General features: G+C 40.1%; 2 protein-coding genes and 1 non-coding gene across 7 annotated transcripts; 2 read left to right on the top strand and 1 right to left on the bottom strand.

Moving 5' to 3' along the window:
* Positions 1-18,229: 18,229 nt before the first annotated feature.
* On the top strand, positions 18,230-25,770 carry LOC119409103 (gamma-aminobutyric acid type A receptor subunit pi). Its single transcript, XM_037675968.1, has 9 exons — positions 18,230-18,282; positions 18,433-18,545; positions 20,984-21,051; positions 21,141-21,358; positions 21,949-22,031; positions 22,189-22,326; positions 22,414-22,566; positions 25,146-25,339; positions 25,438-25,770. Exons 1-9 carry the CDS (start codon positions 18,230-18,232, stop codon positions 25,768-25,770), a joined length of 1,353 nt encoding a protein of 450 aa, XP_037531896.1.
* Positions 25,771-30,308: 4,538 nt separating this feature from the next.
* On the bottom strand, positions 30,309-60,582 carry afap1l1a (actin filament associated protein 1-like 1a). 5 transcript variants are annotated; one of them, XM_037675388.1, is made up of 19 exons: positions 57,471-57,637; positions 47,444-47,572; positions 45,860-45,943; positions 45,703-45,782; positions 45,144-45,273; positions 44,864-44,959; positions 44,568-44,782; positions 42,182-42,361; positions 42,000-42,083; positions 41,427-41,502; positions 38,630-38,734; positions 38,334-38,545; positions 37,722-37,867; positions 37,560-37,632; positions 36,686-36,803; positions 33,790-33,957; positions 31,781-31,959; positions 31,563-31,688; positions 30,309-30,606 (listed from the first exon to the last, which is right to left on the bottom strand). In XM_037675388.1, the coding sequence occupies exons 1-19, from the start codon at positions 57,499-57,501 to the stop codon at positions 30,580-30,582; spliced, it is 2,259 nt and encodes a 752-aa protein (XP_037531316.1). In that variant the 5' UTR covers positions 57,502-57,637; the 3' UTR covers positions 30,309-30,579. The 5 variants fall into 5 exon arrangements, with proteins under 5 accessions (XP_037531316.1, XP_037531317.1, XP_037531315.1 ...); XM_037675389.1 differs by having other exon boundaries at positions 31,781-31,956; XM_037675387.1 differs by lacking the exon at positions 57,471-57,637 and adding an exon at positions 60,551-60,582 and having other exon boundaries at positions 38,334-38,734.
* LOC119409195 lies at positions 38,766-38,986 on the top strand. Its single transcript, XR_005186772.1, has one exon. It is a non-coding gene; the product is annotated as a small nucleolar RNA U3 (small nucleolar RNA).
* Positions 60,583-72,089: the final 11,507 nt, after the last annotated feature.

Below are 72,089 nucleotides of genomic sequence, written 5' to 3'. Positions count from 1 at the left end.
ACATGACTGTCGACGAGGGAGAGGATCGGCACCGGAGGAGGGGGTGTGCCAAAGAAACCATCTTAGCACCAACATAACTGGTTTGTTCCATTTTGGAGTAAGCTGTTGGGGGAAGAATAAGTTTTGTGTTGTGTGTTTCCTTGACAGATGAAGCCTTCTGGATGGAAGGTGAAACATTTCAGCACAAAAAAAAAAGAAACTGTCCAGATGACCTGACTGAAAATTGTTGGATTGTATACCTGGATTATTGAGCATGAACTTTGTTGGTATTCAAGGAGTGCTAGCCCTTCAATTTCAAAATAAAAACTGCAATAAAGTTAGTCGAATTTGAACAAGTTGGGTGGAACAAGTTAATATTGTGGCCCATTAACACTTGGTTCCACAAACCTAACATCCTTCACCGGTCTTGTCCTTCTCCACATGTTGTTGCCAAGGTCATGACTGACTTGATGACAGTAGACATCCCATGAGATCTACCAGGCCATTTGATGGATTCACACTTCAGTTGCTCTGTAAAAACAGATTAGAGCTCTCAGAGCGAGGCGGTGAGGGACTGTGTTTCACTTGACTGGCCAAAGAAGAAGTGACTGATGAACAGATAGTCAACCAAAAAAAGTGAAGCAGATGGAGTGATGGAGATGGAGTCAGAGTGTAGATGATTGTTCTTTTGCTGTGTGACTTCTTGATGCATATTTGGAGAGTCAAGAGAGATCTGAGCAAAGCAACAAAAAAAAAAAGTTAATTATTTCTGTCTGTCCATGGCTGACATCTTGTTTTTGTTCAGAAACACTAAATTGTTCGCCTATGAATAGTACAAAGAGTATAATATACTGCTAATGGTCAATTTAGGACAAAGAGAGAGAGAAAAAAAGATAAACAGAAAAGACCAACTTTGCTAACCAATATCTTTTTCTCTCTCTCTCTCTCTCTCTGTGCTCCAGTGAAGACAGATGTGTCCTCTTCTGCTCCGTCCCCTCACTTCCCTGCTTTGCTCTCTTTCGTCTTGTGAACGCTTTAATGCAGGGGTAGGGAACCTTTTTGGCTGAGAGAGCCATAAACGCCACATATTTTACAATGTAATTCTGTGAGAGCCATACAATATTTTTAAAAACTAAATACAAGTAAATGTGTGCATTTTATGTAAGATTCTGATTCTTTTAGATAAATAATACAGATTTAGCATTCACAATTTTATTTTCACTTTTTTATGTACTGTTTTGTCAATTTAACTATTTTTGCATACTCCGTGCACTTTTTTTTTACCCATTTATATATCAAATCATTCAGCTGATGAGTGCTACGAGTTCAAATTTTTGTAAATTTTACACTTTTACAAAATGTTTAAAATATTTACAAATAATTTCTCAAATAATTTTCCAAATCTGAGGCCATGGTCCTCAATCAGACAATGGTGGATTTCTCTCGTCGGGTCGAGAGTGAGGTTCTGCCTCAAGTGGAGGAGTTTAAGTATCTTGGGGTTTTGTTCACAAGTGAGGGAAGAATGGAGCGTGAGATTGACACAGACAAATTGCTGCAGCGTCTGCAGTATTATGGACTCTGTACCAGTCCGTTGTGGTGAAGTTGAGTTGTCTGGCCTACGTCCTACCCTTACCTATGGTCACGAGCTCTGGGTAGTGACAGAAAAGATGAGATTGCGGATACAGGCAATTGAACAGTTTCTTCCACAGGGTATCTGGACTCTCCTTTAGAGATAGGGTGAGAAGTTCAGTTATCCTCAGAGTAGAACCGCTGCTCCTCCACATCAAAAGGAGACAGTTGAGGTGGTTCGGGCATCTGGTAAGGATGCTCCCTGGGCGCCTTCCTATGGAAGTGCTTTGGGCATGTCAGACTGGGAGGAGACCCCAGGGAAGACCCAGGACACGCTGGAGAGTATGTCCAGGTTGACCTGGGAATGTCTTGGGGCCCTTCCAGAAGAGCCTTCCTGGAGTCTTCTCCAGTCTTCTGAGTCTTCTCGAGTCTTCTCGAGGCTCAGTCTTCTTCAGTCTTTGACCGGAGTTTTCCTGAGTCTTTCTTGGGACTATGGAGTCTTCCTGAGAGTTCCTAAGGAACTTTCAGATTTAATCAATAGCTGATGGATTTGACCGTGAGACAAGGGTCCGTCCATCCCAGCAAAGTTACAGCGCCTCGCTGTGAGCACACCCAGGCGTAATGCCCTACAACTTCGAAGGAAGCTTGTTTGTTGGACGGAGTAAATCGTCACGACTTCTGACGATGCCCAGCCACCCTGACCGGAGACGTTGGAAAGGTAGCGTTGAAATGGACCTCTGTACCGGAGTTGATTTATCTTCTGCAAAGGTAACGAGTCGTCACGCACCGGGTGTACCGGGGGTTTGAGCTGGTGTTGAAAGAAGCGTGCTAATTCTGGTCAACAAACATACATCTTTCCTTCATCCATCTTCCTTTAAACTTATCCATTCCTTCCTTTAAACTTTTTATTTTGCCAGTAATCTAGATGCCTTCAGAAATGTTCTGTTGTCTTGTTAGTAAAGCATGCCAAGTTTTTATTAATCAGAAACAGATCAGCAAATCAATGTGTACATGTCTTGATGTTAAATTTTGATTCTGTTAAATAAATGACCGCATTTATTCTGATGGGTCAAAGAAAAATGGAGTCTCATGTCACTGATTAAACAATCCTCACAGTTATCTCGGTCACATGGCATTAATTTAACTCAAAAAAGAAAGAATCCGTTGTATTTAAATAATTAATATTCTTTGTGCTTGAACTAGCTTTAAGAATAATTAATTAGTAGTGAAGCAACAGATAAGCTGTCCCCTACTTCACTACATTTTGGTGGCTGTGGAAAGAGATGTTTGCGCCTCCCTGCTCAAGCTGCTGCCCCCACAACCTGACTTCGGAACAAGCGGAAGATAATGGATCGAAGGATTATTTCCCCTTAATATATTGCAATCCTTTCAACTCCAAAATGTTATATTTTACATTTGCTTCAGCATACTGACTGTTTTTGTTTTCTTAAGCTACTTTTAGGCTATCATTCAGTTACCTCTAGCTTTAAGCTACTTTTAGCTTTAGCATTTTGATACTCATTTTCCAGATAGCCTTTTGACACATTTAGCCAGTTTGTAATGTAACTAGTGTAGCTTTCAGCTAACATTAGTTAATTTTATCTTATAGTTAGTATTGATTACTTTTAGATTTTAGCTACCATTTGCTACTTTAGTTTTTAGCTAGTATTTTGCTTCCATTACCCTATAGCTACAGTATAATGTTTTGCAGTATTTAGCTACTTGCTACTTTTCCTGACTAACTACAAATTTTCTACTTTTAGCTTTTAGCTAGCTGTTTTTTGCTTTTACATTTAGCTAGGTTTTTGCTAAATTTAGCTTTTAGCTATCATTTTGTAACTTTTTGCTTCTAGGTGTTGTTTTGCCCTTTTTTTTTTTGTTTTGCTTTTAACTAGTGTTCTGCTTTTACCTTTTAATTAATGCTCTGCTCATTTTCAGTTTCAGCCATTCAGCACCTCTGCATTGACATTGCATTTTCACAGAAAATCTAAGTTTCCTCATTTAGGAACTTGTAAATCTTTTTTTTTTCTTGCAAAAGCAGCGTTTATTCACCCCAAAATTCATTTAATGGTCAATGGTCAGCCTATATTTCTACCATCTAAGATTAGACAACACAACATTAGGGAGAAGATAAATGAAATAAAAATAAAAAAGTGATTCCAATTTTTTATTTATCTTGAGAAAAAAAAATTAGGGTTATGCTTGAAAGAAATGTTTCCAGGCACAGCCCTGACAAGGAGGTTGATAAGAGAAACAGGAGGAATATCAGCAGGAAGCAGACGAGTGGAAACCAATCTGTTGGTCATGACAAAGATTCCTCAGCTTACCTAATATTTCCTGAAGCGATGAATCATTTTGTGTGCATGCTTGTGTGTGTGCATGTGTGTATGTGTGTGTGTGTTTTTCTGATCCTGGAAATAGTTCATTTTCTTAATTTTTTTCTTTAAAGAAAAATCAAAGCTTACTTAAATTTCTAGGTTCTTGCGATAGTGGCGTTGCACCCTGACAGGGCAGACGGACTGACAGACAAACTGCAGACTCTGTCTTCCTTTTAGTGTCTCAGGTGATCGGCTTGTGACAGCTTAGGGAAAAACATGAAATCCCACAGCTGTGCATGAGAACGGTAACCCCGGGTTTTCTGTTATGATAGAAAGACTTTGAGTTTAAACGGGTCCATCCTGCCCTTTAAAATGAGTTCAGTCATTTTTGCTGCTGTCAGCTTTAAAAAACTGTCCCCAGCTAACCTAAGGCAGGGCGGGTTTGCTCTCAGAAGAGTGAAAGGTCGGTATGCTTCTTCTTCCCCAAGGGCAAACTCGGTGAATTAAAGACCTAAACCAGAGTTTTAAACTAAAATCATCTTGTGATGAGAAATGACGAAGATGTAACTGTTTTGGTCAAAACTTTATGATCAGTTTCATGCAATACTGTGAGATGTTCCCCTCAGATAATGTGTTATAAATGATTCTCACCAACTACCACACCGGGTGTTAGCTCAATATCTATACAATTGTTTGTATTGAAGCCATGTTTTTCATCCAGTGGTTCATGAGATGTTTTAGTAACAAGCCACACACAAACCCTGGAAAAATAAACTTTGCCTTCTACCAGAGCCCTGTAAAGAGAGAGTTGCGACACTCTTTGAACTCGCCGATACGCGGTCACGTGGTTCATGCAGCTCCCAATAGTTCCAAACAGCTCATCGCTGTCAGTCAGTTTGAGCGGCTGCTGGCGCAACATAACACAAAAATCGACTTTTCTTACTTTACCTGTGTCTTTCAGTAATTATTGAGCAGTAACGAACTGATTACTTAACTGATTATTTCACAAACTATGCATTTTATCAAAGCGTTTTTAGAAGCGGCTGATACATTTATCATTAAATTTTAGAAGGAAACGAGACTGCAAACACATATTTGTTAGAAAAAAAATGTATATGCAATACAGTGATCAATATAGTCATGTCAGTGTTTTATAACGTTACACACGTTAAAAAAAGATCAGAGTGACACCTGTTATAAAGCTGTTTCTGATGTTCTCTGCAGGATAATGCTCCACCTTGTCCTCCATGCAGCAGTTCAGATCTGCTCCAGCTTACCTCAGATCATCTGGATGAATTCTTGATTTCTATAGAAGATATTAATTCAACCTTTATTTAAACAGGTTCGTCCCATTGAGCCACGAGGACTCATTTACAAGAGAGACCTGAATATAATTGTTGTATTTGTCGTTTTTTTTATGGCAACCAAGTACCTGATAACTGAGTTGATTGTAGCCTGACAACTATTGTAAAATTGTAATTCACTGATTAAAATGTTAATTTAAATGAAACTGTTTCTAGTTAAAATCATAACAGATGACAAAATAAGTGTTAATTGTGCAAAAAAAAAAATCTCCAAACAATTTACTATAAAATATGTAAAATGTAAAACAAGCTTTAATAAAGTACTTTTACTGACATTTATGCTGTTTATTAATGACATAATCTCAAGTCAGCAGCAGCACCATCATCATCATCATCACAAAGTGAGAGCTGTAAATTTAATCTGCACAAACATTTTCAATCAGGGCTCAAAATGTTTAACTGTCAAAGAAATGTGCAAGAAAATAAACTGATGTCACTCTACAGGAACATTTAGAGAGAGGACAGTTCACAGAGACACAGTGAGGACGAGTGAGACTGAAGGAGGTTCAACCAGTTGTTCATGGACCAGAACCAGATGAGAAGAACAGCAGAACTTCCACTGACCAGTGATCTGACCAGTGACCTGACCAGTGACCTGACCAGTGACCTGACCAGTGACCTGACCAGTGATCTGACCAGTGATCTGACCAGTGATCACACATGTTGTTCTAAATTAAACTTTGGTACGAACAGTGTTAAATAAGACATGTCATGTTTTTTATTGAACAATAATCTTCATTCTAACAGTGACGTTGTAATTTCAGAGACTGAGGAAGAAACAGAAATGAGGCGAGTGAGATGAGGGAAAGATGAAAATGTGTCCTCAGAGGACGGGGACATGTCAGGATCTGATGATCCAGGATCAACAGGACCAGGAGGATGAATCAACAGGACCAGGAGGATGGATCAACAGGCAGTCAGGGAACAGAGATGAAAAACCTGAGGGACAATTAGAACAAAAAACAACATGAGCAGGACAGAAGAAACTCGCAGACAAGAAAATTAACTCAGTCCTGCGAAGAAAAATGTTAATGGAAAATAAATTGACATATTTTTACAAAAGGTCAGATGAAGACAACTGGCATGAAGAATAACTTCCAGCTCCATCTCAATGTACCTGTGATAGTTTAATAAGTGTTTTGTTACTGTCCTACAGTTTATTGACGCTGATATATTCTTGTAATAATTCTTATTTCTTGTTCTGTCTTGAAAGTCTCATCTCAACTTGACCCATGATTACCAAACACTAAACTAATAATATAAAACTAATGTAAATGAACAGTCCTGCAGTAAATACCAACTTTGTGAAGGTTATGGTGTTAAAGTAATTTTATTCAAACATCTTGATTAAGCTGTTATTGATTAATAGAAGACAGAAAATGAGATCGTGTACCTTTGTGATACTTTGAATGCAACATTCAGTTCATGAAGTCATTCTCCTCTGGTTTATCTGGAAAACATGAAAAACATTGACTCATCTCCACAATCACGATTTTCTTTAATGATAATGTCACAATTTATGCTGCGGTCTTTGACAAATGATCTATAACTTTAACTAAATTACGTCAATCGTGTTGTCATGTTGTCATCTTTCTTTGTTAAATCAGGTCTCTTGTAAATGAGTCCTCGAGGCTCAATGACATTAACCTGTCTAAATAAAGGTTGAATGAATCTCAGGAAAAAAACCCAAATATTTTCTAGTTGAGTTCAGTAACTGGAATTACCATAAATTAAAAAAAGACCACCTTTCAAAATGTAAGCAGTAATAGATATTTTAAAACGCTGAATTAGAAATAGACCCGTTTAAACCATCATGTTGCAGAGCAGCTGCAGTTAAAACACAACTAGCAATTTAACATGTTTCATTAACTAAAACTGGCGACATGAAGTATTAATGTTGATAAATTGAGGTACAGAACAGTCAGATAACGCTTCACAATGGCAAAAAAGTGTCGCATTTTCATCAACTTACCGGGAAAAAAAAAGAATGAACTACGTTCAGTGCTGAACCCACTGCTGTTTGGAACTTTTTGCCGCTGCATGACCCACGTGACTTCCGCATTCCATTCTTTCTATGGGAGTCTATGGGAGTGTCGCAACTCTCTCTTTACAGGGCTCTGCCTTCTACCTTTTGACAGTGAATGATTAATGTAATAGAAAATGATTTTTTTTTTAATTATTATTAAAGCAATAACATATAGTTTTCTTTTTGCCAAAGATCGTCTCGGATAAAAGAAGGCTCAGTGCCAGTTTGATGATCACAGGATGGGAGGCAGATGTGTAATTACTTGTGGTTAGAGATGAAGAAAGCGATAAAATCATGCAAATTTTCACTTTGAACAGATATCTCAGGATAGTGGAAGTATTTCCTTGTCAGTTTATTTTTTCCAAGAAAACCTCATGTCAGTATCTATGATAAAAAATAAACACTCACCAAAAAAGAACAAAATTGTTACTCAATGTTGACATGTTCCTGTTTTGATAGCCAAATAAACTTGCCGTCATTCAAGAGGCAACTGTTCAAAATAACAGCAAAAAGATGCTCAAAGTGAGATAGTAAGCAGCTTCTTTTCTATTGGATTACTATTTTTTTTTCTTCTCCTGTCAAAACTTAAATTTAAACCTCATAGAAAAACAATGGCAAGGGCTTTTAAAAAGTTCTTTATATTCCCAGAGTTGTTCTCACCATCAGAATACTCTAATGTAGCACATTTTTATAGAGCACGCTACTTTTCATTGGATGCTGTTGTTAGTAGACTACATATTACTGTATACTGAAAATACTAATCAATCAGTTTAGGTTTTTAACGTTAATCCTGATACAACCCCACTGACTTTATTCATTGTGTTTTTGCTGCTTTATAACCTGGAATTTGATTAGATTTTCAATCAGATAATGGTGAAATTAAGCAGGAAAGAGCTACCAAGTAAGTGACCACACAAAGAGCAAAAACCTCTCTGTGCAGGCCAGAAACTAAATTTAGAAGAAGTACAGATCAGGGCTGGAATATTGAAAAATATATCAGAAACTCCAAAAAGAAATATCCAACAAAGTGGGATAACATCTACCATTAGAACATGGAAAGAATGTGCCGCCATGTCAAACCTGCAACGAAAGGGTCGACTGATGCTCTGGGGCATTAAACAGCGAAGCAGCGAAAAACCCAATGGTAACCCTGACAGAAGTGGGCAGTTCTTCTGTAGAGATGAGAATATATGTTCATATGTAAAAAAAAATCCTTTCAAATTCTGATTTACAAGGCAACAGAAGCAAGAAAAATGCAAGACAGCAGAATACTTTTACAACCCAATGTACCGGTAGGTAATTTCTCATATTTGGAACGGCTAAGCTGTTCTGCTTCATAAACAAGTTCCCTTCTAAAGCAGAAAAACCCACAACTCAGATACACAATTTATACATTCAGAAAAAAAAAAGAAAGACTGTCAGACTGTCTGAGCTAAAGGTTCCCTCATGATTTTATAAGGGTTTTAATCCTGCGAGGGTTTATTTTTAATCACTGATACATCAGAGTCGTGTCTGGTGGCTGCTCCCAGTCCCAAACAGAATGTTGTGCTCAACAAGCATTTATTTTTTAAGCTTATTAATTATTCTTTTGTGAATAAACCGTTCTTTAGGGACAAAACAGATCAACAAAGAAGAACAAATAAGTTATGTGGAAGTTGGAGTCATTTAAACTAGCCCAAGATCAACATGTGACATGACATGAGACAGATGCTGTGAATTTAGCACATGCATCACAGCATTCCCACACATGTGGAACACTGCCATAAAGTGTTCAATAGGTAGAACTGAAGGCACATGCTAAAAGCTTTTTGTGTTTCATGTCTGACAAGAGACAACAGAAAACACTTTATTCATTTCACAAGTACCGTATACACAACTGATATGGAGAGACAAGGCAGCTGGCTGATGGGAGGAAGTGTTTTTGCCATGCTAATGCGTACATGCTCCTTCTCCAGATGGTAACCGTCACAGTCATTTAGGTGACATTTATCCTTGTCCATTTCATGGGAAGCTCCATAACATATCTGTTTGTCATATTGCAGCAAATCACTGTACAGGATGGAAAGTTTCTATTTACTGGTTCACCAGTAGTGGAACTTTACTTGAAATATGACATCATCAAATTATCTGTTAATCCTGATGGTGAGAACATATTGTACCTACCAGAAATTATGCTTTTAACAGTATATTGAAATTATTGAGTAAAGCTACAAATTTTGTGCAAAAATCTTTTAAGTTATTAGATAGTAGATTTTCTTGGTATTTATAGGGTATATGGTTTTTACTTATTTAATTCTGGTCCAGTGTACTGTTGGTTGTTCCTTTGCATCATAATCTAATCAAGAAGTCTTATTGTGTCTGTCTCACCATGCAAAAAATGTACCCATATGGTGCCCATGTTAGTTGTTCTTGTCCTCTTCACAAAGCTGTAATGCAGCTACAAATATCAAGGTTCATGGTCCTTTATTGTCATTCACATCACATGTGGTACATGAGGTGGAAAGAAATTGTGTACTCAAGGTCCCAGGTACATCCAAAAATAGCAAAAATATAAAGTATACAAAAAAAAAACATTATACAAGGATCTAAGATATATGCTAAACAATAATAATGTAATATAATATGTGTATTAAACAGCAGCCAGAACATGAGTCTGTTGTGAGCAGATATGTATGAATACAGTAGTGTAAAGGCAAGAAAACAGCAGCATGGATAATCAGCAGCACAGATAAAGTACTTGACTTGACTTGACTTCACTTGAGGAAGTAGAGTCTCTGATGAGCTTTCTTGATCAGGCTGGTGGTGTTGTTGCTCCAGCTGAGGTTGGGTTGTTGGTTGTGTTGTGTTGAACTCATTCAACAGACTCATTGGGTGTACACCCAAGTGGTTATAGCTGGAGACCACTTCCACTGCAGATCCTCTTATGTTAGGGGGGTAGGTGAGTTTTCCATCTGAAGTCCGCAACCATCTCCTTTGTCTTCTTCACATTGATGTGAAGGTTATACTCTTTGCACCAGCTCTCCAGGTGTTCCACCTCCTGGCTGTAGCTGGACTCATCATTGTTTGTGATGCATCCCACCACCGCTGTATCATCTGAAAACTTTACAATATGACAGCCTGGATGTGTACGTGCGCAGTCATACATGAGTGGAGTGAACATGACAGGACTAAACACACAGCCCTGGGGAAGCCAGTGCTGAGGGTTATGGTGAAGGAGGAGAAGTTGTGGATTCTCACAGACTGAGGTCTGTTTGTTATGAAGTCTAGGACCCAGTTGCAAATGGGGGGCTTAGTCCTAGTGTGAATAGTTTGTCCATCAGTTTTGGGGGATCATGGTGTTGAAAGCAGAGGTGAAGTCCACAAAGAGCATACAGATGTAGGAGTCCTTCTGCTCCAGGTGGGTGAGAGCAGTGTGGACCACAGAGGAGATGGTGTCTTCTGTTGATCAATTCTTGTGGTATGCATACTGGTGAGTGTCCTCATTGATGTTGATGGTTGTTTTGATGTGGGTCATGATCAGTTTTTCTAAGCATTTAGCGACTATCGGGGTGAGGACTACTGGCCAATAGTCATTCAGACCAGTCACTATAGAGCTCTTTGGGACTGAGATGAAGGTGGCAGTCTTCAGGCAGGTGGGAACTGTCTCCAGGGTAAGTGAGGTGTTAAAGATGTCAGCCAGCACCTCGCAGAGCTGATCGGCACAGTCTTTCAGCACCTTCCCGGGGATGTTGTCTGGGCTGATTGTTTTGTGAGGTTTAATCCTCCTGAATGTACTCCTTACTTCTGCTGAGGTCACGCTGAGAAACTCCTCTTCCAGTGGCGAGGTGAGTCTGGTGCTGGGTGGTCTGTTCGGGTCTTCAAAGCATGCGTAGAACTTGTTGAGGGTATCAGGCAGTGATGAGTCTCTAGGGCATTGTGCACCTCTGTCTTAATAATCTTACACGCCCCTCCACATGCTCCATGGGTCTTGTGAGGTGAATTGACCCTGGATTCTCTGTGCATATGTGGCTTTGGCCCTTTTAATACCAGCAACCAGCTCTTTACTGGTTAATGATTTATAAAGTGTGTATAGAGGAATAAATAATGTATCAATAAACTATTTATTAGCCATCTATAAGGGGGGACTTACTGCAAAGTGGTATCCAATTAACAAACCAATCAAGACAACAAATCAACCAACATCTATTATACTGATGTAGATGAACAGATGCTGGGATGTATTCATCATTTAACGCGAGTTCCTCATTTTTCTGGACTGAATAAAACGTGCACTGAATTTAAGGAAATGCAAAGTGAGACGTCATTTAAATTTGACCCATCAAAATGAATGCGGTCATTTATTTACAGAATCAAATTTAACATCAAACATTTACATTAATTTGGCAAATTATGAAAATAACAACAAAGCAATCAATCAGGAAAAATCATACGGCCATGATTTTTCCGTTGCTGCACCACAGACATTTATAAAACTGTACAACTATGATCTTTTACCCACATGAATGTGGGTAAGCACTTTACACAGACATTTCTAAATATCTGGGAGAATTTCTACTTGATAGAAAAGTTTAAGATGAAAGATGAAGTTTAAAGGGAGTAAAGGATGGTGTGTGAGGGAAATTAAGTGTTTTCCAGAACCGACACTCTCCATCAGAAGCCCAGCTCGCCTCGGTACGCTTGGTAGGAAACTTGACCCATTACCTCTCTGATGATAATCAGCAGATATGGTGTTCCGTTAACGCTACCGGTCCAGCGTCTCCTTAGAATGGCTGTTGCCCGTCAGAAGTAGTGGCGTGGCTCTGTTCGACACACATTCACCTCAGTGGAAAATGTTATAATCCCATGGAACTCGGAAGAGCTTCGTTGTCATGTCAGGAACTCCAACAGCACTCCATCAGAACTCCAGAACTCTGTAACTCCGTGAGTCGTAAGTCACTCTGGGTACCTGTGAGTCTCTCCGTGTCCCTGTGAGTCTCTCCGTGTCCCTGTGAGTCTGTGTCTGTGAGTCCGAGTAGACCAGGAAGTACTGACATTTTAAAGGCTCTTTCCCGGTTCACTTTTTGGGATTTTTCATTGGTCAGAAACGACCAGAAGGGGTGTGTTTTTGTGACGTAAGGGGTTAGAGACAGCGAGAATTGTTATGAGACAGCTCAGAAATGTTCTCACAGACCGAGAGGGTTCTGTTTTGGCGTGCCTTAAGAAACAGGTGCAAAACATCTCTATTTACGTCTGAGAGGATTCTAAAACATGACAGTTTTAACATAACAACTTGTTTTTCGTTTGACTGTAACCTTGTAAACGCACACACTTGCTCATTCAAAAGCAGAAATCAGAAAAATGCATAATTACTCTGCAACAGCTTTTAACATGAGAATAAAATCATTACTCAGTTAATAAAATTGATTAGTTCACTGCAACATCTAAAATGGTTTGAACTAAGACACTTTGATTATCAACATTTGTAAGATAGTAATGATAATAAAAAGAGAGTGTTCTTTTCACTTGAATCTTCAAGAAAGAAAGTCTCAGGATGGGTGAACCTGTATTTATGTATTCAAATACATGAAATGACAGCTTCTATCCCACAAGGTTCTAAAGGTCAAGAGTTTTGACCTTAGACTGGGTTTCGACGTAGGCTTAGTCCACTACACTGACATTTTTTAACAAATTAAGTAATTTACTGTGGAGATTTAGTCCCGTTCTCTTCTGAATTGCAAGGTAACTTCATTCTGAGAAAATATTTATTATTAGTATTATTCAGTCTTGAAAATGAGTCCTCGTGACTCAGTGAGACTACCTGTATAAGTAAAGGTTAAATATATATATATATATTTTAAAATTAGTAAACCAACAGTTCACTGTCTTTCTTACATCTAGTTTGAAGCAGTTTAGTTGTTTGGCATTTCAGATATTTATGGCTCACTTGGGCCTTCAGGCTAAATAAGTCCTTTTTAACAGTTGATTGGATGTTTGGACCTTTTTACACCAACAATCAAATGTGTCCCACGTTGTAAATTTGTGCTTTGAATAGAAAACAAAAACTGAATTGATTAAGATGAGAAGTTGTTAGAGAAAATAAACTGGCATAAATAAATACTGAATGGATGGAAAACGGGTCTCAAACAGGCAGAGACAAAATGAAAAACAAATGAAAAAATATGTAAATTTTGTCAGTTGATAAACAAGTGAGATAAACAGATGGGGACAGTCATATAAATCAATTTTCTAGTAATGAAATAAAAACAAGGAAACCAAACTGAGCTGCAGATGGATGCAGAAGATAAATTAAGATGAAACAATCGACTGAATGCTGACTAAGACTTGGCTATCTGTCATTCTGACATCATTATTCATTAGACTCCTAACTCAAACATAAAATATGTATTTCTTCACCTTCAGGTGTCTCAGTCTGTCAAATTCATTGTGCTCTCTGATTTATATAATTCTCATGTGGATGCTTTTATTTTATTCTTCTCACCACCGTTGTGTAAAGGAAGAAAATCTTTTCGACTTTTAGTAATGAAAGCGTAAGCTAGAGAAAATAGCAATTTTTGTGAAAATGTAGGGTGAATGCTGAGTGCCAAATAACTGATGATATTTATTGGATGTTTCCTTTTATTGAATAATAAATAGTTAAATAAAAAAATACATTTAAAACAATAAGAACATAAGCTAAATTCAGCAAAACATTGGGTAAAAGCTAAAATTCACAAAATTGTAACGTCCATCATCTATCCATCCATCTGTCCAATGTCTTACTTTGTTTTCCCATTTGTGCAATAGCTAAAAGCTAAAATTGACTAAATCTAGCTAAAAGGGCGGCACGGTGGCCCAGTTGGCAGAGCTGTCACCTCTCAGACAGAAGGTTACAAGGTTGAATCCAGGCTGGGAAACTTTCTGGGCGGAGTTTGTATGTTCTCTGTGCATGTGTGGGTTTTCTCTGAGTGCTCCGGTTTCAAGAGTCAAGATACTTTATTTGTTGTTCGCACCACATGTGGCACATGTGGTGGAATGAAATTGTGTACACAGGATCCCAGTTACATCCAACAACGTATTAAAATGTAAAAGAAAAACAGTAATAAAATCTAAGATATGAACTAAGAAAAACATTAACAAAAAATACACTAAGCACTAATAACATAAAAACAATATTCCGAACAGCAGCACGAACATGAATCTGTGTGAGCAGATGAGCACGAATGAACACAGCAACATGAAACAGATTAGCAGCAACATGAAACAGATCAGCAGCAACATGAAACAGATCAGCAGCAACATGATGTGATTTTTCACAGTAATTATCCTGGTTAGAGATTCACAAGTCTAACAGCCTTCAGGGTAGAAGCTGTTCCTCAGTCTAGTGGTTCTACACCTAATGCTCCTTAACCTCCTTCCTGAGGGGAGCGGGGCAAAAAGTGTGTGTGCTGGGTGAGTGGGGTCCTTCATGATGTTGGTGACCCTTTTCCTGCAACTAGAGGTGTAGATGTCTGTGATGGTGGGGAGACTGACTTCAACAGACTTCTGTGCAGCCTTCACCACTCTCTGCAAAGCTTTTCTTTCTGCAGCTGTGCAGCCTCCATGCCACACGTTGATGCTGGAGCACAGGATGCTCTCCACTGCACACCTGTAGAAGGAGGTGAGGACTGAGCTTTCAAGACCAGTTTGGCTCAGCTGCCTGAGGAAGTAGAGTCTCTGATGAGCTTTCTTGATCAGGTTGGTGGCGTTGTTGCCCCAGCTGAGGTTGTCATTCAGGTGCACACCTAAGTACTTGTATCTGGAGACCATTTCCACCACAGATCTTCTCCATTCCTCAGACATTTTCTCACCCTCAAATATGACATTGAATACTTGAGTCAAAAAACTCTCTGCCATCTCTCTAAGACATTTCCAAACCTCCACTGGTATGTCATCAGGACCTACTGTCCCTCTTCTTCATTTTTTTTCAGAGCTTTCCGGACTTCACCCTCACTAAACTTTCCCACCTCCTGGTCCACAGTTTCCTATGACTACTACTCTTCTTTCTCTTTCATTCCCTTCATTCATTAGCTGCTCAAAGTACTCCTTCCATCTTTCCGTCACACCCTCCTCACTTGTTAGAACATTACCATTCCTATCTTTAACAAGCCTAACCTGCTGCACATCCTTTCCAGCCTGATCCCTCTGTTTTGCCATACAGTACAAGTCCTTCTCTCCCTCTTTAGTGTTCAGCCTCCCATACAACTCATCAGACCCCTTCTTTCTTGCCTTTGCTACCTTCCTCTTTGCTCTACATTGCATCTCCTTATATTCCTGTTTCCTCTCTTCAGTCCTCTCACTGTCATATTTCTTCTTGGCTAACCTCTTTCTTTGAACTGCTTCCTGCACTTCACTGTTCCAACAAAAAGTAAAAGTCACAAATACAAAAAAAGAAAAAACACGTTGTTCTTGATTAAGCCAAACATTTTGATGTATGGTTGTATGCATGGTTAAAATAGAACAAAGAATGTAGAAGTAATTTGATTACATAAACTGGTATAGAAGAACTTATTTCAAATGGTACCTGTAACCTGTTAAGAATTCACAAGTCAAACTACTGGTGCAACGTATTGAGCAGACATTTCACAGAGAAATGCAGAGTTGGAGTGCAACAGCTGAAGTAGATTCTAGCACCTGCAACAAGCTGGAGCTCTAGCTCATGGCTCTCTGAAGGTCAGGCTTTAATCACAGTTTAAACTCAGACTAGAGCCATGGGAGAGCAAGAAGCTCATAAAGATTAATGACATAACATAAGCAGTAGTGGATATAAATGACTGCCGTGGGTGTGCATAAGTCACCATCATCAGAAACACCTGCCTTGTCTGAATATCCCCATCAGCAACTTCACAAGCAATAGCAAAACAGTGCTATCAGTGAGTGAAAGAACATACATTTTTATGAAAGGGGGGGGGGGGGGGAGTCACCGGAAATATTAGTTTCATCTAAGCCACATGGGTGCTTTTTTTATTTTTATTTCCAAATGGAGACAGAGCCAAGAAGACTTCTTGTTCAGATGCTGACGCTGATGCAAGGGAACGTACATCTGAGGTGAGGATGGTGAGGGCATGAAAGAATCAGACAGCACAGAGCTCTGGAGCCCAGGAGGAGAGACAGTGTCAGGGTAAATCTGAGGAAGAGGAGGAGGTGGATGGAGATTAGATGCCATCGGGATAAGACGGATAAGAAAGAGAAGTTATTTGGGGGGGATTAAACCAGATTTTGTGTTTAATGAATGTGTGTGTCTGCGTGTGTGTAGTTGCTCAGCCTTTTTAGTAAAAAGTGATGGGGTTTGGGGATATTTTCTCACATTTTCCTATCACTTCCAGTGACCTTTTTTGGACTTAAGTGTCAAATAAGTCATGCTGTGCCCATTTTTTTTTCCTGAATGCTCATATTGTTCTCAAACACGTACAATGTTTTTTTACATTTTAGGTATTCATGTATGTTTGCATAAGTAGGAGGCAGTGGAAAGCAATGCAGCCCAGATGTGATGCTGAGCGGCGTTATGCTGAAAACGGAATAGAGGAGATGGGGGGGGAGTGGGTTGGGAGGGGCGTGGGGGCGGGGGGGGGGGGGGGGGGGGGGGGGGGCTGCACATAGGCTCCGAGGGGCGATGGATGCATCTGTGCAGAGAGACAGTGGGAGTTGCAGAAACAGTCAAACAACCAGCCGCAGATCACACACACACAAAACACACACCAGGATTGCATTTTGGACGCAGCTGTGGTGTACTGGAGAAACTCTTGGATACAGTCAGGAATAAAGAGAGGGGGACCGACCTGAGCCAAATTTAACACGTGGGCTTTAAAGAAAAACAGAAGTGTGGAGAACCAAAAGAGGACAGGGCTGCAAAAGACAAAGAGTGGGAGAAAAAAAGAAAGCTAACAGGACAAGGGCGACAACATCAACACAGGTATGACAAACTTTGGGATAAGAAATGATGACTGCATGAGCACATTTTAGGGTAAGAAGATGAAATGCAAAGATTGGTGTTGATTTAGCTGAGCAAGCAGTTGAATCTGTCAGCAGCCACAAGGACAAGGAAAACAGATAGGTGCTGATAAGTATGCACCTCTGTAGTTCAACGAATGTCTTCAGGGATAAAATATATATATATTTTTTTAAAGCTTCAGCGCTTCAAATACCTAAAGAAACTGAAACAAAACCAAACTAACTCCAACTGACATGCAAAAAGCAAATAGATCCTATGAAAATGCCATTTCTCTGTAACCTGCAAATTTACCCATTAGGAGCAGAAATCAATTGTGGGCAGTCATTTAGCTGCCTCTCTGGGTGCAACCTGTCAACATAATGTTTGCTTTGAAATACTCGCGTGATTTACATAATCTTTGAACAGTAAGACACAAGAGTGCTGAATTCTATTAACGGGGGAAAAGATTAATCTGCAGGAGAGATGGCGGCCATGAGCAAAGACTCCTTGGTGAGTTGGTGGCATGATTGTTTTTTTTGTTTTTTTCAGGGAGGCCTGATGAATAAACCATGAGGGTGGTGGCCACATAAATCAGCAGACCCCCATAACACTCTGTCATGCAAGAAAAGCACACAAAAACAATGGAAATGTGCAGCTGGACTCCCAACGCTTATCTATGCATTATCTGTAACTGTGTTTGTGTATAAATGACTGTGTGACAGCAAAATGGAGCACCTTGTTATGTATTAATGGCAGCCGGGAGCAAGAGATCAATATGATATTCTAGAGAAAGTATCAGGAGCAGAGAGGAAACCCCTGAGTATCAGCTAAGAGGGCAAGAACTACTCTGGCGCTGCAGATTTCCCCTAAGGCCTGGTGATCACTGTCGGTGAACTGCTGCCACCCTTTGGAGAAGCTGTGCTATCCTTTGAACTGTGCATGTGAAAGACAACGGACTGCTTTTGACATGGCCTTCTTTTGCTTTTAACCAATTAAAGCTGCTGACCTCTGACTGCAGATTCACACAATGACCATCCAGCTGCAGGAGCTTCTCATCTTCTGCCTGATCGTCACACAAAGGTGAGGCACTCGAGGTGGAAAATACCCTCAAGCACACGCAACCACATGATGTTGATTATTTTAAACATGGCATTATATTTTGTACCAAGATTTACGATTCTTTTCTCTTTTGCTCTCTCATTTATTTTGAAATGTCTCTACTGTTATCAGTGGCTGCATATTCCCTAGCAACCACTGGGGTGAATGGAACAACTCCCAACTTCTGCCCACAATTCAGAGGCTCATGAAAGGATACAACCGCTACCTCAGGCCTAATTTCAATGGTACTCAGTAGCTTGAGAGGTCTTTTTTGCACTTGAGCCTTTATCTCACAGGGCTGCAACTGTTGGCATTCGCAAGGAATTCTCCAAAATGTCAAAATGTTAGCATTTACCTTGCATTAGTCGCAGACTTAACCTTTTTCTGTCTTTAACTCTGGTCAGGCTGCAGAGGCAACAGGTTTAAGAGAGACACACAGACATCCTCTTCTTCAGCTCCTCCTGGGGTATTTTCAAGGTCTTTCCAGTCTAGGGAGGATATGTAATCCCTCCAGCAAGTTCTGGGTCTCTCTTTGGGTCTTTAGTGGGCCATGCATGGAAAACTTCCAAACCACTTCATCTTCCTTCAATGCAAATAAGCAGTGGTTCTATGTTGAGGTTCCTCGGGATGATGGAGCTCCTCACCTTATATCCAAGGTTGAGCCTGGCCCCACTATGGAGGAAACTCATTTCAGCCCTTTGTATCTGAGATCGGGCAGCACGGTGGCGCAACTGGTAGAGCTGTTGCCTCTCAGCGAGCAGGTCCTTGGTTCAAACCGCGGTCCAGGGGCCTTTCTGGGTGGAGTTTGCATGTTCTCTCCGTGCATACGTGGGTTTCTCCGGGTGCTCCGGTTTCCTCCCACAGACCAAAAACATGCATGTTAGGCTGATTGGTAACTTTAAATTGTCCCTAGGTGTGAGTGAGAGAGTGAATGGTTGTTTGTCTCGTTTGTCTCTATGTGGCCCTGTGATGGACTTGCGACCCGTCCAGGGTGTACCCCGTCCCTCGCACAGTGATTGCTGGACATGGGCACCAGCGACCCCCGTGACCCAAAATGGAATAAGCGGGTAAAGATAATGGATGGATGGATGGTATCTGAGATCTTGTTCATCAGTCATGATCAAAATCTCATGATTTATGTGAGGGTCAGAATTTAAACCAGTATAACAAAAGCTTCACGGTTAGGTTCAGCTGTTTCTTCATGTAGCAGTAAGGAGCAATGCCCCCATTACTGCTGATGAGACTCTGATTCATCTGTCCATCATCTGCTTCATCACCCGTTCCATCTTTCCACCAATCATAAATAAAACTCTCAGATATCTGAACTTTTCAGCTTGCGGCAGAGACTCCTCTCAATCTGGAAGGACCTTTTTCCATTTGAGTCACATGACGTATTTTAAAAATTTGTGAAATCAAATTTACTTTCAAAGTCATTTTATGTCTCCAACTGCTTGCCAACAGTAGCAGTAAGATACGGCACATGCTTTAAACCAGTATCTCACCATTCTGCACCAAATTTCTAATGGCATTCACAAGGGAGTTTCTTAAATGTCTAAAATTGTTTCCAGTCTCTTGGTCTTCACATTCAAGTTGCACAGCAACTGGCGTCTGTATCTCAGTAGTTCATGAGAATACTCATCGAGTTGTTGTAGGTGCCTACAAGCTGTCTGGAACCTTTCTCAATAGCTTCTCAAATTAGTTTCCACAAGTTTAAAATTGCGAGCAATGTACAAAAACTGCATGACAGGGTGGTAACTATGTTGTGACCAGCTGGAGACAAAAATAAAAATCTCTTGTCAAATCATACATGGAACATGGCCAAATAAAATACAGTAGTCCCTCGCTACTTCACGGTTCGTTTATCGCGGACTCGCTCTATCGCGGTTTTTCAAAATAAGATTGGACATGACACACAGTTGGCTGATTGATGGATGAGCTGCACGATCGACATGGACTTTTTATTTAAAATTAGCTATTTAGCACCTGCTGCACACTTGTGCAGCCCATACCGCAGGATAAACTTCCTGCTGCAGTGATCAGCTGTTCACCGTGCAGCGGAGAAGTGGGCGTGGTCAAGAGTGCTTGCAGGTGGCAAAGAGCAGAGGAGGCAGGGAGCTGAAATCATGACATTCTGTGCTCTTTAAGAGTGTTTAGAGTTTAGAAACATTTAGAATATTGCAAGAGTGTGGGAAGGGTTTATAATGCCTTTATATATATATTACTACTTATTACTTGTACTATTATTCCTACTTCGCGATGTTTCACTTGTCGCGGGTCTTCAGGGTATGGATCCCCCGCGATAAACCACGGACTACTGTGTATCTGATAGGGCTTCATAATCATGTGGCTCAGAACTATTGCTCTACCATCCCATGACATAAAACAAAACATTTTTGTTGTGGGACTTTTGCACGGCTTTATTGAGACGCTTGCACAATAAAATTATGAGTTCATGGCAAATTTTGACCCAAACAATGCTGAGAGTGTGTGAAACTTTGTACTTTGTTCATGCGTCTGCAGACATGTTATAAGTTGAAATTCAGTGCAACAGATGTATTTTCTTACAATTGTACCACAGTATTTAGTCCCCAACCTTCCCAACATTTGCAGCTAAGTGAGATACAGGCCTTAGTTTCATTCTTCTTGTCAAAGTGAATCAATTTAGGTATTTCTGATATCACAGAGGGTCCTGTGGAAATCGGAATGAGTCTTGATATTGCCAGCATTGACGCCATCTCTGAAATTAATATGGTAACTCATTCCCATTTATTTATTTGTATTTAGACAGTGAATAATGAAAAGAGCAATAACCAAAAACTGAACTATTGTGATCCTTTCAGGACTACACCGCCACTATCTTCCTCCGCCAGCGCTGGCGTGATTCCAGGTTGGTGTTTCCTGGAAATGAGAGTGTGAGCGTGGACGGACGCCTGGTGTCCCTGCTGTGGATCCCCGACACCTTCATCCCAGACTCCAAGCGCTCCTTCCTTCACGACGTCACGGTGGAAAACCGCCTCATCCGCATCTTCAGCAATGGGACGGTTCTCTACGCCCTTCGGTACATTCTTATTTATTTATTTTTCAAGCTTCTGTTGCAGTCAACCATGAACAGGCCTCAGGGTGTTTTAATAAAAAAACAGAAGGGGAAAAAACAACCAATGCATCATCACTCAGTCATATAACTTCAGGGAGCAGTACTAGATTTCCACATGTCTTGTTCCCCTCAAACCCTTTTGATTTGTCACATTGCAGCTTCAGTGAAAATGTGTCTTGACATCCAGTTTATCTTGTCACCCTGCCCCACAACTTTGTTTTGACTCAAACGCTAAATTGAGGACAGAAAGGGCAGTTTTTAGCAGCGTGGTCAGGCTGATTTTCATTCTGCTTGAATAAAAGAAAAGACATGTTGATTCATGACATTAAAGGTGGCAACTCAATGATGAATGAGTCAGGGAGCTGCCCTCGCTTTTTCTGTTTACAGCGTTCCTACGTGATCTTTAAATCTAATGGCAAAAAATGTGCCGATGGTTGTTTTTCCTGGAAAAGAAAGAGTTTTATTTTTACGTACAATCAGTCGCATTGTACTACGGTACATCAAAAACTGTTTTTTGAGCAATCTTTGATTCTCTTATTTAAAACACCCAACAGCATCACAGCTACAATTGCGTGCAACATGGACCTGACCAAATACCCCATGGACAAACAGGTGTGCACCCTGCAGCTGGAGAGCTGTGAGTACTTCCTGTCAGCTCCACTAATGTGTAAATGGGCATGAATTATCTCCGGCTCGTCATTTGCATCGTCAGAGTCGTGACTATCATTGTAGACAGGTCATGTGTTGGTGAGCTGCTTGAAGGTTATGAATTCTAATAAATATATGTTTGTCAGGGGGCTACAACATCCAAGATGTGGTGTTCTACTGGACCAGGGGCAATGACTCAGTGAGGGGCTTGGACACGCTGCGGCTGGCTCAGTACAGTGTGGAGAGCTACAACACATCAGTGTCAGAGGCTGTGTATGAAACAGGTACCACGTGGAGCGAGCCCTTCTACAGCTGTGCTACGTCTTATTTATCTGTTTAGAAAGCAGTGTCATTTTTATGTCTCTTCACAGGACATTACCCCAAGCTGGTGCTGCATTTTTCCCTGCGCAGGAACGTCTTGTTCTTTATCTTGGAGACTTATGTTCCTTCCATTCTGCTGGTGGTTCTCTCCTGGGTCTCTTTTTGGATCAGCCAGTCCTCTGTTCCTGCTCGAACCTGCATTGGTAATGATTCTGGCGCTAGTCAAAACCGAGTTAAAAGACAGACATGCCATAGAAAAACTAGTTCAGATGATTGGGAATGGGTTTCTACGAGGGTGGCATAGTGGCTCAGTTGGTAGAGCTGTAACTTCTCAGCGAGAAGGTCGCCGGTGCAAATCCCAGCCAGGGGTCTTTCTGGATGGAGTTTGCATGTTCTCTCCGTGGATGCATGGGTTTTCTCCAGGTACTCCGGTTTCCTCCCATAGACCAAAAACATGCATGTTAGGCTGATTGGTAACTAAATTGTCCCTAGGTGTGAGTGAGAGAGTGAATGGTTGTTTGTCTCGTTTGTCTCTATGTGTCCCTGTGATAGACTGGAGACCTGTCCAGGGTGTCCCCCGCCCCTCGCACAGTGATTGCTGGACATGGGCACCGGCGACCCCCGTGACCCAAAAAATGGAATAAACGGGTAAAGATAATGGATGGATGGATGGATTAATGGATGGGTGGGTGTTTTTTTTTTTAATGATGAGATATTATATTATATGTTGTAGCACTTCAAACCAACTCAATTTGGATTAACACAGTTAGTTCTGACAGGACTGATGAGCCAGATAGAGTCTGGATTAAAGTGGATTGCATCCATCTGATAACAACTCCAATCTCAAAAAGCCGTAGCAGTTAATCTACCTAGCTAATTCAATTCAAGACATTTGCCATAAATGACCATAGAAAACACAAAAATGGATTTATTTCGGTCATTTGTACAGATATTAATCAAAAATTAGGTGTGTATTTAGCTAAGAGTTATAAACAACACATGCCTGGTGCTTTATTATAAATGCTTCTTTATAATCCTACACTGTTGTCAGTTTTGCAGCAAGTCATTATTTACACAGAATACTGTGGTTATCTGCAAATGCAGTTAGCAGCAGCTGCTGGTTGTAGCACCTCTGACGCAGTCTATGGCAAGTCCACAAGGAACATGTTATTTTTGCAAGGATAACCTGCAACATGATGAAAATGGTAACCGTTTTAAGTTAGCATTAGCAAGAACTGCTAGGTAATGTTTGGGACTGTAGCTGTTTTAAGGTAATAGAAATCCTATTATTTATGTGCTTTTCTCTGCTTGTCGGCCCAGGTTTCCACTTGTTTTCTCCAAACTGATGTCTGATATCTAAAAATTATTTCACCGTAAACCTTTAATCACTTTGCAAGTGCATTTTATTAGCAAATATGCAACAAATCATAAAACACACAGGCCTACACCTAAAAATATACTGTATATATAAAAAAATATGGTTTTGTTATTTTTTTTAGTGTTGAGCTTACAGCCACGTCTGTGGAGCCATATTTTTGTTGAAGTTACCTTTAAAATCCTTTTGCAAAATATCTGTACCACTTTACAATAAGGCTCCTCTTATAGATGGCTAATAAATAGTTTGTAGATGCGTTATGAATTCCTCTATAAACACTTTATAAATTATTAATAACCGTTTTATGCATTAATTTAGGGTGACAGAATCAAAACTGACCAGTTTCTTGCCAAATAGTGATCCAAACCTTGTAAGCACAATAAGCATTTGTAAACCTATTTCTTTAGGATGTAATATTAGTTGATACTTATAATGCATTGATAAAGTACAATATTATATGCTAAAGAAATAGGTTTACAAATATTTATTGTGCTTACAAGGTAGTGACTTAGTCTGAAATGTTGAATATAACAACTCTAGATGAAATGGGCAAACAGGTTTGGATCACTATTTGGGAAGAAACTGCTCAGTTTTGTCTCTGTCACCCTTACTTAATGCATAATAAACAGTTATTAATGTTTATAAAGTGTTTATAGAAGAATTATTAACGTGTCTATAAACTATTTATTAGCCGTCTGTAAGGGCAGCCTTACTGTAAAGTGGTACCAACATATCTTTATGAGTTTGAGACCTGTAGACACAATAATACTTGCTCACACATCGTGACCTCCCAGTCCAAGCTCCAGTAAACATCGACTTTTTATCCAGACCGCAAATAATCAATCGGATGCCGGTGGACTTCTCCAAATGTTGAAATTCCTCAGAATCCCCTTGTTTTGATTGTAATTTCCAGAACATTTCAATTCTCTGAAGTTTTGACAAAAGTTGTTCTAAAGGTTTTTTTTCTTTCTTACGATTCGTCATGTTTTTTAGTCCTTCTCATTGTTTATTCATTTCCACCTGTTTGCTGAGTCTCCTCCTCCTGTTGCTAAACGCCATGTGTATATTTTCTTGCTTTGCTGGTTGAAAATGAACTTTTTTATGGCCAGTCCTCTGTAAAACTCAAACTCTTCCATGGACAGCTTCAGATGTCCTCATGGGCAAACACTGATCTATGATCAGGTGCTTTGTTTTATCCCTGATTCCTGCTACGCCTTGTTTTCAAGTTTTGGGTTGTTTGCCTTATTTTGTCAGGGTTTTTTTTTGTTAGAATTTGAAGTATTATTAATTATTCTAACCCTACTCTAAGTAGAGCCTGATTAAACACGTTTCTTCTGTCTCCTACAAGTTGAAGCTAGTTGAGTAAACTGTTATTCTCCACAAACAACCCTCTGATTCGTTCCTCAGGGGTGACCACAGTCTTGACGATGACCACGCTGATGATGGGCGCTCGTACCTCTCTGCCCAATGCAAACTGCTTCATAAAGGCCATAGATGTTTACTTGGGCATCTGTTTCACCTTCATCTTTGGTGCCCTGCTGGAATACGCCTGCGCTCATTTTTACACCATGCAGAACCAAACCATCGAAGATTTACACAGGGTAAGTAAAAGCAATGCATTTTATAAGATGATTCATGTTAAATAATAAAACAAATCTGTAATAATTTGTCCATTTTGTGGGGGATGGGGGGTTATCAGGAGCTACTGAGGGAGTTATGCGAGTCTAACGGAAACGGCTCGATCCCAATTAACATTGCCAGCCAACCAAACCAGTCGGTGGAAGTCGGTTCCACTGCAGAGGAGCCTGCAGAGGAGCCCGTGAACAGTGACATTAAGAAGCACGCCACAGCGAAAGAGAAAGTGCAGAGTCAGGGCTGCGGTTTATCGTCCGTGAAAGATGCGTCCCGCAGAGCAGCATCTGTCTTCATTGTGGAAAATCCACACAACATCGATCGCCATGCCCGCACTGTTTTCCCCACAGCTTTTCTCTTCGTCAATATTCTGTACTGGCTTTATTATCTCTTCCTCTGAGTGCTGAATGAAGCCTGCAGAGATAGTTCATGCCACCACCCCGAAGCTGCTCTACCTCCTCATTTTCGCTGCAGCGCCAGTCGCTACTGGCGGGATCTCATTGCATCGGAGCCGACCTTAACGTAAAACACAGATTCTAATCATTTTAGGGCTACAAATTGATGAGAAACGATCAGGACTGTTTTCTCCCTTGAAAGGTGTTATCGACTTGGTATGAATGGATGGCTCTCCACATACACTCACTGACAAAAGTTCAAACCCAGAAAAAAAAAATCTAAATTTGGATGTAGTTTGGTCCACATGTAGACATATTATTGGTATGCGGATGATTTAATATGCAAGGAGCACGTTTAGAACAAGCATCAGATTCACAGTGCTTCACTGTTTTCCACATTTTGTTATGTTACAGCCTTATTCCTAATTAAATTAAATTAATCTAGTTCCTCAAAATTCGACATACAATTACCCCACTATGACGATGATGTGAAAAGGTTAAATGTATTAAAATTGAAAACCAAAAAGGATCACCTTTACATAAGTATTCAGTCGTTGCTGACCTTTGGCAGCAGTCACAGCCTCAAGTCTTTTTGAATATGATCACACCTCTCTTTAGACAGTTTGTCCCATTCTTCTTTGCAGTACTTCTCAACCTCCATCAGGTTTGGATGGGAGACGTCTGTTCAGCCATTTTCAGAAATCTCCAGAGATGTTCAATCATATTCAAGTCTGGGCTGTGGCTTGGCCACTCCAGGACATTCAGGGGCCCTGAAGCCACTCCTTTGAGGTCTGGGCCATGTGCTTTGGGTTGTCCTGCTGAAAAATGAACCGTCGTCCCAGTCTGAGGTCAAGCGCTCTCTGGAGCAGGTTTTCATCCAGGATGTTTCTGTAGATTTATGCTTTTCCTCTATCCTGACTAGTCTGCCAGTTCCTGCTGCTGAAAGACATCCCCATAGCATGATGCTGCCACCACCATGCTTCACTGTAGGGATGGTCTTGGCCTGGTGACGAGTGGGGCCTGGTTTCTTCCAAACACGACGCCTGGCATTCAATCTTTGTCTGCCTTCGAGTGGCTTTCGTCTGGCCACTCTACCATAAAGAGATTGTTGCAGAGATGGTTGTCCTTCTGGAAGGTTCTCCTCTCTCCATAGAGGAACACTGGAGCTCTGACAGAGCGACCATCAGTTTCTTGGTCACCTCCCTGATTAAGGCCCTTCTCCCGATTGCTCAGTTTAGATGACCAGCGAACTCTAAGAGGAGTCCTGGTGGTTCCAAACTTCTTCCATCTATGAATGATGGAGGCCACTGGGCTCACTGGACCTTCAAAGCACCAGAACATGTTCTGGTGTTTGTGCTCTGACATGCACTGTCAGCTGTGGGACCTTATCTAGACGACAGGTGTGTGTGTGTGTTTCCAAACCAAGTTCAGTCAACTGAATTTACCTCAGCTGGACTCCATTTAAGTTGTAGAAACATCTCAAGGAGGATCAGTGGAAACACAATCTGAGCTTCACGGCAAAGGTTGTGCATATTTATGTAAATGTGATCTCTTAGTTTTCTGGTTTTTAATAAATGTGCAAATATCTCAGCTTTTTCCACTGATTAGTCTCTTTAGAATGATTTGTTCAATTAGCTTTGTAGAGATCTAGTAGAGTGCTGTACGAATGGGTAAATGAGGACACAGATTGTGTTGTAAAGCGCTTTGAGTGTCTCAATAAGATAGAAAGGCGCTGTATAAGTACAGTCCATTTACCATTCACATTGTCATAATGGGGGGCAGCACGGTGGCGCAACTGGTAGAGCTGCTGCCTCTCAGTGAGCAGGTCCCTGGTTCAAATCCCGGTCCGGGGGCCTTTGCATGTTCTCTCCGTGCATGCGTGGGTTTTCTCCGGGTACTCCGGTTTCCTCCCACAGACCAAAAACATGCATGTTAGGCTAATTGGTAACTCTAAATTGTCCCTAGGTGTGAGTGAGAGAGTGAATGGTTGTTTGTCTCGTTTGTCTCTATGTGTCCCTGTGATGGACTTGCGACCCGTCCAGGGTGTACCCCGCCCCTCGCACAGTGATTGCTGGACATGGGCACCGGCGACCCCCGTGACCCAAAAATGGAATAAACGGGTAAAGAAAATGGATGGATTGTCATAATGGGCTAATGTATGTGGAATTTTGAGGAACGATATAAATTTAATACAATTTGGAACAAGGCTGTAACATAACATGTGGAAACATTGAAGCACTGTGAATACTTTGCAGATGCACTGTAAGTGCCAAATGGAGCAATATCAGGCAGTGTCTGGACATCAGTCAATCAAAACAGGGAGTGAAGGTCAACAGACTCAAAGGAGTGATGCAGAGTTTGCATGGAGCCAGGTGGTTGTATTGTGTAACTGCTCGCACATGGGGTGTACTAATGTCCCAGTGGACCTATGTTGAAACCAATGGGTGCATTGGGCATCCTGCATCATGAAGGTTCTTGTCACAGATGGACCGCACAAAGGGAAGATTCTTGTATACTGTATCAAGTATTGCATCTGTGCATGTTGGACTCTTTACACAATTATTTTGTCACAAAATCTTGTTGACTGGCTGAACTAAGGGCCCACTGTTCCATGTGTGGGCTACCTTTAAAACCAGAGCATCTGAAGCAGTGCCATAACTGGGAGAAAGAGACTGATGGTAAAATACAGCATGCCCTGTTCAGAGATACAGGTGAACATCTGCATATATGGTGGTCCTGAGAGAAGACAACCAGTCTTGCCCACATTGTAGATAAAACCCAAGGCGTGTGACTTCACATCACCTCTGGTGGTGATTCAAAGAACCTTACAGGCAGTGTTGTCAGACTTCCTACACAAGGACATATCTTACTCCTCTTAGACAGATACAGTGGTATCTGGTACAGTTTGGTACAACTGGTACAATTTTTCTACAAAACACCACCTGTCCACACGTCTTTGGACTAAGTGCATCATGATGAGGTCCTCTTGAGAACAACTAGGTCACCAGTTTACCTCCAATCTAATGTGCAAAATCAATTGATAAGTGCCAATCTGGTGGATCTCCAGTGTTGAGTTACAACTTTAGGTCAACTGTTGCAGGGGCATCTGTATATTTCTGTTCCACTAAATCACCATTTGTCTCCAGGTCTGAAGGGTTGCTACACTCTACCTGGTGATGTGCCAAATCTATTATCCATTAGATCTAATATTATAAACATTGATCTTTCAACATATATGCAGTTTCATTTAATTCCCATTACTCCGTCTGGGTGCTTAAATTTGTTTTTGTCAGTGATCATATCAGCATGTGACATTGGTTATAAATCCTTTCTTACCAACAAACAAAGTCTTTAAACCCAACGAAGATACGCAAACACGTTCTTGATGGCCTGAACCACAATGTGATCTGCTGCGCTGCATTAAAATGCCTTTATTAAGTGACTCATATAGATGTGCTTCTTTCTTGCTGTGGCTGTAATATACTGTTTGTATGAGATAATGTACTGTATATTTACTTCACTGGATACTATGTGCAATTAAATTATTATAGCCTCAGAGTGTACAGTGTGTTTTTGTGGAAAATGCCAGCGTTCACGCAGCTTCTAATGACTCAAAATTGACTTTTTTTGGACAATAAGATGCAAATTTATTGGTTCCTCATCCAGGTAAAGTGCAAAAGTCAACCAAAGGTTCGACAAAGAAGGTTTTAAAATGACAAAGATTTTCCTAATTGGACAATACTGATTAGTATTGAAGAGTGCCACTTTGTTAGTAATTCAATTATCTGCAACAGGACGATTCAGTTCTGTTCGACTTTCTGTCAGAGGGAGTCAAATAAATATTGGATTCTGTTTGAACCAAAGAATTCAGCACATTTTCAATTAGTAGTACAGCTTCGACCTGAGCGGAGAAGCTAATCAGTTCAGTAATTAAAAGGTTAGACAGTGTCCTCCAAATCATTTAAATACCCCATGTCTGAAAGAGTAACGTGCAAATGTTATAGATATTTGTAGAGTTAAGATCATTAACTGCCAGGGAGCATCTAATCGATCCCAAACACAATAAAGTCATTAAAAGTAGCCAATATATATATAAAAAAGTAAAACATGATTCTGGAATAAGTGCTCCCAAATGTCAACCATGTACCTTTTATAAAGTTTCTGTTTGAATTTTTGGGTGTCTGAAGATTAAACCAAATAAACGATGGAGGGAGATAATTATGTAACTTTTAAGGTCTAAAACTTTTGTGTTTTATAAAGATAATAGCAAATAAAACAATTTAAAAGTATAAACAGAATGTAGTAGTCAAAGCTCAGTATGTACAGAAAGAAAGTAAAAAACATTACATTGCATAAAAGACACATCAGTAAATCCCCACCAGCGAATCACATTACGCAGGTTCTATTTTCCTGAATCTTAATTAAACTTTTCTTTTCTGGTTCCAAACACAAAAATCTGCACTTTCCAAGAGTCTTGTTTCGGCTCTTGCTCTTCTTTCACTTACACTTTTCTTTTGTCTTTTTGTTTACTTGATTTTTCTTCTTTTTTTTTTTTTTTTTTTAACTGCCACTCAATACAACAAAACGCATCAGTCTCAGGAGTTTAATTGGTCCTTTTCACTGGAGGATAAATATTTAGTGAGACTGCACTGCCATCTAGTGGCTGATTTCTTTATTACAGTTTGTCCTCGGTAACCAAAAAAGAAAGTCTGGGCTTCAGGAGATATATATAAAAGATTATCCTGGACGACAGAAATTGTGGAAAAGTCACGCCCTGATTTCCATCCACTTCCATCTTTTCTGTTAAACACCTCCTAGGTTCCTTTCTTTGACTCCCATTCCTGTAGAAACACAAGATCAACAAGAGCAGATCACTTTGAGTTTTAATGTAAGCCACTGAAATATGCATTTTATTTTTATTTTTGAAACAGGTTCTGTGGAAAATGTATGAACAATTATGACTTTACCGTTTACTGTTGTAACAATGGGTGGGGGGGGGGTGGGGGGGGGGGGGGGGGTACTTCATTCTCAAAATATATATAGCAGTTCATGTGATTTAATTTTAATTTTTTATTTAAGACATCGCATCACCTGATCTTCATGTAATGTTCACATTATGTAATTATTTACATAGAATTCTGTGGTAACTAGCACGAGCACACCGCAACCAGCTGTCACATGTCACGTGCAGCACCGGAGAAGTATCCGACTGCAGGACTTCCAGGTGTGGCCATGGCTCAGGCTTCTCCCAGTTGACGCGTGTACGTACGTATCAGCATGCACGCTAAAGTGCTCCAATATGTTTGTGTTCTTTTCCGATGTGCAGAACAACATTCCATGCTCGGAAAGCATACATAACGTTCTGGTACTTCTATGTGAAAACTGTGGTAAATGTTTAAACCTGAAGAGGCCTCAGACTGGTAGGAGTGGGACGGGGGAGTTCGCCTGAAAATCTCCACTCTGACACCTGGTTTGAGAGAATGAGGGCTGGTTGCCCTCTATGTCAATCAAGTAACACATTTCATAGTGAGGATGGATACAGGCTGACGTCTATATTTTTTTAATGCCATGCGATCCACCCATAATGCCTTTGCAATCGACCGGTGGATTGCGCTCAACGTATTGGACACCCCTGTTCTAAGGTCTGCCATGTGAAGTAAGAAAACTCGCTACATGGTAACAAACTCTTGTGATTCAGTTAACACTCCACAAAACAAAAGAAAAACAGGCAAGAATTATGTTCAGAATGACAGCAGCAGGTGAGTGGGGGTGGGCGGTGTAGATCTGATCACGTCACCTTGGCTTTCTGCATGACAGTTCCAGTAGAGGAGGCGTAAACGGACGGAGGTCTCCTCCGCAGCTCTGCAGCACAGTTCACCGGTAATGACTCGCTGTAGATGTTCTGGATCTTCTTGCTAGATGTCTACGAAGAGGTGAAAGTATAAATACAGTAAACATTTTAAAAAGTGCAAGCTAACAATGCAATGCCTTCCCACCGAACGTTAACAAACGTACCTTATCAGGTGGTGCGGCCTCCTTTGAAGCGCCCAGCGCTGAGCCCGCCTGGCTCTTCTTCAGGTTTTCTTTGACCTCAGTGAGCCGGAGCTCCAGGTCCACCCTCTCGGCCTCTTTAGCTCGACAGGCTTCCTCCAGCTCGAACACGCGCTTGTTTAGGAAGGCTTTCCTCCGATCTGCTTCACAAAGACACAATCAGCACAATGAGAAACACAAACAGCTGCACGCTTGTGCCGTCATGTCCTGATTTAAAGGTTGCCAGATATTAAAATGTACTCTCTCTTTCAGAATAAAAGTACATTTGTATAAACACCTAACTCGCCCTCAGTGCAACTGTTCACAAGTAGCTATTCTTGTGACTTACATGTGTATTCGTGCTATATTGCATAAATGTGCAGATAGAAACACAATTTACATTTCACACTAAAAGTCACTACAGATATTGATTTTATAAAAATATAATATGTTGAATTGTAGACATTATGGTCAAATTTTAATGATAAGAACTTTACTGAGCCCACAGGAAATAGTTGTTCCAGGGTTTCAATACAAATGAACATGCACAAGGAATCACATGATCTAAAAATAACAGAGAGGCATAAAAACACCAACAATCAAAGTCAGATAAGGAGTGGACAGAAACATTAAAGTGTTTATTGTTGCGATGCATGTGCAGTCTTCTGACATCTCCAGATGTTATGCTCTAAACATGTGCTGTAAGGGACTCTCAGCTGCTACCACATCGAATTATACCTCAATATCTGTAACATCGATTGAGTTGTAGCCGTTTTTGTGTTGGCCAATGTTGATTAGCACTGGTGGCCATCTTGACTTTGACTATTACAGTTAATCAGTTGGAGATGTACATCCATTGATTAATTTCTGAAAGTTTCATTATAATCCGTCAAATGATTAATGTGATGTTTTACTAACAGACAAGCAGGGTTTGACTCCAAATGTTAATGCTAAAGTTGTAATCGCATATCTCACTCAGTGAGAGTGTGTGTTGTGAAGCGGTCCCAGCTACAACCACAACAACGTTTAGCGTAAAATCTTTAAAATTTGACTGAGTTATAGAGATTTTTGTGTTTTTAAGGTTCAGTTGGCTGTAAGGGATAGCTTCACTTGTGTTGGCTACAAATGTTTATCACCTGCAGAGGTACTTTCAAAGACTATTACCTGAAGGTTGACCTAATATCCACCCAGTGGTTCATCAGATATTTTGCTAACAGACCAAGTTCACTCTAAATAGTTATAGACAAAATTTTAATCAAACAACTTGCACATTTAGTTAGTGCTCAGAATATGTGTTAAGGATGAGTCTCAGCTATGCACCAAGTATTAGGCAAATGTCGATAAAACATCATTTTTGTATTGTTTAATATTAGTTGGCTGTGGCAGCTTTCCTGATTTGAGTCGACACCAAAGGTTAATCAGCTGTAGATGTAAATCTAATAAATAATCTCTGCAAGTTCCAATGAAAATTGTCCAGTGGTTTATGAGATATTTTGCCACAAAGCACACTGCCACACCATAAACATGGGAAAACATTATCTCCTGCCTTTGCCTTTGAAACCAGGTGAAATTTAAAACTAATGAACGTCCTGGAAGATTTCACCGTCAGTAATAATTTCTAAATCATAACCTCTGATAGTGACATGTGCAGCTTCAGGAAATTATTAGTACGAATTGTTATGATAACTGCGCTGTTGGCTTTAATAATCATTCTTGAGGAGGGAATTTCCTTTCACATGGCTTTTAAATGATAAAGGTCAGAAAGCAGGATCATTAAAAAAAAAAAGAAATGCTATAGTTTTAAACGATGTATGTTGTTCATATGAGAACGCTTTTTCTCTGTTTTAGGGATATTTTCTTGTTCTAACCAAACAGAGATTTTTGGAAAAGTCTTCACTAGGATTCTAATCCAAATTACGTTGATGTATGTACTGTTTTTAAACAATTACAAAAAATGATTTGCACATCATCAGCTCTGTTTTTACCCCCCTTACCCGAGGCCATCCTCAGCTCCTCCTTCAGCTCCCTCTTCTCCTGCCGCAGAGTCACCAGTGTATTTCGGATCCCATCCCTCTTCTTTTCCAGCTCCTCTTTTTCCTTGAGGTAACGTTTTGCATCCTCCTCCGCTCGTGTTTTCCCATACTTTCCATACTGGTTGGCATCTGGGTGGGAGCAAAGGTGAAGGGGTCAGACGTGCAGGGGTTATGGGAAGAAGACCAAAAAAAACTCACACCGTGATCCATCTCCCTGTCTGATACATGCGCTGCTCGCTGTCTGAGAGTAATGTAGGGCAAAAGTAAGCGCAGCACGCTAAGTTGCCTTTTTTTTTTCCCTGATTCAAACAAAGACATTTCATTTTAAGAACAATTATGTGATGAACATAAAACTCAGTGTGATGACACACTCAGAGCTGGAGGTCAAAGGTGAGACAGTGAGTGTCCAATAAATCTCTGGTTCCGTCCTAAAGCTTTCAGCTCCGGAACAAGTCGGGCTCTTTGATGTTCCAGAACTTGTCCACACTGAAGAAACTTTGCACAAGGTAGCAGCACTGATACGACTGTTCACAGACCAGGACACAAATCTCCTCAACTTGAATAGTAAATGACACAAACGTGAGGAGCTAGAAACGAGAGAAAAAAGGAGCAGATTATAGACAAAGATCAGGATCAGCAGGAAAAAGTGAAATCCTGAGGCCGATGGGGGCCTAAATGAGTCGGACTGTCAGTGAAGTGGCTCACCGCTAAAATGAGTGTTTGGAGTGTAACCTCTAACGCACAAGAGCAGCTCAGTCATCTGTGAGGTGCAACTACAGTATATTAACTGTGAGCATCAGGATTACTGCAAGTTTCCCTTTTGTCTCATTCTTTGTATGTTCTAAGGAGGGACACAGTTTGAAAGTGTGGGTGGGTGTAAAGCTGACAAAACAGGGTCCAACAAAAATGAAACAAGAGCAAAGGAGTTCCGCAGGGATTAATTTTAGGCCCTATCCACTTTCAGCTGAAACAAACGAAGCCCATCCTTTCTTTTAAGTCTTGCTAGGCTGATTTTAACCATCCATTTATGGGGATGAATCAAAACAAAGTTTTTTTTTTATTTTTTTATTTCCTACAAGTATGTCAGCACTGGTTATCCATCTGCTCATTTGTTAGCCATACCCAGTGACATCAGACAAGAGGTAGACAACGCCCTGTTCAAGCTGCCAGTTCAATGCTGCATTGGAAATACAGTAAGGGACAATTCAAACTCTCACAGATATACAAATCAGAGTTATCAATCAAGGAGACATGCAGGAGTTTAAACTGTTTAAAAGAAGTGGCTCAACTAAAGAAAAGCACAGAGCAAATAAAATATCCAGACAGAAATCAAAGAAAAGGTCCTCTCGAATGACCTGAATAACTGTATTTCCCTGCATAACTAAAACAAGAGCTCAGTTAGCATTTGGGGCCAAAAGTCAAGTTCATTCCCAGTACAGGTTGGACGCCACCAGGGACACCCATTGTCTTTGATCCCATTTGTGGTTTCATGGACAAGAGCTCAGGTTATTCTGATCTCAGGTGCAGACACAGATGTGGGTCTGGTTTGGTAACCTCAAGGTTTTGTCTCTGTTTTTGAAGATGATGTGGCCATGTTGGCATCTTAAGACTATGACCTTTACCATGCAATGGGGCCATGTGCAAAATAGCTGGGAAGAGAATCAGCTTAGTTAGAGAACATGGTTCTCAACTGTAAAAATGTGAAATGTTCCCTCCCAGTTGAGGATGAGTCTCCACTTCAGTTCAAGTACCTGGGAGTCTTGTTCATTAGTGACAGGTAGAATGGACCGAAAGATGGATCAACCGATTGGAGTCTCATCTGCAGTCATGAGGGCATTGCTCTGGTCTTTCATGGTGAAAAGCTGCTGATTTACTTGTTTATATATGATCTATCCCTCACCTATTGTCATGAGGTAGCCTATGGACCAAGACTGAAAGAGCAGGATCCATGCTCAGCTACCAAAAGGTATGAAGGTCCATCATCTAGGAAGAGCTCAAAGTAGAGGCATTTCTCTTCCACATTATTTTTTACAGAACTTGTTGGCGAGACTATACTGTATATCCTCCTTGGTCTGGGAATACTTCAGGATCCCATATATAAAGTACAAAGTACATACTCCATTTCAAAACAGAACACAACTAACTTAAACATAGTACAAACAGGTGTCCCCTTGTGTGTTTGATTATGCAAAACGTCCTGGCACCAGAAACACTACAAGTCACATCACTGAAAGATGCTTTCAGTTTCCCCTGAAATACATCCAAACAACAGAAAAGTGAGAACCATGTACTCAGGTTTTGACCTTATCTTGAGTTGAGAATACCTTATGTCACTCTCCACACCAAACCTTGAGTAGCTATGGAGCATCAAGGAAAGGTCAGCAAGATAATACTGTATATAACCAACCTCAGACAAAGACAGAAATACATGGATACATAATGGTAAGTAAGCACATGAGAACTAAATGCCACAAGTTGTGCATGAAACAACATCCACTATGTCCAAAGCAGGTTGCACGGTGGTAAAAGTACAAATTAGTACTGAGTGCCTTAGACCAGTCGAGCTATCTTTTAATGTGTCCAGCCAAGCAATTGTTGCATACCTGAATAAAACGTGTTTTTTGAAAGCTGCTCAGTAAGCAGTTTTGCTTCATCAGCCAATGAAAAATCACATTTTCAACATTTTGTCTCTGTTACTGAAACTCCCATATGTTGACGTTTAAGTTCATAAATCTGCCCTGTACAATTGTCTCATGAAACCACATGAAAACATGACTCCCCAGTCCCACTGTATAAACAAAGGTCTCACCCCATCCAACCCCACAGAACTAAACCAACTGAACTTAAACGCACTCACTCCAGCCGGTTCGCTTCAGGGAAACTAAGGACTTGGTGTTTTTGTCAACGTCGCTGTTGGAGAAACTTGAGCGTCGCTTCTCTTGATTCCCAGATTGCTGCTTGTGGTTTTCTCTTGACTGGGTGGAGTGGAGAAGATGAAGAGGTGATGGGGGGGGGGGGGGGGGGGGGGGGGGACGACGCTCTGGGGGGGGGGGGGGGGGGGGGGGGGGGGGGGACGGGACGACGACACATATGGGAGAATGAGGGCAAAAGGGGAAAAAGTAAGAATAGATTATTAGGGTTAGCAATAAACTTGTTGCTGATGCTGCTGATCTGTTTCATGTTGCTGCTGATCTGTTTCAATGTTGATGTGTTCATGCGTGCACATCTGCTCACAGACTCATGTTCATGTTTGTGCTGATGTTCAATGTTTTATGTTATGAGTGCTTAGTGTATATTTAGTTGATGTTTTTCTTAGTTCATATCTTAGATGTTATTACTGTTTTTCTTATACATTTTATTGTTGGATGTAACTGGGACCCTGTGTACATAATTTCGCTCCACCACATGTACCACATGAGGTGCGAATGACAATAAAGAAACTCTGACTCTGACTCTGAAACTTGTACATAGATATACCAGGAAACAGCTAAGGTGTGTGTATTTGTATTTAACTGTGACAGTCTTCTACCCTCCTGTCCAAACTGTGTGCGTGTATTTTTTTGTCTTCTTCTGTCTAACACACCACTGTGGATTTATGTGGGTGTCTTGAAGATTTTCCCTCACTAAACCTCTAATGTGATGACATCACAGCAAAGCATCACACATATGGTTCAGCTAAACTTAGAAAATACACACATATGCGTATTTATACACAAGCGTGTGTTTACCACCTGCAAGTCCTCATTAGGAACCTCGTCATATGTCCTGGAATCTGTAGAGGTACCACTGGAGGAGGTGGCCCACCTGGGACGAGAGATTGAGGAGAATAATAAGCATCACTGGCTGCCTCTGACCTCGTCCACACATCCCAGACCCAACCCCGTCCAACTCACAGGAAAGAATTTCGTGCCGCGTCACGAATGTTTGCTATGGTTTCAACATCAACGTAGTCATAATGCAGAGACTCCGGGTCAGCAAACGAGCCCGTTTCTGCCAGAAGGACACCGAGCCACCGTCCGAGTTCCTCGGAGCTGCTTGCCTTACAAAGGATGAAACAAATGTTATTTCTGAATGCCAAAATAGTTTCATAATAAAACATCATTATCTCATATCCTAGTTCTTTCAGGAGAACTGGAGCGAGCAGTTTTCTCCCCGTGAAGGCCCAATATTTGCTTATCTTTTTTACTTTGGCTTGGTCTCCACCTTAGAAAAACATCTTGCTCATGGGCTGATTATTGCTCTGTGAGTTTATTTGAGTTCTTCGGAGCTTTTTAAGTGACACCATCTGTCTGGTGCTGTGCGAGACGACAACAGTGAGAAAAATGAGCCTCAATCAAAGGTCAACAAACACTACGTTGGAGGAAGACGTCTCTAAAATGCTGTCCTCAGCAAGTCGCCTCACGTTTGAACTGCTTTTATTTCATCAAGTTTAATTGTTCTTATAAAGTCAACACAAGAATGTGTGCATTTTTTATATTTTTAGAATAAAGAAATAAGCAGAGTACCTCGAGAGCAACCATCTCTGTGCTGTTTTGGAGAATACGAAAAGCAAAGGGGTGTTTGGGTCCAAGTCCAGGAACCACCTCACAGCCGTGCAGAGGAAGGGAAGCCAGACAGACCCGGGGGTCCCCCCTGTCATGGTAGAAGTGCATAAAGCCTCTGCTGACACGACACCACTGTTCCTGCCACACCTGGTTCACCAGCACAGACAAGTGGCCTGCGATGGGCACAGACAGGAAGAAAAATGATGTGTCTGCAAAGAAGGCAGAAACTAAAGTATAAGAGTGAAGCGGGGGCTTACCTTGTCGAGGGTCTGCACAGGCCGTTTTGGGAGTCTTCTTCTTGGAGAAGCTGATGATACGTGTGATTTTGCGTCCCGCAGAAAAAGCTCCTCGTTTTGCTTTAGCTAAATAAAACGTTCAGGATTAATCTGATGCAAAACTGTACTTTCAGGGATCATTTCTATCGTTCCTAACTTGAGAAATGCGTTTCTAAAGTGATTGGTCTCGCTAACCACGATGAAGGGTTGTGTTGTGTGAATATTCTTCTCTGAGTGTGAAGCGGATAGAGATCAATGATCAACTTTATATGATCGCTATTATTGATGATCGTTCTTTGCTTCCTTCAGGAGCAATGAGGACAGAAATATGATCAGAGTAAAAATAATTAGAGAAAAAGAAGAAAGATCGGATTAATCTGCTGCTTCTGGCACAGATTTATCTATGGTGGGAACTAAAATATACACATGCATGAACAGTCGTGGGAAAATAAAGTCTAGTCTCTTTACGTTCACTGATGTTGTATATCGGAATGTAATAAAAGGTTCTCTTATTCTAATTATTCTAATCTAACGTAGTTTACAAAAAACACAAAGGCCACAACAAACTCTTTTTTCTTCTTCTTCTTTCAGCTGCTCCCTTTCTCAGGGGTCGTTACATCGAACTAACTCACATCAAGACTTGGCAATAGTCTTCACACCAGATGTCCTTCCTGATGCAACCACAGACCACCGAGCTACCACAGCCCTCTGTGTGGAGCAGAGAGCTGCTATCTAGGGCGCCCAGGGGAGCAGATGGTGGGGGTTAAGAGCCTTGCTCAAGGGCCCAAAGTGGGGCAAATGAGGGTGGAGGCAGGTGTGGGTGTTTCACCTTTTCCACCCACATTTTGATGTTGTCAGTCGAACCAGCGACCTACAGATCACTGGTCCACCTTCTCGAACCTCTGTGCCACCACTCCCTCCAAACAGGCTCCAACATGCAAACAACAAAAACAAAGCTAAAATAGAGAAGCATAAATAAGTACACTGAGTGATTCAGGAATCTGTAGAACCAGCTTTAACTGCAAATATTTTGTTGATGCTCTCATTTTGTGAATAACTTTATCAATCGGTCACATTGTTGTGACATTTAGTCCACTCTTTTTCCAACACTGCATCAGTTCCTTGAGTTTTGAAGACATGTTTCTGCACAGATTGTGCTCTTTTTTGAGAGAGAGAGAGAAGAGGCTTTCTCCTGGGAACCCTTTTAAATGTACTACAGTATATATTAGGTTATACTGATTCAATCTTTTATCTACAGTATATTTTGGCCTATAAGTCACAGTTTTTTGCATAATTTACATGCCCTGCGACTTATACACCGAAGTGACATATTTATTATCATGGCTTTTCCCCCTGTATTTATAAACCAATTTTTGGCAAAGATATGACCGTTTTCATTCATTCTGACTGAAAATATTGAACACTACCATTTTCAGCCGCTAGATGGCACTCGCGTAGTATGGCATGCCCTTGTGTCATGTAATAGGTAAAAGTGGCTATTAATGACACAATCAGTTTGCCACAGTCTGCTACCTTCGTCCAATCAGCTTCATTTCACTGCACCACCCCGGCGAAATGCAGCTAATTTAACTATTGAACTGCATTTATTAAGTAAAAGTTCAACTGAGACACACCTTTACTATAATGTCGAGCAAACAAATAATTGTTTTAGGTGCTTATCTTGTTAAATTTCAAAGAAAAGCACGGCATTCTTCCTTCCCGATTTCCTCCCTCAGAGAGCGCACCCGGAGCACCGAGGCAGCGAGTACTTTTGAAATGCAGCTGATTTGACCATCAAAGTGCATTTATTAAGGAAAAGTTAAACTGAGATGCACCTTTACTATAATTTTGAGCAAACAAATAATTGTTTTTACGTGTTTATCTTGTTAAATTCTTGTTAAAGTCCTCCCGTGCACGCTCCCACAGCCGCCATTTGTCATTTCCGGATTGTCAGAGGTTACGCGTAAAAAACGCAACACGTCAGCGGTGACGCATAATAGATGTGATGTATACGGCGAAGCAATGTATTTATGGATTTTTCCACTTTATTAGACATATTAGGACCGATACGACTTATAGGGCGGTGCGACGTGTACGGTAATTGAAAATACGGTAATTGTCCTGTCGTGAACTTTAACTTTTAACCTGCTAATTGAAGTAAGTAGAGTCTGAGATGAAGCTTTTTCGATTTTTTTGTAATTTGAGCATTGCATGGTCTGACTTTGGGGTGACTGATGCAATGCCCACTCCTAGGAGCTATCAAATGTTTTTCCTTTGTCAGTAGTTTTCTCACTATTGATAGATGGACTCCATATTGTTTAGTAAATACCTTCAACTAATGGACAGCAACAGCTTCTTCTCTACGGTGATTGTTGATTTCTTTTCTCCTTGGCATTGTGTTAACACACACACACCCGCAGCCAGGTGTATCCATATGACAAAGCTTTACAAGACACAGCTTTTCCATAATGATATGGCAGAATTTGCTGTGCCTTTTGTACACTTGAGGTTAGGTTTGAATAATTTTAGAACTTGATCACTTTTATAATGCCCTCATATGTAAAACCTGAGTTTTAAAGGAGGGTGGGCTTTCTTTTTTTCCCATGACTGTATTCCTGGAGCATGAATGTTTCTCATCGCCGTCACCCACCTCAGAAGTAAGTGAATTGTGAAATGAGCAGACATAATTTGATAAAACATGCAGTTGTAAATAAAATTGGGGGGGGGGGGGGGGGTGTCAGATCTTGAGTTGTTATTTTTAATTGTGCTACTTCCTCACCATTTTCTCTGCTGTTCTCTCCTGCTGAAACACCCACACTGTCTGAATCCGATGTGTTTCTGTCTGCAGATAATCTCTGTGGAGGAAAAACACAATGGAAGTTTTAGACTTTCACCTGGAAGATCCCCCCACCAAAAAAAAAAAAAGTCTGCACTTGCATTGGATGAATAAAAGCTGAATAACTACATTTAAAGACAGTAGATATCCTGAGACAAAGAGCCACATTGTTTGCTTTATTTCTCCGTCCAACTTTATTTCATCTGGGTCAAAAACTTTCAGAGTTTATGTTTGAAAAATGTTCAGTAAGCTTCAGAGGATGTTCGAGTCCTGACTCACTGCCGCCCCTGTCATTGTTGTCTTAACACCTAATTATGCATCATATCTCCTCCCACCTTTGCAAGACCAACACAGGTACCTCTATACGCTGCGTTAAGCCAAAAGAATTGTTTAGGAAAATTGATGGTGACAGCACAATTGCTACTTCAGCCAGACCTTTCCTCACCTCAGCTGTGAAATTATACCTCAGGAATTGAAATAACAGGGAAATTTGTTCATCCTTTCCACTACACTTACCTTGTCAAGCTCATTTTTTCTTGGAACAACAGGAGACCTTGCTTCTTCTGGCCCTACGCTTTGACCACTCACATCTCTAACAACCTGCAGGGACATTTTTACATCGCAATGAAATTGATAAATCCATCGGTAACGAGAAAAATCTGAGTAGTCTGCATTTGCTAGAAAGCGACAGATTTTACCTTTAGCCACATGTGAGCCTGCTCCTTGCTCTGCATTGCCAGCACCAACGCATCTCCATTGGGTAAGGTGAACCTTAGCTCGTGGCGCTTTCGCTTGCTGTCTTTAGGAACATAGACCACAGTGCACTGGGGCAAAAGGAAGTCCACATAAGGAGATGTGTCCTTGGAACTCTTGTAGCACTAAAAACAGGAGGAAACAAGTTTAAGGAAAGAGACAGAAAATGTAGTTCAGATAACTTAATTTGAGCTGTCAGGTCATCATCAGTCTATTCAGTAAAAAAAAAACTACTTCTCCAAACTAAGGTTGTTTCAAGAGGCAGTTAAAATACTGATTATTTACAACTTCCCATAGAACATCACTTCAGATTAAAAGGCCTAGCACTCCATAAAAAAATGCAGATTGCCTGTCACCTTTCATGTTAGAATTGTTTTCGCTCATTTTATGATGAAAAGTGAAAAGATTACAGAAGTCCCTCGCTACTTCACGGTTCAACTTTTGCAGTTTTTCAAAGTAAGACACGCAATGGTCAACTTTAATATTACTCACGTGATTGGGACGTTACGGGATACAAAGTTTACGGAAAAAAAAATATTCAGACAGGGACTGCCATTTTGTAGTTTTCTTTCAATAAGCCTATACTGTAACACCAGTCAAAAGAACTACACGGCCCAGAAGCCAACATCGCTTCCAGACGCTGCTTTCTGCTGAAATGGAAGTTTAGTTTTGCAAATGCAAAGTCAGAAGTAACAATCCATCTTTTAAGCTCACAGAACTGAGAGGAAAGTTGCAAATCATCCTGAAGCTTCCTGAAGCTCAATTATCCACGTGCACATCCACCTGGACAGGGCGGTGAGCTTCATCACTGCAGGGTGAGTCTGCTGAACCGGAGCCAAGCAGCTGGTCTGCAGAGCTGGTGAGTAAAATGTTGCAGTACTTTACAGTACATATAGGCACAACAGAGCTTTAGAGCCACAATAAAAATAAAAAAAATAAAAAAATTACATTGCCACGATAATTTAAAAAAAAAATTAAGCCATAAAATTACGAAAATAAAGTCATAGTATTACAAGAATAAAGTCAAATAAAGTTTTAATATTACAAGAATAAAGTCGTATGAGACTTTTTAACAGCTGCCCCCCCGAGTAGGATCCATGATACGACCTGTCAATCAATCCAGTAGGCGTGTCAGCAAATGGCCAATCCGAAGCTAAATGAGTCGTAATATTATCTGAACTCGGACACGATAAAGCAGGTTTACTGCATTTTAACTGTGGTAACATGAAGAATGTTTGTTAAACTTTATTGTTATTGACGTTCTTACTCAAAACGTGTTTCAATACCGTCACCTACTGTTGTGTTTTTGTACGCTGCTTCTGGGGTGCAAATACGTGATGTCATTACGTCATGACTTTCGTTTTTGTTTCCGTTTGAAAACGGCGCTCAGTGAGAGAAACTGTGTGCAGCGCTGTTAGAGGTCTTAAATAAATATGCCAGAAAGAGGCTGAAGAGAAACAGCGACTCACTTATAGGAGCATTTAGCTTCGGATTGGTCATTTGCTGACACGCCTACTGGATTAACTGACAGGTCGCGTCGTGGATCAGACTCGTGGAAAAAAATAAAAAATAAACGAGAGCTGTTAAAAAAAAGTCTCGTACGACTTTATTCTCGTAATTTTATGACTTTATTCTCGTAATTTTATGACTTTATTCTCGTAATTTTATGGCTTTAATTATTTTTTTTTTTGGCGTGGCCCTAAAGCTCCTTCGTATATAAGTATGTTGTTAAAATTACTAAAGTTTAAGAGTTTAGAACATTGCAAGAGTGTGGGAAGGGTTTATAAAGCCCTAAAATATATATAAATACTAAAATAAATATAGCATTCCTACTTCATGGTTTTTCACCTATTGTGGTGGTGTCTGGAACATAACCCCCGCGATAATCGAGGGACTCCTGTATAGTTGGTTTAGTCAAAATTTGTAAATAAGGTTATAGACAAACACATGCAATATTGTAAGATTTTGCTCAATTTGTTAGTACGGTACTCAAGTATGGGTTAAGAATGCCTCTCAGCGAGTACCACACCAAACACTTGAACAATATCTGTACATTTGACAAATGCACAGATATTGTTCATTGACAAGATCCATTAGGTGTGGCAGACATCTTGAATTGGTTTGAAAAGTATAATCAGTTGTAGATGCAAATCCAATGAACACCTTCTAAAAGATTCATTAAAAATATCCAAGAAGAGATCATGAGCTATTTCACCAAAACAACAACCCAACACACGGACAAGGACGCTGGCTTTCAGCAGTTGCCGAAAAATATCTGAACTACGGTACTCCTTTAAGGGAAACCAGTTATGAGAGTAGTAAACTTCTCACTTGTAGTCTGTTCTCCCGTATAACCGTGAACTGTTTGTCCCACTGGCCGAAGCGTTTCTTCCGATGCAGGAATGCACAGATGCGACAGTCTCTGGCAGGAGGCATGGAGCTCTTATCCGAGGGCCACTGGTGAGTGAGTTGAACTCTGGGACTCCTCTCCTCTTCTTCCTCCTCATAGGATTCATAGGAGCTGCTCAGCGCATCAGAGTCATTGTCTGAGAGAGAACCAAAAGAGTCAGTAAATGTTTTATTGGCTGAAAAAAAAAAGCAGCTTTGGAAAACTGTAGTGAGCTCACAGGAGTTTTTGCGATGCGAGTTAATGCAGGTCGATGGGTAGGGGCTTTCAGTCTCCTCATAGCAATCTTCAATAGAGTTGGGAGGGCTGGGCCTGTCTGGAAATAGAAGACATGTAAATTTTACCCATGCTCCGTCATGCTCTTATGTCTGCTTTGTAATTATGTTTGCAACAAATCTCTTTGTGGATATAGTTGGATAATTCAAAGTACTGATTTAGAGGTTTTACAGAAAGCCGACAATAAGGTCACGGAGTTGAGCTGAGGTGGGGAGCGTGCTGACCTCGTGTAGTGATTATGTACTCGGGCAGCTTGCCAGGACCGAGGGGCACGGCCTCCTCGTAGTACTCCTCAGGGGGAGGCGTAGTGGGCAGAGGGGGAGGGGTGTCTGCACAGCTCTGTGAAGGAGGGAGCTGCATAAACACAAACAAACTTCTAGGTTTCCCAATCACCAAGTTGTTGTTTTTTTTTTTATTCGTTTTTGAAGCCAAAGATGTGCAGAATATAAACCTTTACAGAAAATGACTTCTCTAACTTAAACACATGGGTGGACCCCCGAATGCTCAGTTTTCCAACCAAACACAGAGTGATGAGCATGTGAACATGGGAAAACCCCACATCCATGAAATACGATCTGTATGTTTTTCATTGCCCTGTCTCCATAAATCATTATAAGGAGGTGCAATACTCATTTGTCAAGCAGGAACAGGCGACTCAGAGCTGAAGAAAAAACACGGTACTCATCTTAAACACATGCTTGGTCATTTTATCTCTGAGATTAAAGCTATTACAACTATAAATAATCAGAACAAACATCATATATATTTTTTATTTCCACTTGCCTGTTTTAAAGAGTCACTTTGTGTCAGCTTGTCATCTTTGAGATCATCTGTAACCTCCTTTAGACCTTTAAGCTCACAGTCTATAAAGAGAAACAACTTACATTTAAACAAACTTTCCGCACATGAATCGCAGTGAAGCATCAAAAATCCAACGCACCAAACGACTCAAATAGAGACTCCACAAAACTCGTCCCGTTTCTGTACACTGACGAGTTCACGTAGATGAAGTCTGCTCTGGATTCTGGAGGACACAATATATATAAAAAAAACACTGTTATTAAATTAAAAACAGCATTCACAAAAACAATGTATATATGTATTTATAATATAGTGCCATTGTGAAACTTGATACATTCAATTCAATTCAAAAATACTTTATTAATCCCAAAGGGAAATTAAATATATATATATATAAGATATAAATGTAGGCAGCACGGTGGCGCAACTGGTAGAGCTGCTGCCTCTCAGCGAGCAGGTCCCTGGTTCAAACCCCGGTCCAGGGGCCTTTCTGGGTGGAGTTTGCATGTTCTCTCCGTGCATGCGTGGGTTTTCTCCGGGTACTCCGGTTTCCTCCCACAGTCCAAAAACATGCATGTTAGGCTGATTGGTAACTCTAAATTGTCCCTAGGTGTGAGTGAGAGAGTGAATGTTTGTTTGTCTCTATGTGTCCCTGTGATGGACTTGCAACCCGTCCAGGGTGTACCCCGCCCCTCGCACAGTGATTGCTGGACATGGGCACCAGCGACCCCCGTGACCCAAAATGGAATAAGCGGGTAAAGAAAATGGATGGATGGATGGATAAGATATAAATAAAAATAATAAATAAGGTATAAATGAAATTGACTGATCTACAGATAATTTATTTTTTGATAATATTATTTGGCTCAGGCAGCCATGTTGAGTTGAGCTGAGTCCAAACATTATTAATTTCCATTTATTTTTGACAATCTAATTAAAATCTGTCCAGTGGTTCATAGGATTTTCTACTAGCAAACAAATGAGCAAACATTTATACAAACATTTGTCTGATTATACAGGTTTATGGTGGCAGGTAATATTTTATTTGATATTTCTTCTATCAGCTGCTCCCTTCTTCCGGGGTCGTCACAGCGAACTAACTTGCACCAAGACTTGGCAGTTTTTACGCTGGATGCCCTTCTTGACTCAACCACAGACCACCAAGCTACCACAGCCCTCTGTGTGGAGCAGAGAGCTGCTATCTAGGGTGTCCAGGGGAGCAGATGGTGGGGGTTAATGGCCTTGCTCAAGGGTCCAGAGTGGGGCAAATGAGGATGGAGGCAGGTGTGGGCGTTTCATCTTTCCCACCCACATTTTGATGTAGTTGGTCCGGGCAGTTGAGCCAGTAACCTTCCGATAACAGGCCCACCTTCTCTAACCTCTGCTCCACCATTCTGCTGTGGTGACAGGCAATACTGAAGGGCTCAAAATGAATGGAACATATAATCCAAACTATATCATTCGTAATACAATAAAATTAGTTCAGTGTGGATGTTCGGATACTGCTGTTGTTGTGAAACGAACGTTTGAGTTTGTAATTTATGAATAAAACAACATATTTATACAATTTTAGTAACACAATTGTACTTTCAAAACCTGTTATGTCTTTATTAAAACTCAGCTTTGACGTTCCCACACGATACATTCAAATTTAGCTTCTTTTCAGTTTTAAAACCACAAAAATAGTTGCAACATCCCACAGATTCATCCACTCAGCTCTGACCTGACGACGGCTGGATCTGCTGTAGGAGGTTCCTCACTGACGTCTTCTTCTCCAGGGCGGAGGAGCTGAGGTTCTCCTGATCCAGCATCTTCAGCAACACGCCCAGCTCACTCACCAGCACCTCCATGGCTACACAGGGAGGGAAGGGGGCGGCAAAAGGTCAGGGAGGACGGCTTTAGTTTATAAACAAAGAGGTCAAAAGTCAGAGGGACAAGTCTAAACAAACCTACGGTGCATGTCTCGGAGCTCTTTAGTGCTTCCTTCTCCTTTCATTTAGTCACTTGACATCACAGACTGTCAATAACCATCTTGTCACAACCCCCACCCCACCCCGCCTTCAGTCGAACCAGACTAAATAGGAAACAGAAGCTTCAGTAACAGGATAAATATTTGCTAAATGCTAATTAACTCAGACTGTACACAGAAATATTTACTTCTGAAGAATAAAAATCATCTTTAGGATACAGAGAAGGATAACCTGTATAAATAAAGGTTAAATTAATGTCATACAAAGTGTGCGTTGTGAATTGGGCTAAGCTGTTACCACATATACAGTATATTCAAGCAAAAATATCTATACATTTGACTGAGTTATAGCCTTTGTTTTGTGTAAGGGCCCCGATAACCTTAATTTTGAAAAATTGGCTGATACTTGCATGAGAAACCGATTTTTTTTGTTTTAACAACAATTGTCTGAACTTCATTTATATTTCAGAGCACTACCTCATGGCCAGTTAAACAAGTTTGTATTGTTTCTAGGATAGAAATAGGGAGGGAGTGGTGGCGCAGACGTTACAAGTTGGGCTTGTGATCGGAAAGTCGCAGGTTCACCTCCCGGTACCGACAACATCAAAATGTGGGTGGAAAAGGTGAAACACCCACACTACCCTCATTCGCCCCACTCTGGGCCCCTGAGCAAGGCCCTTAACCCCCACCATCTGCTCCCTAAACAGGTCTCTCTTGAAAATGAGTTCTCATGGCTCAATGAGACTACCTGGATAACTGATGGGTAAATGAAAAAAACATATATTGTTCAGGGGTATGTTTTTCAACAAAATAATATTGGAAAATTGAAGGTGCATTGTGACCTTATAACACCTGATAGTTCATTCAATCTTTATTTAGACAGGTAAATCCCATTGAGCCTCGAGGACTCCTTTACAAGAGAGACCTGATTTCAACAAAGAATGATGAAAACAATGGACAACAATGGACAGCAATAGACAGTTATAAAAAGGCATACACATTTTATTTTTTTATTTTTTACAAATAAGATGGCAAAAAATGCAACATAAAAACAGCTAGATTCTAAGGCGAATGTAGAAAACTAAAAACAGGAACATGTCTGCATTGGGCCCTGCCAGGACTCCAACAGATTCTTAAAGCCATTTAGAGAGGTCAAGGTCGAGAGTTTCAGGTCTTTTTGTAAGAAATTCCAAGAAACAGGAGCAGAGTAGGAGAAGGCCATTTTGCCAAGTTCAGTCCTCACTGAGGGAACACTGCAGGTAATAATGTCCTGAGAGCGCACGCTGTAGCTGCACTCATGCAGTGACATGTAGGAAGAGATGTATGAAGGCAGCAGACCAAGAAGTGATTTAAAGATGAAAATGTACCAGTGAGAGAGTCTGTGTGAAGTTAATGGTGACCAGTTAACCAGTGAATACAGGGTGCAGTGGTGGGTACAATAATCACAGCCAGTTATGAATCTTAGTGCACCGTGATAGACAGTGTCCAACATCTGCAGGGTTCTTGTAGGAGCCTTCATGTAATTAATGTCACCGTAATCAATGGAGGGAAGGAAAGTCACAGTTACAAGGTAATCCCTAGCATTCAGAGTTAAACAGGATTTCTGAAAAAAAAAAAAAAACAGTTTAACTTTCAGTTTCTTTATTAGGTTTTCCACATGGAGAGATGCGAGTCGACCAAGATACCCAAATATTTATAGGAATCAACAAACTCAACCGGGACACCATTTACAGTGGGACAGTGTTGCTAATAAAACATAATCAGTATCAGCCAAAATCGGAATCGGCAAGTCAGACTTTTTAGAAATCGGTGATCGGCCAGAAAACTGCAATTGGTGCACCCCTAGTTTTGTTGGGTAATGTTGATTAGCTTTGACGCCAATCTTGAATTGGGGTGACTCCAATTGTTAACCAGTTTAAGACAAACAGCAACCAATGATTATTTCTGTGAGATTCATTAAAATCCATCCAGTGGTTCACAAGAGTCTTTGCTAGATAAATAAGGTTGATGCCAGCGGGTAATGCTGGAATTTTGATCAAAGCTATTGTGAGGACAGCTGTGGCTGAGTGGTTAAAGTACTCATCCTCCAATGGGAGAGTTGGGGGTTCAACTCCACCAGAAGTCACATGCTGCCGTGTCCTTGGGCAAGACAAGGAACCCCTCATTGCTGCCGATGTTTTTTTTTTCTCTCTCTCTGTCCTCCGGTGAAACCAGACGTGTCTCCCTGGTCTCCCCCCCACACACACATCCACTTCCCTGCTTGCACTCTTTTGTCCTGTGAACCCTTAAAAAGCCTCTCTTTTTTTCTGCATACCTCTTAATTCGAAGGATCAGCTGATCTCACAACAAAATTGATCAACTTCTCCCGACAGGAGTCAGGGTAAGGAGGACCCTCTTACCTCGACAGAAACAAATTGATTCATGATGACAACTGTTTTTTTTTGCTGTTTGGCTGGTGAATTCTGAATTGTCTATAAATTTGTGTGGATGTGTCGAAACTTGACAACACTCAGACTGAATTTGGGGAGCTGCAGCAGGGAGCTGGAGCAGCTGTTATCAGGACTGTGAACTTTCTGGCAGCACCCATGAATGGTGGAAATAATCTTGGAGAAGCTGTGAGCTCAACATTTGGCATAAAGGATCAATTCGGCTGTTTTGGCATTTCCATCAGAGGAATATATACCAGTGAGACTTTAAAAAGATAGAAACAGCAATTCACGAGTTCTGCCTGACCCAAACTGTGGCCTTGATGCCAGACTTATCTCAACTCCACCTGGCATGTTATGAAAACAACAAAGACGCTTTGCTTGTCTCCTCACCCCTCCTTTCCCCAAGGCTGTGGACATGTAACAGAACCTCAACTGAGCTTATGATGAATGACACCTCTTATCTGGACAATGGCTGAGAGGGGGGGCTCTGGACCATGCTATGGCTTTCCCTTAAAAATTAAATGTCTTCACCGGCCTATATGTACATGTATAATGTCTACTTATGTTTCTTTGCTGTGGTAGGTTTTTTTTTATGCCTCAAATCGTGCCCTGTCTAGGACACGGCGTGAGAGATTTTTTTTTAATACCATCTCGCCTCATGTTTTCTTCCCTTTTCTCATCTAAGCAAAATGTTATTCTGAATAAGAATAAGAATAAGAAGGCCGCACTTTTAATAGCCGCAGCTTTGTGCACTCCGCCCATCTTTCGGATGACTGTACGTACATATTCGTGTTGTATCTTGGTGCAATGCCAATAAAGTTTATTCTGATTCTGAATGTGAAAAAGCACAGATGGTGTAGGGGCAGGGCAGCTGACTCGGGACTCGAAGGTCCCGGGTTCGATCCCTGGTCATTGCACATCTCGTGGTGTCTCTGAGCAGGATACATTATGCCCAGTTGCTCCCCGGACGCTTTCCACAGCTGCCCACTGATCCACCTGGTGGTGGATGGGTTAAATGCAGAACCTATTTTGCTATTGTATGAGAACATACAATGATGACAATACATAACACATTATTATTATTATATAGTAGAATGCTGTATGAATGGGTAAATGTGGACACAGACTGTAGTGTAAAGCACTTTGAGTATCTCAATAAGATAGAAAGGTGCTATATACAGTAAGTACAGTCCATTTACTATTTATGTGTTGTGAATGACTTTCAGCTACTATCACATGAACTTTTAGTTCAGTATCTGTAAAATAGACTGAGTAATAGCTATTTTCATGTTTTCAAAGGTCGTCTGGTTGTGGAGATCATCTTGAAATAAATTGAGTCCATCAAGTGCTCACTTGCTAAATTTCATTTAAATCCGTCCAACGTTGATGAAGTATTTTGCTAACACAACAGACAAAAACAAATACATCCAGGCCAAAACTGTATTTCTCTTTTGTATTAGGTAGTTTAGGAAATTAAATTGGAAAACAAACCCAAGGACCACTGAGTACGCTGGCAAAGTGAACATTTCTACCTGGGAACTCGAACTTTAACATTTGGGAGACTCGGGTCATGGATGCACAACATATCTGTCTCAGGCAGCATTTCATGGGACTCACCTGGCTCTGTAACTCTGAAGACTCAGCTGGTAGGAATTTATTTTCACATCTGTGGGCCCAGTCCACTCTAATGCTTTCAGAGTAAACCCTAAATTAACCCAACGATGTTCAGTCAGGTATTCTGGATGGTTTCTAAATTAACCACTTTTTTACCCAACAGGATACGTTTGGAAAAGCTTTGCAACCTGCTGGGTGTAGTGGTCCAGATTCTTTTATAAACTCATGTTGAACCACAAGATCCCTGAAGGTGAAAACATCATTATTGCCAAGTAGCTGCCTCCCCACATGCTCACTTTTTTAATCCACTAAAATCCTTTATAAGACTTTGTTCACACTGACCTCCCTGACCTTTCCCTCCCTACATCTCTTTATTCAACTCACTCCTCAAATCACTCCATTTTCACAGACCGGGAGAATGAGTCTCTGAACTATGCATCTTGCTGAGGTCAGACATGGGACAGCTGCTGAGCCAGAACACTATTTTGTGTTCACCGAACGGTCATTTGGCAAAAAGCACTGTAGCACAGGACACACACAAACACACACATACACACACAGACTTCTGTTGTGTATTTAGTGAGGTGTGTCAACACTAAGCTTTTGGTCATGACTCTAGGAACTGCATTCCAAAGACCATTGCACATCTCGCTGAGTGCAGGTTTTAAGAACATATAAATACATTCAGGCAAAAGTCTCGGTCTATACTACCCTGGATAGGTTATGTCTCCATTTAAAAAATATTATGGTTGAACCTTATAAATCAGCTTATGATGTTATGTTGTGAGATCTTGGGGAAAGTAGAACTGAGCTGAATTACTCATATAGACAAGAGGCGTGAATACAGAAGAAATTATCAGCTTTAAAAAAAAGTATCCAGAGTAGTGTTAACAGGCCTTAATATTTTGAACTTTTGAAGTGGGGTTCTAAAAAGATAGTAATATATGTTATAAAGTATAGTAGATCCTAATGCCATGTCAGTTTGGAGAAATATTCCTCATTGCAATTGTACTGGGAAGTTGGAACTTCCAACCTCTTGATAAGAAATTTCAACTGGAACTCATCCTGAAGTCAGAATTCTGAGTTGGAAAGTCGGAGCAACACAATCCTACCCGACGTAAAACAACATAAATGTTTCAAGATGGCTGCTAGTTGCGTCAACAGAGGGTAACATTCTGTTACTTTTTATTTTAATAGCAGTTCTGTAGCATTTATTTCACAATTAATACGTCATACGTCATATTTTTCATTGTTTATGAGGATATGTTAAAATCACTGTTTGTACGCAATGAATACCACGTAGAGCTGTGTAATTGTTGTTAACAGTGTGGTCAGGGGTAGTGATAATACGAGGAAAGTAACGTTGATGTTTTATGTTGTACACGAAAAGTTAATTCAGAACAGCTTGAAAAAAAAAACGCTAAATATTTCGTATTAAATGTGACTTAAAATGTATTCTGTGACTCTCTTTGCATGTTGTTAAAGCCTTGTTAGCAACATTTTTAAAGATCCATCACAACTGCATGGACATTTTTGTTAAAATCTCTGCTAAACAATGTTAAACACTGTTAAACTAAATTAAACTATTGCCAAACTAGTCTCTTTGGTCTTTGGTAACCTTTGTGTGTAGAAAACTGCACACTGTGACTAAATGCAGACTAATTTCGCCATTGTATGGAAACAAACAGTGATGACAATGTGATGACATTATTATTATTATTATTAAATTTAGTGAGACACTGCTGTGTGATTGTTTGTGTGTGATAACAGTGTGTTTTAGTCTACCTTCTAACGTCTAGTCCAAGTTGGCTCAAAAACAAAATGATTTGCTGTAGTCTTAAAATTCCACTCTCATATTTTTATAGCATTTTATGAAGATTCTTTCTAAACACTCACAGCACTATTAGTTTTAAAATACACCATTTTTTAAATAGAGCTGTATTTTTTTTTTTTAAACGGTAAAATCTTTAGACAATTCAGAGGCCTGCAACGAGCTTATAAAAATGTTTGATGCATTTTGTTTATCTTGAAACTTGAATGGCTCTAGCTTATTTTACATATAGAAACATTGATTTATATATTTTTTTTCATGTCTGTGCATAGTATAGATCAAAAAACCTTATTAATCACCAGCTGGTAATTAGCATAGATGCTAATGAAAATGCCAAACAAAATCGGATGGGATTAGCACGGTTTATGTCACAAATCAAACATTTCAAAGTCATTACTAAATGCATATATGAAACACATAAATAAATACTATTAAATATAGTCCTATTAGGATACCTTCATCATATTTCCAGGCATTTTTTTTTCAGATTCTGCATAAAAAAGATGAAAAGGGTGCACACAGCTTTACTGCAACATGTTTCTACTACAAGAAGCGACGATAACTGGGACAAACGACACTGCACAGCAACTAGTCTGCTGTCTCTCTTAAAGTGGCTGCTCAGTTAAATGTTAAAATTAGTTTTTGAAAATTTGATTAGGATCTTCCATGTTTGCATTGCAATGCATAAAAAAGGTGCATGTTGGGCTAATTGGTAACTCTAAATTGTCTCTAGGTGCGAGTGAGAAAGAGAATGGTTGTTTGTCTCGTTTGTCTCTATGTCCCTGTGATGGACTGGAGACCTGTCCAGTGTGTCCCCCGCCTCTTGCACAGTGATGGCTGGACATGGGCACCAGTGACCCCTGCGACCTGAAAAGGAAGAAGCGGGTAAAGATAACGGACGGGTGTTACCTTCCACCCCTAGTTATTCACAAACAGCAGCTAGCTGTTGAACATCCATCGTAACTTCAACAGGAAAATCATATTATTTCTGCGGGAATAATTGCATACTTTGAAGTTATTAGCAATGTTCGTAAAAGTATTTCCAAAAACAGCTGTGACGTTTTTGAGATTGGAGCTGTTTAAGATAGCAGCCATACACCATGGACTTCTGCTTACCTCATTCAAATAAACTATCTTCAACAGTTAAGATATTAAATGTTTATAACCTTTCCATAAAAATGTCTTAAAATCCAACATGATTTCTTCAGGTGGGTCTTGCTACAGGCTTAAAAATGGCCTGCCATGACAACAGTCAAACAAAAACAACCACAGCTCGTTTGTGTCTATTTAAACCCGCTGCTTTCTACGCTAGAACGGTTTCCTACCATTGTATTGTTCATGATAGCATGCTGACATGCCAAGAAGCCGGTATCAGGAATTATTTTATGCAGGAACTTGGAATGTCTCCTCATTAGGATTCCATTCACCCAGAGGAAATGAGGGAAGTGTTCATTGGGGGGGTAGGAAGCTCACTGGAGCGGGCCACCTTGGCCTGGTAAAATATTGTCCCTCTGCCAGCTGCTCCAGCTGTTTAGATTCTGGCTTCAGTGTAGCACTGACTGGACTTCCCCTTGCAGAGTGAAAGACAAAACCTTTTCCACAGCATGACTCATTCACTGCAGAGAAATTGAAATTTACACCAGTCAGCACTAAATCAAACATATCAGAGGAATTAAATCAGGGCTCTGAAGGAGATGGCATGAAACTCAATGCCCGGCTCATAAAGTTATTTCCATATTTCATTTGGACCTGCACTTTAAAAAGCTTATTTGACCGTAGGATTAAAGCAGCATTATACTTGTGCCAAAGTGTGCAAAAAGGAAGTACTTCAGTATTTTAGCATGTGGGGTGGATAAGACCACCCTTAATCATAACCTCTTTAACATATGCAGGTTTCCACAAGTTTTAAAATGATCTATATCTACACTGCAAACTGTACTTTAAATGTTTTATTTTGATGTATTGTAAAATAAATAAAAAAAAAACTTGAACTTTTCATAAAATCATAAATCAACACAAATGTCTAAATTATTATAGTGCAAGATAAAACAGGTTGGATCTGGTTTGATTGAGGTGAGAGTTGTTATCTTGACTGCCTAGTTTTTTATATATGCTTAAACATTGAAAATCTAATAATAAAGGTCTAGCCGTGCTCGAAGGAATACGTCTCCCTCCACTTTCCATGCCAAACTTAAAACAACATCTTATGGTTATAAATGTCAGAGATGGAGCCATTTAGGTCAATATTTATTTAAAGAAATGCAATGTGCACTCTCAAATATTTTGTTACTTAGAGCCAATATTGTGTTGTTTATTAGCTGCGACAGCCATCTTAAATTGGGGGTGCCTCCAAATGTTAGTTTTAGATGAACAACCAGGTTTTTTTATGCATTTCTTTAAAATCCATCCAGTGACTCACAAGGTATTATGCTAACAAACCAGACTGATGTCAGCAGGTAATGTAGATGTTTTTTAGCAAAGTTGTTGTGGAATGTGTTGCACTTTAGGTTTGTGTTATGAATGACTCTCAGCTACTACCAAACAAAATTTTAGCTCTATCTGCACATTTTGTTAGCTAAACTGGGTTAGCTGCAGCAGATATTTTGAATTGGGCTGACTCCAAACAGTAAACAGAAGAGATAATGATTAGTTTTTGAAAGTTTTGTTGAAACTGGTGAAATGGTGAAATGGTTTATAGGAAATGGTATGCTAACAGACAGGACTAAATAAGAGATTTAATGTATTTAAAATTTAGATTTTTTTTTTGCCAATATTTTGCCCAGTATATATGACTTGGAGTATAGATACCAGCTAATACCAACTCCAAATTTATTCTTAAAATCTGTCAAATTAAAATATTTAAAGTAATTTTTGTGATCGGTAAAGCCGCTAAGCTGAGGAGGCCATAATTTAATTGGACTGACTAAATATTAATCAGTTGTTGAACGAAGACTGAATATTTTCAGACAGTTTCATTAAAATCCATCCAATGGTTTATGAAATATTTTGCTAACAGACAAATGAAGACATGCACGTATGTGACATAGACAATGCAAGGAAGTTTAAATCCATCCACGGCTTTGAACACACTCAAACATTTACCCTTTCACACTTGTCCGACAATCACTGTTAAACACCAGCCACATTCCTCACAACCATGTAAGACTCCGCAAAGTCCATTTGTGTGTGTGTGTGTGTGTGTGTCATTGCAAAGCAGAGTAGTTTGTTTAACACTGCAGACTCAGGTCTTTATAAGGAGCTTCCATTGGAGCCTTTTTGTTCTAACTCAGTCGGGGATGGAGCTAAGGGTGGGGGTGAGTAATGTTAGCGAGATGAGCACCTGTGCTAACATGTCCAACAAACTCTCATCTCAGGAATAATGTGACCTCAGTTGGGCACACGTAGGTGGGGTTTTTTTTCCTGCTCCCTTCTTACACCAAAAGACCTTCCCCTCATGCTGAGTTTACAGTCTTTGCTCAGCTCTGCACACACACACACACGCACGCACACACGCACGCACGCACGCACGCACACACACACACAAACAACTTCACAGTGTGTCAAAAGTCACATTTCACTGATCTGGGATCTGTTTGTTTCGCAACATCCTCGCCTGCATCCAATCCAAAATGACACATTCCAACCCACAAAAAGTCTTTGGTGGATTAAAATGCCAAATGTTTCGCCACAATGAGCTTTGCTGCCAAATGGTTGCATTCTCGACAAATCAACAACACCCTCTGTCTTGGTACGATTCCGAAGACATCATCACCTGATTTCCTGAGTACTAGTAAAACAGACAACTTTACAAACAATGCTTTACCATATCGTCACTTACCTCTAACAGCCTGACACCTACATGAGCTGTAGATACCTGCTCTGAAATGACAGCTTTTACTAAACTTACCCTCGACAGCAGCTGAAGAGAGTCCCACCATCCTGCAAGGTTAGACAGCAGCTGCTTCATACAGAAAGTTGATGCTGCAGGGAATATTCCACCATCAGAGCCGCACAGCTCACTCACTCACTCCTGTGAAGTCTTTGTGGCGGTGGGATGGTGAGATCACACTCCCCTCTACCTCTCCCTTCCTCCATCTGATCTCTTATCTCCCTCCACCTCCTTCTGTCTACCCTCCTCTTTTTCCTTTCGGGGGGTAGGGAAATTGTGGTGCTCTCTCTCTCTGTGAGTGTGTGTGAGAGAGAGAGCACGTTAGATCTCCCTCCACTGTAATCCTAGGGATTGTCGAGCACCTGGGAAAGGCTCGCTGTGTAAACACACATGCCACCTAATAACTAACCTACATTCTTTAATCTACCACATTCTTTAAATGATTAAACTTTAAATGTCGCTTTACAATGTTTTGTTCATTCAACCTTTATTTATACAGGTAATGTTGATCATCCATGGGACACCGATGAAACCAACTAAATTCCATAAACAGCACAATATCAACACTATGACTTAAAGACCTAAGGTTTCTTGAAGGACTGCATATCGCGCCTGAAAACAACATCATGTGCAACGTTACACAGTTTTGCGATTTTACATGCTCAAAGAATGTAATAAGAATAACTTAGCTACTACCACATCAAATATTTGTGTGCATGCTCAAAGTATTAAACAAATGATTTACATTTAATTTATTTATTTTGTGTTGGATTAGGTCTGTAAACTGTGGCGACCATATTGCAATTTTGGCTGAATCCAACAGTTAGTCGTAGCTGTCCAGCCAACGATTACTTTTTAGAAGTTTTACCAAATTCATCCAGTGGCTCATGAATTATTTTGTTAACAGACAAAGCTAACTCCAAAAGTTAATGTCAAAGTTATGTGCAAAAATGCTGCCTATACAGGTGCTAGACATAAAAATAGTATATCAAGAAAATGTTGATTTATTTCAGTAATTCCATTCCATTCCAGAGAGTGGTGATGGGAAGGAAAAAATGTGGTAGAAAAAAAAAGTGTACAAGCAATAGGGGTAACCACACGCTGGAGAGGATTGTGAAACAAATCCCATTCCAAAATGTGGGGGAGATTCACAAAGAGTGGACTGCAGCTGGAGTCAGTGCTTCAAGAACCACCACGCACAGACATATGCAAGACAAGGGGTTCAGCTGTCGCATTCCTTGTGTCAAGCCACTCTTGAACAAGAGACAGCGTCGGAAGATGTCACCTGGGCTAAAGACAAAAAGTACTGGACTGCTGCTGAGTGGTCCAAAGTTATGTTCTCTGATGAAAGTAAATTTTGCATTTCCTTTGGAAATCAATTATCCCAGAGTCTGGAGGAAGAGAGGAGAGGCACAGAATCCACGTTGCTTGAGGTCCAGTGTCAAGTTTCCACAGTTGTTGATGGTTTGGGGTCAGTGACGTGTGGTCAGGGGAGGCAGTGCCGCACCTGCCTTAATGTCAAGTAAAACACTGATAAGAGAAAATACATTTGACCACTGACTGTTCTAAAAAAACTGTTTTATAAAACTGTTTTCTGAATTATTTCAAGACTTCAATGGTCAAAATTGTAGAATTTACGCATTACCTGTTCAAACATGGAAGAAATACGCTGGGTGAAGCAGTGTCGTGCCGTGGTTCACCTCTGGGGGTGCTGTGTCATATACGATATATGGAGTAGGTGGTTGGAGCATGCCCATTGCTGTTTCTTTTTATATCATCAATATACATGTTTGATTAGACATGTGCTACACATGTTGATGTTGGAAAATGGAAGATCATATCTCAAAACTAAAGGATTTTTCTAAACTATATTTTCAGTCAAAATAGAAGGTATTAGAGAGAGGAAGAAATAAAAAGGCAAAATTGAAATATAAGGTTCTATTTCGGGTTCATATATGTGAACATCCAATTCCAGACAGTCAGCGCCTCACCTGTCACTAAGGTCACCGCACGTCACTGTTTGGGGTGCCATGCCATCTGCTGGTGTTGGTCCACTGTGTACTCTAAGTTTGCGTTAAGGACAATGCTCAGTTACTACCAGATCAAATGTTAGTGCAATATCTGTGTTATGCTGAAATATGGCTATTTTTTGTGTTTTCTCGAATCAGTTGGTTGTGTCAGCCTGAGTAACTGGGTTAATAATTTTTACACAACCATTAATTTTCTGTAAGCTTAATTTAAATCTGTTCAGTAGTTTGAGACATTTTGCAAACAAGCAGACAGATCCCAATATTTAAAGGCAAAGTTTTAAACGTAAATCTTGCCTGATCAATTAGTGCTCAGAGTATAAGTTGGAGATCAGTCTCATCTACTACCACACCAAACTTTAGCTCAGTAGCTGCAAAAGCAATTTAGTTATAGCCAATTGTGTTTTTGCTGAGATAGCTTTGCTGTGGCAGCCATTCAGTGGTTCATGAGATATTTCCAACAGGCAGAATGAGATCACTGCAGCTGTTAATGTTCAACTTTTGAGCAAACACCTCTCAGTGAAACTGAAAATTTATATGATAGCTGTACCGGCTTAAAATTTCAAAGTAGAAGATAACAGTGTTCAGAAAAAAACTGCGGATTGACGATTGAGGCAAGTTGAGACCTTTAACAGTTACACGTGGACGGCTTGTTGCCTTCAGGCAGATTCAAGTGCCGCAACATGATGCAACATGCTGCCCTCAATAACAAAGGCACAAAAACTGAACAAAACAACCCCTTAACATTAGCACAACTCAGTGCACCACCATCTGCATGACAATGCATTACACTTTGTCAGGAGGCAGGTTTTAAAAGGTTACAACAATTAAAATATAACTACAATTATTTTAAATCAAGTGTAGTACTCTAATAACCATTTTTTCCCAATTAAATAAAATTAAATAGGTTTTCATTAGGAACCCAACAGCAGCACAGGTGTACCGTTGTTCAAGCTGTCGTCTCACACAATAAAGGTCAGGTTTTCCCCCAGGCTTTTCTGTGTGGAGCCAACGTGTTCTACATGTAAACATGTAGGTTTTCTACGGGTGCCACCCTTCCCTGCCACTGACCAAAACCAAGCATGATGGTGCTAACTCCACTTCCTGTGATGGACTTGTGGCCGGTGTTCCCCACTTCTCCCACAGTGACTTCTGGAGATAGGCACCAGCTCCATGTAGCCTCGAAAGGAAAAAGAAGGTAAATAAAATAAATGGATGGGATTTTTTTTCTATTACATCTCTAAAAGTTATACAAGGAGAGTAATATCACTGTCATAACTACAAGAAAAGTTAATGATTAGCTTAGTTCTGCCGATTTCATGGGTAGTTCTAACAAATTCTACATAAATATACATATTAAAAATACAAAAAAAAAAAACATATATATTCACATATATATATATATATATATATATATATAGTCAACACTCCAAAGCAAATTGGAAAATTTGCATAAAGTCAGACACCTTAACCTCCCCATAAAAATAAATGCATTAGTCCAAACTAGGTTCCTCAAGATTGGCTTCTTTTGTGTGTATTGTATAGAACAGCTTTATGATGTCATTTTCATTGTTTGGAGTAGCCAGTGTCTAAATTGCAGTTTAAAGCAGTAAGAGGGATGTCAGTTTGGGGAAAATGGGTGTGTCAAACTGAGAGCTACCTACAATAAAAGAAGTGTGTCCTCCTGATGCAAGCTCAAGATAAATATTTTAACCAAAAGACTTCTCCAGTCTGAGGAGCTGCAAGCAAATAGTCTTGTAAGCAGCACCTTCTCATAGTGGATCAACCAGTTCAGGTCCAGAGGACCCGACTTAACTTTGTTGAATTTTTCTACCTGGATTATTGAGCATCAACCAGGATATTTTGAACCAATTTGGCCATGAATGCCTCAAACAAGTTGGTGGGGAAGAAGGCGGACTTCAGAAACCATCTGAGCACCATCAAACTGGTTGACCCACTATATGAAAGTTCCATTTATAAGACTGAGTTTTTTGTGGCTCCTCAAACTGATAAAGTCTTTTGGATAAAAGACATAATGTTTCAACAAAAAGAAACTGTCCGCAGGACCCTAGTTAACGTTGTTGGATTTTTCTACCTGGATTATTGAGCATCAATCAGGATGTTTTTAAATCAGTTTGTTCTTGTCTTGACTGATCTGCACCTTTTCCCTGATGGTAACAGTTCAAACAGATCATGTCCAGGATGAGACGTGTCCTTTAAGAAGTTGTGGGATTTTCCTATACAGCAGGAACTGTGTAGAGTCCAGTGAGGGAAGAGGGCAGCCCACAATCTTCTGGGCTGTGTTGATAACTCTCTGGAGTGCTTTCCTCTGAACCTGTGCAGCTAAGATACCACACAGTGGTATATGGTATATGTTACATGTCAACAAATAGTTTTGGCTGTCATCAGTACACAGGTTAATCCACTATGCAAAGATTCTGCAAGACCGAGGCCCTGATTACACGAGAACAACTTCTGGAAACATTAGTTGTTTTCAAAGTTTATTGGGGGGGTAATAAACAAAAAAAAGAGCGGGTTTACATGAAAATGCTGTAGTTTCCATGTCAGTAGGGTTGCCAGATAAGAAATTATGAACTATAGTACTATCACTTTAAAATTATAGTATTTTGACCTAAAATGTCATATGTGCTGAGTGAGGATATTTTAAGCTGAGGTGTGCGTGGTGTTTGATGAACATGTGCACAGAAAAGAAGGGGTAAAAAACAACAACTGTTTGTTAGCGCTGAAAAACTTTTGATTGCAGCCGCCTGTAGTGCGCATGTGCAACTTCACACTTGCGGAGCCAATGACGTGTCATTGGTAAAATGTCTATAGAATACTGTATAATGTACATCATTGTGTAGAGCACTTGACATCTGTACAAGGGGTTCCCCCGAAATCTTCACTTTGAGACAAGGATTCAGAAACCTTTGGTTTCAGAGAAAACAACAGCTGTTGTTGTGTGAATGAATGGCAGCAGAAAAGCTGCGATTTCACTTTTAAAAAAAGAAAAAAGCATTGAGTAAACAGGACCTGAGTTTGCTTGCAACTACTCAAACTGAAAAAGTATTTTGGATAAAAGACAAAATGTTTCAATAAAGAAGAACCATTCCAGAGGACCTGACCAATCCTTATTAGACTAAAAGCAGTAGGTTACGATTTTCATCTACCGGTAATATTAAAGGCCTTTCATGTCATGAATGTTCAAGTAGGTTTTATTATTTGCATCACATGTGGTGGAACAAAATTGTGTAGACAGGGTCCCAGTTACATCTGACAATAGCAAAAATATAAATTGTAAAAAGAAACAGTAAATAAGGATCTAAAATATATACCGGTATTAAGAAATACGCTAAACTAAGAATACGCTAAACACTAATAGTGCAAAACAATATGCTGAACAACAGCAGCACGAACATGTCTGTGATGAGTACGAATGAACACAGCAACATGAAATATTCAGCAGCATGAGGTCAGCATCATGGATAATCAGCAGCACATGTCACCAATCAAAGTGGCAGAATGTTATAATGCAAAATGAGAAATGAATGAGTTATAGCCACCTTGCAGTTGATGTTAAGCACAATCTCATACTATGGCGCCAAGTCATAACAGAAATCGTCTCAGGCCACTGTAAAAAAAACATTTGTGTACAAAGTACATTAGAAAAGCCAATTAGGAAAAGTTATCTAAGGAAGCTAACAGATTGTATTGAATCGTCACTTCATCACAGTCTCCCATCCTGAACAAGCACAAAGGCAAGAGTAGAAAGGAAAAACTCATTTTTAGCAGGAAGAAACCTCCAGCAGAACCAGGTTCAGGACGAGAAGCCATCTGTTTCGACCGGCTGAGATTTGAGAGGACTGGAAGGAGAAACTAACACAGAATGGCAGGTCCAGATATACCACGTATTAGAAGAAAGACAAAAAAAAAAAAAACCAAACCACATGTTAAGGAAAGAAATAACTACAAATACAAACAAGTTGAGTAGAGCAAGAAAAGACAGCAGCAGAGTAAGGAAATGTGGTCAGTTTGTCCTTCAGCAGTCTAAGCTTATAGCAACATAACTAAGGGATAGCTCAGGAAACCCAGGACGACCCTAACTATAGGATTTATCAAAAAAGACTTAAGCCTAATCTTAAAACTGGACAATGTGTCAGCCTCACGGACAGAAACTGGAAGTTGTTTCCACAAGACAGGAGCCTGACAACTGAAAGATCTTCTTCCCATTCTACTTTTGGAAACTCTAGGAACCACAAGTAAACCTGCAATCTGAGAGCAAAGGTACTCCGTTAGAAAAATATGAAACAAGATCTGCAATATGAGGTGGAGCTAAGTTGTTGAGCGCTATGTAGGTTAGAAGTAAAATTAATAATAAAAAATATGTGTGTGTGTGTGTGGGGGGGTGTGTTAAAAACTGAACTGTCCTAACCTAATCTTGAAAAGATTTATTTTTCCAACAGAAGAACAATGTTTCAATTGGTAAATGCTAGTGGTGTAACGATACACGTGGGTGTATTGAACTGTTTAGGTACAGCATGTTCGGTTCGGTACACGTGCGTACCGTTTCGGTTATTTTTTCACTCATTAAATTTTATTAGCAAGAAACTATGTGCCGCGGAACTAAAGTTCCTAAGCGTGTTTCAGCACGACACTATTTATTGTTGCAGTCTTGCAGCATGCATAGCATTAGCATTGTAGCAGGCAACGAACAAGCCTGAGCTTTAAGGCTCTTTCATGTCGTTGTGGTCTCCTGTTTTGGAACATTATGGCTTTCTTGTTCAAAGACAAGTGAACAAATCCAAAGCTGTGTGTCGACGTTGTTTCACGGAGATTGGATCTGCAGCAGGAAACACGTCTAACTTGTTAACGCACTTGAAACGACATCATCCGAATGTGAATGTCTCTTCGAGCAGCTTGATGTAAAGACCGATAGCAGCAGCATTTAAACAACCTTCATCAGGTTGCAAGCAACAACACAAGCTGTAGGAGTTTTTATAGCTATGGATCTACGTCCGTATTCTGTTGTTGATGCGCCGGCTTTAAGCATATGATTAAAGTTCTTGAGCCCCCCTGCCTACGACATCCCATCACGTCAACACTTGAGCCACAAAGTTGTAGCAGCACTTTATGAAAAAGCTAAAACTGATCTGGAGGTCAGATTTAAAGCCCTGCCCTGATGATGATGAACGAGCGATTCAACCACCTCATAACAGAAATGATGATCGTGCAAGAAGAAGTATTGTTCTGTTATTATTTATTTTTTTATTTTTTTTTACATAATCTTAACTCCATTTTTTTTTACCTCTTTGTGTTTGCATGTTGTTACCAAGATAGCAGCTGAGTCTACCTCATCTTCAGGGAATTTATTTATTTATTTTTATACAAACGTATTGTTTACTTGGCATATTTACAAAGTAAACATTTTATAAGTCTTTATTTTGGCCTTTTTTTGTACCGAAAATTAACCGAACCGAAATGTGATTTTAGCGTACCGTTACACCCCTAGTAAATGCTGATTTAACACAGACAGACATTTTCATCAGCTGAACAAAACAGTCAAAACTGAAACCAACACATTTTTGAAGGAATGCATATTGTTAGCCGCTTGCACGCCAAAGTTCAAGACAAAGACTTTGTATGACCTGATAGTGATCAGGGTGTGTGCTTTGAATGACTAAGCTACTACCACACCAAATTAGCTCAATATTGGTACACATGACTAGGTTAAAACTGTTTTTGCATTTACTAAATGTAATTAGCTGCGGCAGCCATCTTAAACTGAGTTGACTCCACGAGTTAATCAGTTGCAAATGTACACACAATGACTTCTGTCTGGGAGTTTCATTAAATTGTGTCCACTGCTTTGTGAGATAATTTGCTATTCCATGATCATCAACCTTTAATAGATGTAAGCAATTATCAACAATAAGCAGAACAAACTGTGAAGTGGCAAAGTCATACCACAAAAAAAAAAAAAAAAGGACAGTGGATAAAATCAAAGTCTCAAGGTCTGCCTGACACCATGTTTCAAACCAATACAAATATTATTTTAATGAATGCCAGGAATGAAGGTGATCAGAGAAAATTTCAACACAGCTGACAACAAATATTGACAAATGAACATGGCTGAAGGTGCATACACAAGATTTTTAAACCCTATGTTGTTGCCTAACCCATCCCAAACACCAGGTCAAACCTTGCATTAAAGTCTAAAATAAAACAACCACCACTAACCCTCCCCCAAAACAAAACAAAAAAAAAGACACACACACAGACAATTACATGATTGCCTCCCTTTCATGGTGGCGAGCAATTACCAGGACTTGCTCTTAGCCACCTGCTTTAGTTCAAAATGTGGATTCACATCAAGACTCCTTTAGCTACACATTTACTGTAGTAAAAATCTACTACATTGTTACAATGCCAAATGTAGTAGATTTTTATGACAGTACTTTTTAAATGTTGCATGCATATACCTTTCTTGGCCAAGACAAAATTTGACCAAGACGATGAGCCTGGCTTTTTTTTTTTTTTAGGTTTGCTTCGATATCGTGTTGCATGAATAATAAAGGGCCTATAAAAAGCCATTAAAAAATAAAAATATAAACGCTACAATTAAGGCCTTACTTGTCAAAATAACATGTTTTGGTCTGTGGAACATGTAGCAATTACACAGTTTGAGTGAAACTGGACGGTCTCCAAAAATCTAAATGATACAAAAGCCAGAACTTCCCCGAGGCATATAGTGTTTCTTAAGTTTTTTTCAGAAATTGACCCAAGTGTGACAAATGCACCAGACCCACCCTACTTGGCTTGGTTATGACCTGACAGACCTCTCTTAAGTGTGACTAAATGTGAACTCTGACCTCCCAAGAGAAGCTGTGACCCCATGCAGATCTATGGGCTTGAGATTGCTGTAATTTTTACATCACTTTACTCCACAATGCATAAAGAGCTGAGCAGATTTCATGTGTTTTATACCAATCTAAACAGAATACAGAACGCCACAATACAGAATAAAGCCAGAACCACAAGTTCTGGTAAACAAAGTTCAAAAGACCGTACCATCTGTGACTCAACAAGACATCAGTGTCTTGTGAAAACTGTTGGATAGTCCTTGTGAGAACCTCCTTCTTTGTTATGTTTGGAAATGTTGGACACTTGACCACTTTTCAACCTGACCTGACATGAAAGCGCTCAGCAGGTTGAAGATCCTGATGTGGTCAGAAACATTGTGTAGGAGTTTCTTAAGTCAGCTCAGCAGTATGACCCAGCTACTTGTTTGTGTGTGAAAAAGCAACAGATTACCTCGTGCTAAATGAGCTTCAAAATATTTTTCTATGCAAAAACTGCACAGCTTGAGAACTATGAGAGGTTTAGCCCAAGTGGGAAGGATATTTGTTTTTTCATTCCCTGCTGATGTTTTTAGTATGACTACTTAGGAAAAAAACAAAGTCTCTAATGTCTATGTTAGTATAATTTTAACACAGAAATACAGACGTACAGCAAATCCAGAAAAAAATGAATAAAGGTTACAAATTGATTTTTTTTTCATATGCGTTTGATTCCTATAACCAAAGCATGACTTGGTTCTTTGTGTGGAGGATGTTTTTTGTTGGTCACCAGATTTGCATTAATCGCAGGAGGAATTTTGGCCCAATCCTCTTTGCAGAAACTAAATATTTTAAGTTTCTTTGCACTACTTGGCAAGTCAACACATCAGCTACTTCCACAAATTATTTCATAGAACTGAGGTCTGGAGACTATGTCCTTAATGTGCTACATATTTGTCCTCTTGCTTATTGACTTGATGGTTTATCTGGTAATCCACTGGGGGTAAATGTTGGTCATTCTATATTTTGTTCACTGTCCAACTAATACAGAATTATTTTTTTCACCAAGCTAATTTCTAATGGTTTTAAAGCTCAATCCAGCCTTGCGATGTTTTATTAGGTCCATGATGTCCTTTTGGGTGCTTTATCATCTTGCCTATCGTAGCGGAGAGGATGGAATGGGGAAAAAGTATATTTTACATGGAACAATTTATGTGTATTAATTTAATCCCTCTCTGAATTGATTGATTGACTGGTTGGCTGTTGGGATTATTGGTTAAAATCTATGCACCCCATGGACAAATCTGTGTGCGCCAAAAGTCTAAACAAGTTGCAGGGGATCAAATACTTGTGCATTTCTGTCAATGGCATGGAAAGCGGCTTGTAACTTTTATGTAATGTGTTTTTATCTGGATTTTAAGGTGGTAGATTATTTAAAACAGGAAGAAAAAGTAAAGCCCTGTTCAAAAACACAGTGTTTACCTCACAGTTTTTACTGTATGTAGATTAATGAGTTGGGTTTACCTCACATGTATATTAAGGGGAGGTGAACCAGATACACTTGCTCTTTTTAATTGCATTGAGATGCGTGCCAATGTCTTGTCTTCTGAGTCTCTGCCCTATCGTGATGAAATGCCCTCCCACTCTACGCCTTTGGATTCCAAGCATTTCCTGAGGGTGACAGGTTTCTGCTCTTCTGTCTGTATTAAACATGTCTGGGCATTCACAAAACCGCTAATCTCCAAAACCCACAACAAGTAAACAGAGACAGTGCTGGTTCATTGACAAGATAATGCACATCCATCAAAAGCTGTGATCTGACAGCCTTTCTTTTTTACTAATGTGCGTCATCGGGTGAGGAGATGCTGATGTACAGATATGAATTTGCATTTGTCATCCAATATTGAAAACAATTTAAAGCCAATTCATCCGTTTTATTTTAGTTGTTGAATATATTAGTGTGTGTAAGGGTTGCTCAAGTAGCTGATTCCATGCTCCTCTGACAAAAAAAACAACAAGGGTGCATACGTAATTATGTTTGAAAAACTTACGCTTATGGAACAAGTGTAAGTGAAGTTGGTGCCGTTCTAAATTGTTTGGCCAAAATTTGATGCATATACCAGAACAGGTACAGACAGTGTTTGTATTCTGGTGAAAGACTAGTTGCTCCACTGATAATGTGACACAAGGCTAATAAAGTGACATGTATGGAACAACAAATATGCCAGTTATGTGATAGAATGAGTAAAATTGTACTTTGTATGTATTATGCCAAATTTCTTAAATATTATGTTTTCTTCAAATGTTTGTATGTGTAGGATATGCACATCACATACTATGGTTTACAATACTTCAATAATAATTACATATTTCTATAAAGTCATACATTTACCAAAGATTTCTGGAACAACACGACCCAGAATACAATAATACTTACTTTTGACTCTGCATTGACTCTTCTATTGTACTATAACATTGCTGTTGGTTTGTACTGTAGATTTACATCATCAAGAACAATAGCTCATAGAAAGATACTGCTTACTTTGAAACAGTAGACTCGACTGGATTACTGTAACACACTTTATAAACGAATCAGTAAGTCATGTATCTCTCAGCATCAGAGGATACAGAATGCTGCTGGCACACAAAAGTTTTACCACATTTTCCTTGTTTTATCCTCCCTGCACTGGCTGACACTACATTTTAGAATTAATTTTTTAATTTGCTTTTAAAGCTCTCAATGGACTTGCCCCACCCTATCGGTCCGAGTTGCTACATCCGTACACACCCTCTCGATCCTGCAGGTCATGTGATCAGCTGCTCCTGAGTGTGCCAAAGACAAAGCGTAAGCTCAGAGGAGACCGTGCTTTTGCTGTGGCACCTCCTAAACTGTGGAACGACCTTCCCTTTAACATCAGACAGGCCTCTTCCCTGTCTGTTTTTAAATCCCTTCTTAAAACCCATATCTTCTCCCTGGCCTTTGACACCATCTGAGATGTTGACTTTTAATTATTTTAATCGTTTGTATGATCGTTTTATTATGTGTATAGCACTTTGGTCCCGTGGGTGTTTAAACTGTTCCACAAATAAAGCTGGTATACTTGTTTGAACTACACAAGGCTGCTATCTAAAAGATGTAACTGCAATCAAAATGTATTGCTTGTTTGTTTTCTTATTCTTTATTTTAATAACAGTGTTACCTTGAATTTTCTTGTGGTATTGCGATACAGTTTTAAAGCTCTGTCGCCCACGTACATGTACAAATGTTTCCTTAGATAGAGAACTTTACTGAATCTCGAAAATTCTAGAGAAAATAGTTGCAGGTCAGTTGCATGAACATCTACAAAGAACTAATCTGAAGAGTTTCAGTCAGGGTTTAGAGCTCATCATAGCACAGAAACAGCACTAGTAAAAGTCACTAATGATATTCTCATGGCCTCAGACAATGGACTTGTGTCTATACTGGTCCTGTTAGACCTCAGTGCTGCATTTGATACAGTTGATCACAATTTTTTACTACAGAGGCTTGAATATGATGTTAGAATTACAGGAACAGCTCTAAAATGGTTTAAATCATATCTATCTGATAGATTCCAGTTTGTAAATGAAAATAATGAATCTTCATCATACACCAAAGTTAGTCATGGTGTTCCTCAGGGCTCAGTGCTTGGGCCAATACTCTTTACTTTATATATGCTTCCATTAGGTGAAGTTATTAAACAGCATGGGATACATTTTCATTGTTATGCTGATGACAATTATATTTGTCCATTAAACCCAATGAATCCAATCAGCTACCTAGACTACAAGCATGTCTTAAAGACATTAAAAACCTGGATGACCCTTAATTTTCTCCTGTTGAACATAGACAAGACTGAGGTTTTGGTTTTTGGACCTGAGCACCTTAGGAAAGAATTTTTCAGTCTTTCTCCCTCCTTAGATGGCATTAATCTGTCCTCCAGTTCTAATGTTAAAAATCTTGGTGTTATTTTTAATCAGGACATGTCTTTTATCCGGGCAGCACGGTGGCGCAACTGGTAGAGCTGCTGCCTCTCAGCTAGCAGGTCCCTGGTTCAAACCCCGGTCCAGGGGCCTTTCTGGGTGGAGTTTGCATGTTCTCTCCGTGCATGCGTGGGTTTTCTCCGGGTGCTCCGGTTTCCTCCCACAGGCCAAAAACATGCATGTTAGGCTGATTGGTAACTCTAAATTATCCCTGAGTGAGAGAGTGAATTGTTGTTTGTCTCGTTTGTCTCTATGTGGCCCTGTGATGGACTTGCGACCCGTCCAGGGTGTACCCCGCCCATCGCACAGTGATTGCTGGACATGGGCACCAGCGACCCCCGTGACCCAAAAATGGAATAAGCGGGTAAAGATAATGGATGGATGGATGTCTTTTATCCCCCACATTAAAAAAAGTTACTAGAACTGCCTTCTTCCACCTGTGTAATATCGCTAAAATTAGAAACATCTTATCTAAAAATGATGCAGAAAAACTGGTTCATGCATTTGTCACGTCTAGACTGGACTATTGCAATTGTTTATTATCTGGATGTCCAAATACGTCTTTAAAACGTCTCCAGTTGATCCCAAATGCTGCTGCCAGAGTCTTAACTGGAGTTAGTGGGAGAGATCCTATCTCTCCAGTTTTAGTTTCTCTCCATTGGCTCCCTGTCAAGCCCAGAATATAATTCAAAATATTACTTCTAATCTACAAAGCTCTCAACAACCTAGCTCCATCTTATATTACAGATCTTATTGTTCCATATTTTCCTAAAGAGCACTTCGCTCTCAGGCTGCAGGTTTACTTGTGGTTCCTAGAATTTAGAAAAACAGAATGGGAGGCAGATCCTTCAGTGATCAGGCTCCTCTCTTGTGGAACCAACTTCCAATCTCTGTCCGTGAGGCTGACACATTATCCAGTTTTAAAACTAGGCTTAAGACTTTCCTTTTTTGATAAATCCTATAGTTAGGGTCAGCTTGGGTTTCCTGAGCTGTCCCTTAGTTAAGCTGCTATAGGCTTAGACTGCTGGAGGACACACTGACCACACTTTTCACTCTGCTGCTGTCTTTACTTACTCTGCTCAACCTGTTTTGTATTTGTAATTATTTTTTCTATCCTTAACATGTGTTATTTTGTTTTTCCAGGTACACCTGGACCTATACCTGTACCTACCATTCTGTGTTTGTCTGTCTCTCCTTCCTGTCCTCTCAACCAGCCAGTCAAAGCAGATGGCCGCTTGTCCTGAGCCTGGTTCTGCTGGAGGTTTCTTTCTTTTAAAAGGGAGCTTTTCCTTTCCACTGTTGCCACTGTGCTTGCTCAGGATGGGAGACTGCAACGAAGCCAAGATTCAACTTGTCTGCTGGATTCCTTAGATAGAGAACTTTACTAATTGGCTTTTACAGTATGTATGTGAATGTTTCTGTTCAGTTCAGTGCCCTGAGACAACTTTGTTGTGATTTGGTGCTATATAAATAAACTGAATTGAATGGCTTTTCTATGTATGTGAAGGTTTCTGTTCAATGCCCCAAGACAATTTCTGCTGTGATTTGTTGCTATATAAATAAACTGAATTGAAATGAATTGAAAATGTTTCCAAAACATTGAGAGTATATAGGTTGTATCTGATGGCCATCCATGACCCACATATTTTACACCTTCTGTCCACCGTGGAACATTGTAGCTGGTTTTCAAACAAGTGTTTTAAGCTTACAAACTTAAAACCACTGATTAGCAATGTTTAGCTTTATTTAGTATTTTGGTTGAATGTACAAAC

Source organism: Nematolebias whitei, chromosome 4 (genome assembly GCF_014905685.2).
Source record: "Nematolebias whitei isolate Nwh7 chromosome 4, NemWhi1, whole genome shotgun sequence".
NCBI lineage: Eukaryota > Metazoa > Chordata > Actinopteri > Cyprinodontiformes > Rivulidae > Nematolebias > Nematolebias whitei.
This window is presented reverse-complemented; position numbering and strand designations above follow the sequence as displayed.

Excerpts from the sequence above, each read along its gene's own strand:
- LOC119409103 (XM_037675968.1), top strand. The coding sequence starts at position 18,230 with ATGACCATCCAGCTGCAGGAGCTTCTCATCTTCTGCCTGATCGTCACA. Across the intron at positions 21,052-21,140 it reads CCATCTCTGAAATTAATATG|GACTACACCGCCACTATCTT; the intron begins GTAACTCATTCC and ends TGATCCTTTCAG. Across the intron at positions 22,567-25,145 it reads TCCTGCTCGAACCTGCATTG|GGGTGACCACAGTCTTGACG; the intron begins GTAATGATTCTG and ends TTCGTTCCTCAG.
- afap1l1a (XM_037675386.1), bottom strand. The coding sequence starts at position 57,501 with ATGGTGGGACTCTCTTCAGCTGCTGTCGAGG. Across the intron at positions 44,783-44,863 it reads CTCGCATCGCAAAAACTCCT|ACAATGACTCTGATGCGCTG; the intron begins GTGAGCTCACTA and ends GTTCTCTCTCAG. Across the intron at positions 42,362-44,567 it reads TACGGGAGAACAGACTACAA|TGCTACAAGAGTTCCAAGGA; the intron begins GTGAGAAGTTTA and ends TCCTGTTTTTAG.